Source organism: Leucopleurus acutus (genome assembly GCF_964270905.1).
Source record: "Leucopleurus acutus genome assembly, chromosome: 2".
NCBI classification, from domain to species: domain Eukaryota; kingdom Metazoa; phylum Chordata; class Mammalia; order Artiodactyla; family Delphinidae; genus Leucopleurus; species Leucopleurus acutus.
In genome coordinates, this window is record NC_139143.1 from 95,579,169 (window position 1) to 95,632,615 (window position 53,447).

The 53,447-nt window shown below is 42.6% G+C and overlaps 3 protein-coding genes across 3 annotated transcripts; 2 read left to right on the forward strand and 1 right to left on the reverse strand.

Annotated features, from left to right (window-relative positions):
• Positions 1 to 6,914: 6,914 nt before the first annotated feature.
• Positions 6,915 to 21,015, reverse strand: ATP5PB (ATP synthase peripheral stalk-membrane subunit b). Its single transcript, XM_082833263.1, has 7 exons — positions 20,887 to 21,015; positions 20,574 to 20,610; positions 16,765 to 16,910; positions 13,877 to 14,040; positions 13,363 to 13,488; positions 8,397 to 8,576; positions 6,915 to 7,332 (listed from the first exon to the last, which is right to left on the reverse strand). The coding sequence occupies exons 1-7, from the start codon at positions 20,924 to 20,926 to the stop codon at positions 7,255 to 7,257; spliced, it is 771 nt and encodes a 256-aa protein (XP_082689389.1). The 5' UTR covers positions 20,927 to 21,015; the 3' UTR covers positions 6,915 to 7,254.
• A 257-nt stretch (positions 21,016 to 21,272) lies between these two features.
• Positions 21,273 to 29,444, forward strand: WDR77 (WD repeat domain 77). Its single transcript, XM_082833262.1, has 10 exons — positions 21,273 to 21,408; positions 21,670 to 21,855; positions 22,641 to 22,782; positions 23,061 to 23,110; positions 25,501 to 25,571; positions 25,708 to 25,762; positions 26,225 to 26,296; positions 26,898 to 27,006; positions 27,548 to 27,616; positions 28,202 to 29,444. The coding sequence occupies exons 1-10, from the start codon at positions 21,294 to 21,296 to the stop codon at positions 28,359 to 28,361; spliced, it is 1,029 nt and encodes a 342-aa protein (XP_082689388.1). The 5' UTR covers positions 21,273 to 21,293; the 3' UTR covers positions 28,362 to 29,444.
• Positions 29,445 to 42,199: 12,755 nt separating this feature from the next.
• Positions 42,200 to 53,213, forward strand: OVGP1 (oviductal glycoprotein 1; the record flags this gene model as incomplete). The annotated part of the gene is made up of 12 exons (XM_082858873.1): positions 42,200 to 42,224; positions 42,804 to 42,833; positions 43,239 to 43,443; positions 44,425 to 44,481; positions 46,140 to 46,305; positions 46,789 to 46,913; positions 48,186 to 48,294; positions 48,395 to 48,580; positions 50,135 to 50,251; positions 51,455 to 51,590; positions 52,577 to 53,038; positions 53,143 to 53,213. 12 exons carry the CDS (start codon positions 42,200 to 42,202, stop codon positions 53,211 to 53,213), a joined length of 1,689 nt encoding a protein of 562 aa, XP_082714999.1.
• Between the last annotated feature and the right edge of the window lie 234 nt (positions 53,214 to 53,447).

The window sequence follows — 53,447 nt, forward strand, 5'->3', positions numbered from 1 at the left end:
GAGTATAGGGTGCCTACGGAGCATTCAGGTAGAGATGTCGAGAGGGATGTTGGATGCACAGGTTGGGGCTCATGAAAGAGATCTAGATTTGTGTGGTAGGGAGTACTAGTTCTCAACCCTAACCAGAGCTCCTCTCCTCCTGGCCTCCGAGCCTCATTTGTGGTTTAGTAGTGCCATGTGATAAGCTCTGGCTAATGGTCTATGCATGAAAGTGATGTATTTCCCTTTTAGTTGAAGCATTTAATTGCTTAAGGAAGACCTCCTCTGACCCCTTCCCCTTCAGGGTGATTATGGAGATTTTGTGATGAGAAGGTGAGGTTGCAAGCTCTAAAGCTGAATCACTGAGTCACCGTATGGAGGATAGTTTCTCTGGAGGGTCACCTGGACCTGCAGTGGATTCTGTGTGAGCAAGAAATAAACTTTTTCATGTTACACTACTGAGATTTTGGGATAGATTCTTACCTCACTTAAGCTAAGCTACCCTGCCTAATAGATGTGAGGTATAGATTAGGAAGCTGTCAGCATACACGTGATAGTATCAATAGAAGCCATGGGGATGGATAAGATCATCTAGGTACAGTTTGTAGAATGAGAATAAAACATTCTTAGAACTCTGAGGAATACCACTATTTAACAGGAAGGCAGAAAAAGTGGAGTCAGCTAAGGAAATTGCAAGGAAACAGTGACAGCAGTAATAGCACACATATGCTACTAGAAGCCAGGGAGGAAAAGAAGGAAGGAAAAGCTGTGGCCAACAGTACCAGGTGCTGCTGAGAGACAGGCTGAGTAAGATGAAGACTGGAAAGAATTGATTGAATTTGGAAATGAAGAGATCCTGATCTCTTTTGCTAAAACAGCTTGGGGTGTAGTAGTGGTGGGGAGTCAGACTTCAGTGGGCTAAAGAGTGAATGGAAATCCCTAGACCTACAGCAGATTAGATCTTTTAAAGAGATCCTCTCGTTAAAGAACACCAGCAAATCCTGGATAAAACATTTGAAACACCATAATTTAAAAATGCATGGCTGGGGACTTCCCTGGTGGCGCAGTGGTTAAGAATCCGCCTGCCAGTGCAAGGGACATGGGTTTGATCCCTGGTCCAGGAAGATCCCACATGCTGTGGAGCAACTAAGCCTGTGTGCCACAACTACTGAGCCTGAGCACCACAACTACTGAAGCCCATGCGCCTAGAGCCTGTGGTCCGCAACAAGAGAAGCCACCACAATGAAAAGACCGTGCACTGCAACGAAGAGTATCCCCCGCTCACTGCAACTATAGAAAGCCCGTGTACAGCAACGAAGACCCAACATAGCCAAAAATAAAAATCAATAAAATAAAATAAATTTATAAAAAAAAAATGCATGGCTGAACTAGATGTTGGAAATACTCAAAGATCAGAAAGAGAGAGTTGAGTGAGACCTGAAGCTAAGGTTTGCTCTGGGAATAGCCACCAATTTTTTGTGACCTGAAGATTGGGTCTGAAGGCCTTGTATGAGGTCAGGAAACCAAGTCTAAAGCCTGCACCAAAGTGGGAAATTGGATTGGACCCCCTGAAAGGGAACCCACAGTGGGTGAATCAGGAAAAATCATGCTGCATGGAAATGGTAGGGATCCTTGCTGTATCAGTTTTCTATCACAGTATAACAAATTATCACAAGTGTAGGTGGTTAAAACAGTACACATTGCTTTTCTCACAGTTTCTGTGGGTTAGAGGCTGGGACACAGCTTAATAGGGTTTTCTGTTTCAGGGTCTCACCGGGCTACAGTTCAGGTATTAGCTGGGGCCTTGGTTTCATCAGAGGCTTGACTGGGGAAAATCCACGTCCCCTATTTGCTGGACAAATAAATTTTCTTTCAGCTGTATAACTGAGGGCCCTGGTTGTCAGCTAGAGTCTGTCTTCAGGTCTAGAAGCTGCCTGCAGTTCCCTGCCATGTGGTCCTGTCCACAGGCAGTTCACAACCTGGCAGTTTGATTCTTCAAGGCCAGCAGGAGAGTCTCTCTCCAGCCTGCTAAGATGGAGTCTTAACACAACGTAATGTAGTGATCGGAGTGCAAGTCTAGAATCATGTTATCTTCCTCCAAACAAGGTTTCTTTTATTGCTTTTGCCAGCCACCTGGGGGCACCAGCAATCTGTGATCACCTTAATCCAAGTTCGGGGCTTGAGTTTTTACTGGGTCATCTGTTCACAGCAGGACACTGTTCATTAAGGACTGGTTATTTATTTATTTATTTTTGGCCACGCCCCGCAGCTTGCAGGATCTCAGTTCCCCAACCAGGGGTTGAACCCACGCCACAGCAGTGAAAGCCCGGAATCCTAACCTCTAGGCCACCAGGGAACTCCCAAGGGCTGGTTATTTGTCTTCATCTTTATTCCTAGAGTGCAGCTGACTGTGCGAATGGTAGTGGTGCTGGTAGGCAGTGGTGGTTTACTAGGGTCTCTATTCTTTTTTTTTTTTCTTCATATATTTTATTTTATTTATTTTTTTAACATCTTTATTGGGGTATAATTGCTTTACAATGGTGTGTTAGTTTCTGCTTTATAACAAAGTGAATCAGTCATACATAAACATATGTTCCCATATGTCTTCCCTCTTGCGTCTCCCTCCCTCCCACCCTCCCTATCCCACCCCTCCAGGCTGTCACAAAGCACCGAGCCAATATCCCTGTGCCATGCGGCTGCTTCCGACTAGCTATCTACCTCACTACGTTTGTTAGTGTGTATATGTCCATGACTCTCTCTCGCCCTGTCACAGCTCACCCTTCCCCCTCCCCATAACCTCAAGTCCGTTCTCTAGGAGGTCTGTGTCTTTATTCCTGCCTTACTCCTAGGTTCTTCATGACATTTTTTTTTTCTTAGATTCCATATATATGTGTTAGCATACGGTATTTGTCTTTTTCTTTCTGACTTACTTCACTCTGTATGACAGACTCTAGGTCTATCCACCTCATTACAAATAGCTCAATTTCGTTTCTTTTTATGGCTGAGTAATATTCCATTGTATATATGTGCCATATCTCCTTTATCCATTCATCCGATGATGGGCACTTAGGTTGTTTCCATCTCTGGGCTATTGTAAATAGAGCTGCAATGAACATTTTGGTACATGACTCTTTTTGAATTTTGGTTTTCTCAGGGTATATGCCCAGTAGTGGGATTGCTGAGTCATATGGTAGTTCTATTTGTAGTTTTTTAAGGAACCTCCATACTGTTCTCCATAGTGGCTGAACCAATTCACATTCCCACCAGCAGTGCAAGAGTGTTCCCTTTTCTCCACACCCTCTCCAGCATTTATTGTTTCTAGATTTTTTGATGATGGCCATTCTGACTGGTGTGAGATGGTATCTCATTGTAGTTTTGATTTGCATTTCTCTAATGATTAATGATGTAGGGTCTCTATTCTTAATGGGTCCTGAACTCCATCTTTTGTTCCTCTAGCCCTGTGAAGCGACCAAAAACATGACTAAGTGTCTTAGCCATGTCTTTCAGATGGGCAAATGCTCCCAGGACAAAAATGGTCCTGAGGGCTAACCTCACCTCTCTGAATTTCCACTCTCTCTCAGTTCTTGATCTGATGATTTCTCATGATCTCTTGGTGCTTTAACATTTTTTAATTTTTATTGGGGAGTATAGATGATTCCCAATGTTGTTAGTTTCTGCTGTACAGCAAAGTGAATCAGTTATACATATACATATGTCCCCTCTTTTTTAGGTTCTATTCCCATATAGGTCATTATGGAGAAGTGAGTAGAGTTCCCTGTGCCATACAGTATGTTCTTATTATCTATTTTATTTTATTCTATTTTTTTTGGGGGGGGGGAAGATAATCTTTTTAGTAGACTGTGCTGAAACAATTGGGAATTCATATGAAAAACAAGTCTTAAACTCTTTATTTCACACCATCTACAAATTATGTAACATATCCTTACCTGTGGGAGCTAAAATTACAAAACTTCTAGGTTAGGCAGAGATTTTGTTTTTTAATTTTTAATGGAGTATAGTTGATTTACAGTGTTTTTAGCTTCAGGTGTACAGCAGTGAATCAGTTATACATATACATATAGCCACTCGTTTTAGGTTCTTTTCTCATATAGGCCATTACAAAGTATTGAGTAGAGTTCTCCATGCTACATAGTAGGTTCTTATTAGTTATCTATTTTATAATATAGTAGTGTGTGTATGTCAATCCCAACCTCCCAATTTATCCCCCCCTCTCCCCCACACTTTCCCCCTGGGTAACCATAAGTTTGTTTTCTGCATCTGTGACTCTATTTCTGTTTTGTAAATAGGTTCATTTGTACCATTTTTTTAGATTCCACATATAAGCGATATCATATGATATTTGTCTTTGTCTGACTTACTTCACTCAGTATGACAATCTCTAGGGCCATCCGGTGCTTTAGTATTTTTAAGATATGTTTTATATTTCACCCAGATGCAAAAAATTTCTTCAGTAGGAGAGTTGGTCTGAATTACCTAGTCTACCATTACTGGAAGCAAATGTTACAGCATTTTGCATCTTAATTGCATTTAACCTCAGCAACAAAGTTGCAGGCATCTGAATCTTAATTTTCTTACTCCAACAAACAGAAAATTTACTTTTAAGCCAGGTACGTTTTATAATCTTAATAAAGAATAGAAAGGCTTTAGAATAAATCTTACAAAAAAAGGTACAGGACCTTAACAGAGGACATTAAAAATTTTAATGAAAAACACTATGACCCAATAAATGGAAGCATAATCCCTAATTTAATTACTTCCCCTGGTGTCATTTATAATGTCCCTCTATCTCCTGCATTTCCTGGAAACTGGAATTTACATCTTAAGTCCTGAGAGATTCAGGTTAAATACGTCTGGCTAGATTACATCACAGGTGATACTGTCTACTTCGTATTTCAGCAGATCAGGAAAGATATCTGGTTATTCCACCATGAATGATGCTAAGAATAGCCAGTGAATTAGTTAACTGACCACTTGATGGAATGATCTTCAGATTCTTATTAGTTGTCATGGATTAGAAATTATTTTTACGGTCATTACAAAATTTATGACAAAAGAACCCAACATTTCCCTTTTATCATTGACAAATGTAATCCATTTCTTTTGCTAATATGAAAATACTTCAAATCAATTGAACTTTTTCATACCATACATTTAAAAAAATAACTGTGATACTCTTGAGACTGCACAACCAATTACCATGCAGCCAATTTGTACATACCAAACCACATCCACCACATAGAAATGAATTTCTGGTATTCTGAAGGTAAAGATTTGGGGCTGTAGTCTGGCGTTTCCCCTCTAGGAAACCTGCTCAGCTTATTACCTCCTTTTCATTCCTGACTGGCTTCACTTTGGGTTGTGATACCATGCTCCTTGGGCACAGGTAAACAAACTCCTCCAGCACATCCTTGTCCAAAAGGAGCAGCATATGCTCTACAGCTGGCTGCAACAGTAAAGTCCAGGTGTCAGAGCATCGTGTTGGCTATCCATACAAACATGTTGTAAGTGTTGCTGTGAGTACAGGATGTCATTCATCTGGCTCCCTGGTTCTGGGGACTATGGGGCACACTGTCTGTCTCTGCTTGGATCTGATAGCCTTATGAGGAGACCCAGATGAAACTGTTCTCATTATGAAGTGACTGGCCAGAGGACTTTGACAGCCTCATGCCTAGCCTAGCTGCCTTTGCGAATGCAAAGAAGCAACTTTGTGGCTTATACATACTGGTGCTAATCTGTTAACTCACCAATTGTAGCTAGGCCTATAACTTCCCAACCCTTCTCTGGGTCATCCTTCAGCTTCTCTAACCTTTGGACCAGGTGTGTGAGGAAAGGCTTGGGGTTTTGCAGGACAATCATACCATGAAGATCTGAGGTAATAAAAACTGACAAGGGTTTCAGTCCGTGCTTGTGATTTCCACTTGTTCCTACCCGCTCCCATTTCACATCCACCTTCCCTTCTTAAATGCCTGCTCCATGCACGTCAAGCTCCTTCATCAGAAACAAAGATTAAGACCTTACAGAGATGGCTTAACCAGCTCCCGTGACAGCATAAAGTCAAATCCCTTACCTATAAACATATATCCTAGTAGCTCTGCTTCTTTGACTGAATGCTGACTGATACAGTTATGTACAAGGAAACTGATGAGGTTATTGAGACTACCTAAAATGGTGCTTGTCATTACACTCTCAAAACACCTAAAATCTGTACTGTATCACATATTCTTACTGCCTCTCCAGTAGATATTTAACTCCCTGAAGTAGGAACTTTTTATCTGTATGACCAGTGCAGGATTGTGCTTAGCACGGCAATTCTTTGTATAATGAATAATCTGGAACACCTCTGCTGACCCTATCAAAATCTCCTTTAAGTAACATCTTAATAATATCAGTCTGATTTCTATATAAGATGAATACATTAGCCATCAATAAATAAATAAATACTGACTTAAATGATTGTTATATAATTAAAACCTTAGGAAGTCAATGAAAATGGCAATTATCCATATGGTACATATTTTCAAATATTTCCTATTATGTAAGTTATCCATCTGTTTACAAGTAAATCCTTATACAAGTATGGGAGAATTAAATATAGACAAACCAATGGAAGGGCAGAATCTTCTAACTATCTGCTGGATTCTTCAGAGTGATTTTATGACACATTGAGTCCATAATATTTTCTGTTGACATACTACTAAAATGAAAATAAAATCAATGATATAATTTGATATACAAGATTTCCTTTAGTTATTTTAAGAATACTGAAAAGTTTTAAATTCTCCATAACCTGTCAGCAAGAAATAGCTTACCACTAAGTTTTATAAACAATATTATCAGCTCAATGACATCTTTAATTTTTACCCATATAATAAATGGTGAAATAACATTTCAGAAAATTATGCATCTTGAAAAACTTTGTTTCAACCGTCATTTTATTGTAAGATGGCTGAATTAATTCAAATTTAAACTCTAACTTGACAATTTTTAGTCAGGTACCAAACTTTATTCAAAGGAAACTGCTTATTCAAAAGTGATCATGGAACAACTCAAAATGCAGAGCAAGAAGGATGAGAGAAACATCTTCCTGGCCAATAGATTGTTTTAATTCTCTCATTACATGAAACTCAAACTTTTCATTTTTAGGAAAGGGAAACTAAATTCAGTATAGAGCAATACAGAAAGATTCTGTCACATAGACTAGTTTCCATTTAGTCAGTCAACTGTTTCTAGCTGTCTCAATTGGGACAGATGCATTTACAGAACTGGCTGTGCTTGAGCCTTCTTTGCAAGCAGCTTTAGATCTGCAATGCACTTGGCAATTGTCTCCTTCTCCTGTGATAAGGAAAGAGAAAGCTGGTTAGAACTTTTCAAATCATGGAAGGGTATAAACACTGTAATTCTAAAGGATACCTCCTATAAGAGGTTCCTCGGAATCTCAAGATGGAGTACTGGCTTAATATGATAGACTACAAAAAATTATTTAATTATTTAACATGGGGGAGATGCAAAATTTATTTTAAGCAAATGGAGGGAATTTAAAGTCCCCTGGCTCATAGCTTTCATCAGTGAAACCTGTTTAGAGGTTGAAGCTAGATACTCCTGTAACCATGTGCCACTGATGTTAGGTTTTACAGCTAACAGCTGCTTAAAAAAGACCAACCTAACAAACATTAGTAATAGAGAAATGTTAAGAAAGAATAAAAATAACTTTTAGTCTCTTTTGTATACTTTTGTCTTTTCAAGTTTCTTAAATAAGTATATAACTTTTATGTAAAAGACAGTTTATTTTAAAAAACCCAAGGCATTAAATGTTGACAGACCCTGTTTTTCTAGTCCTGCATGGTTATGCAGAAAATGATCAGAAACGCCTAAGTATACTATAAATCTAGGAAAGAAGAAATAAAGTCAAAAGTAAATAAAGAACATAAAATTTAAAAAGGAAATCACATTTAGGTAAAAAATAGAAAACATTTCTGTTCAAGACCAATGAATTAAGTGGCTGGGAAGAGGAAATGGCATGGAATGGAAATCATGGAATTATTCAGAAAATGGAAGAGGCTCAGAAGAAGACCTGTCCAGCCTCTGTTTTACAGAGAAATGAAATATGTTGCTTAATATTTCCCAAATGTTGGAACTTGAACATACGTCTGTTCAACGAGTGTTCTCAACCATCTTTCCACTCCTCTTGATCCATGAGGTGAGAGACTCTTTGGAAGCCAAACTTTGAGGAGGGAGGCAACCTACCAAGGCAGTTGTACAGCATCTTCTAGGTTACCACTAACCAGAAAAGTGAACCAGGACCACCCCAATGTCTCTAGGCTAAAGACTCCTTACCAGCTATTTTTATCCTGTCAGAGATATCAATACAACTCCAGAAGCTTCAAAACATCATGTACCTGCTGCGCAGAGATGCTCTGTACCACGTTCTTCTCCACCCAGTTTATCATGTGCTCTTGTTCCTTCTGACGTGTCATATTCTGCACAGAGATGTGATAGTCCAGGCGATTCTTTACCTCCTTGTATACTCTATGCAGTCGTTCCCGGTAAGCAACTTCCAAAGCCATGGCAATGTTATTCTGAAGAAAATTAAGAAGTGATGAAAACTGTTTGCACAGTTAAAGGATCACTTCCATTCTGAGGATTCTGCCCATTAGAATACCCATCATTACCTGTATTTTATGCAAAATTCATTTGTTTAATATGAATAGGTAACACATGCATGTGGTAGAAAAATTCTAACAGCATAGAGTAAAAATATATTTAAAAGTATATGCAGTAAAAAATAAGTCTCCTCCAGCCCCTCCATAGGCTACCATCTTCCTCTATTTCTTGTATTCTCTCCCAGAAATATTTAATAAACAAAACATAGGTATATGTACACACACAAACATCACTTTTACTGATTATGACACAAAGACCCACCTTAATTTTAAAAGTTACATTGGATTCTACTATTTTGGTGTCTCATAATCCATAATTTATTTAAGCTCTATTAATAGATTAGGTTGCTTCCAATTCTTTAACAAATAATGCTGCTGCGTATATTGTATGTGTCTTTGCACTTATGTGTGAATACTTGCTGGGTCAAATAATAGCTAATAACTGTTGAGTACCTACTATGTTCTAAACACTGTGTGTCAATTCAATTAAATCTTAAAATCACACCATAGGATAGTTACTATTATTATACTCATTTTACAGTGAGGAAGAAACAGAGGCAGATGCTAAGGAATTTGTCCAAGGTTATAGAGCAAATGAACTGTGAAGCCAAGACCTGACTACAAGGAGTCAGGCTACAAAGCCCAGGCTCTTAAAGATCCATTTTAACTTGTGATTAACACTGTCCAATTCCACAGAAAAGTTGTACTGCTTCATACTCTCACCAGCAACACAAATGCTTGTTACTCTAAACCCTGGCCAATGGTGTTTATAAAACATTTTACTCTCGACTATTCTGATAAGCAGAAAAAAATATCAATTTTAATTGTCATTCTCTAAGGAGAAAATTTACATATTTAGAAGCCATTTACATTTACTTACATCTTTATAAATTGTGCATGTCCTACACCTAGTTTTCTACTGGGATGTTGGTCTATCCTAAGGTAACTACTCTTTTGTGGCATATGGAATGCATGTGTTCTTCCTAGTTTGTCTCTTAACTTTGTTTATGGTAACTTCTACATGTAAAGCTTAAATTTTTAATGAGAGCAACTTAATTTTTCCTCTTATAGTTCCTGGATTTTTAAAAATTGAAGTATAACTGACATACAATATTACATTAATTTCAGGCATACAAACACAATGATTCGGTATTTGTATATATTGTGAAATGATCACCACAATGGGTCTAGTTAACATACGTCACCACACACGTTTCTGCATTTTGTTGTCTTTATTAGAAAGGCTTTGCCATTCCAAGGGTATTGTATTGTTTTTCATGTTCTCTTTTTCTACTTTTATGGTTTCATTTCTTATCTAAAGATCTTTAATTCATCTTAAATTTGTTTTGGTATAAGGCAGAAAGTAGGAAAACAACTCTGTATCTACAAAGATACCCGTCTGTCTTTCCCCTCTAAGATGAAAATGCCACCGATCTAAACTACCTTATGAGTTTAGGTCTATCTCTAGACCCTCTCTCTCAAGTGCTGTGCCAATCTGACTTTCTATTCATGTAGTGTGCCAAGCTATTTATTTAAAGTTCCTTTACAATTTTGAGCTTTAATATTTGGTAGGACTGTTCACTACTTCTCTTTTTCAGAATACTCCTGAATATTTTTTACTTTTTCTAGTAATAATCAATTTGTTCAAGTCCCAACACCCCCTACTCCTAGTCTATTAGTATTTTCTTTCTAGGAATGTGTAAAATTTAGAGATTAAAGTAGGGAGAATTTGATATCCTTATATTATTGAGTCTAGGTTCTCAGAACCTTATACCTCACAAGCATTTCACATTTTTCAAAGTAAAAAGACTCTATTTCTAGTTAAGTTACTCCTAGGTATCTCTTCCTAAATGGTTTACCTTTTTCTCTTATATTTTCTAACTGATATTTATATACAGAAGGCTACTGATTTTGTTTATTAGATATTAATTTTGTACCCAAATACCTTACTGAATTTGCTTATGGTTTTAAGAGTTACGTTGATTCTCTCAGCTTTCTGAGGTATATAATCAGGTAATCTGTAAGTAAGGATAACTTTATGTTATCTATTTTTTATACTTCTTATTTTTCTCTTCTCTAATATCAGCTACTACTGCCAGAATAACATTGAATTAGTAATGGTGACAGGTATATTGTCATCTTCTAGTCTGTAATGAGAATGCTTATAGGTCTGCCTATTTTATATAAAGGCTTCAGATATTAATCTCAAGTAGGCCCTTAATACTTCTAGGTACATCTTTTTTTTTTTTTTTAGTCCATTCACTCTCCTGTTCTTTCTCCTGAAATCTCTAGTATATCTCCTTGACTACTTTCCTTTTCAACAAATGACCTACCTTCCTATTTCACTGAGAAAAAGGAAACAAAGAACTTCACAAACTTCTACCACCATATAAACCAATCTACCTGGACCCATACTCACATACTTTGCCTTCCTTTAACTATGGCTGAACTGTCTCTGCTCTTGAAGCCAACCCTTCCACCTGTGTATTCTAAACTCTCTAGCCTACTGAAGGACATGGCTCCAGCAAATTCCTCCCTACTCCCACCCCTTTCTTGCATCAATTTTTCTCTCTCTACTAACTTCTATCAGATGCTAACATGTAGTTATACTTTCCATCTTTTAAAAAATCTCTCTTGATTACTACATCCTACCTTCTGAGCTACTGAGCCATTTCTTTGCCCAATACAGTAAAACTCCTTCACAATTTTGACAGTGATCTATACTCAGACTCCAATTTCTTTTCTTCCATTTTTTTTTTCCTTCAACTTACTCAAATAGCCCTTACCAAGGTCACCAACCTCCATGTTGCTAAATCCTATGCCAAATTCTTAGACCCTTACTACTTGACCATAAGTAGGGCAACTACAAATTAAAATAATCCTTGTTTCCTCCAGTTATTTTCTTTCATGTTCCAGTCTTACAGCTGTGCCTCTTGTAAGCTCACGATTCCCTCATCTCCAGTCTGGAATTCTTCCCAGTGATTCCAGACTCATATATCTAATGGTCTACCTAACAACTCTATTTGGCTAACTCACTGGCATTTCGAACCAATGCATACAAGATTGAAGGCTACTTTCAACAAGGCAATCAGAGTCGCCCTTCAAAACACGAGCAAGATCATATCACTCCTCTGCCTAAAAGATTCAATGACTTTCTCTCTCATTCTGAGTACAAGTCAAAGTTCTCATAGAAGCCTATAAGACTTTACATGACCTAGCCCTTGGCCACTCCCTGCCTTGCTTCCTTTACCTTCCTCCTCACTCATTCCACTTCAGCTACAGTGGCTTCCTTACTTTTCCTTGTCTATACCAAGCAAGCTTCCAGGATTAAGGCCCTTGCAATTGTTCTTCCCTCTGCCTGGAATACTATTTCCTCAGAAATCCACACAGCCTGAACCATCACTTTGACAGGTCTCTATTCAAATATCACATTAGAAGCCTTTCTAGCCTGCCCAATAAAAACAGTAACTCCCTCCTTCTAAAATCTCTTTTCCTTTAACATAAGTTCATTATTCCACATGTACTTCATACCAGTTGACATTCACATCTGCTTAATTATTTTTCTCCTGTCCTTCTCTCAAGCCCTGGCTAGGAGAGACCCCAGGAAGGCAGACTTTGTTTTGCTCTCTGCTGTATTCCCAGCACCTTGCCTCGACCAGTGTCCACATATAAAATATACCTATTAAATATTTCATAAATAAATAAAAATTTTAATGACTATCATTTGAATCTTATAAAAAAGCTACATCTTCAAAAGCCAGATTTTGTTTGTGCATACATAGTTTCTATGAGGCAGGAAGCATTTAGATTGTAACCTAAATCTGCACGGAAAGATATTTTAAAAATTTCTGAGGATTTCAAACATTTATGTGCTTAAGAATCTCTCAGGATCCTATTTTAAAAAAAATACAGACTCTTGGATAGCTCCTAACAGAGGTTCTAATCTCACAGGTCTTGGAATGGGTCCAAAAATTTGCATCAAAGATGACTGGTGCACATGGTACCGAGACTACACTAGGAAATACTGGCCCAAACCCTTAATATTTCAGATACTTATTTTACCTTAGCACCTAATTTTTCATTTCATAGGTGTTTCTATACATAAAATTTCAATATAAGCTCATCTCACTTTAAATATCAGGCATAAAGTACTAGGCTCAAAGTAATTAACAACAAAATGCTTGAACACGTTCCTAAAGTTGTTTTAGAAACTAAATATTTTAGAATCTAATTATGCTTTGATCATAGTAAAAAGCTCTCCGGCCATCTGAATCTGCTTTGTGAATCTGGAATGTAAGGTATCAGATTTTCTTATAGCAAGTATGTTAAGTAAGACTTTCTTATAGTGAGCATGCATGAAATGCACAGCATGTATTTAACCTACTGTATTTTACAGTGAATGCCATTTTTTAATCTGCTATAACTTAATGAATTATTTTCCCTCTGTGTGGACTCAAAATGTGTCCTTTTATACTTTTTACTCTTTCTAGTTTTAGAGTAATAATTCTAGTTATTTTTCTACTGGATAGGTCCACTGTATAGTTAATAGCTGTAACTGCTATTTAGACCCCCACCCAAATATTCTCTTTTCTAAACAAAATATGCTCAACTTATCCAACTATTCCTCATAAGATTCTAATTTTTTGTGTTAAATGCACACAAATGAGTAACTTCACTTGCCTTAGAAAGTTCTGAAACCTACCCTCTGGACATCAAAAAGGTAATGGCGCTTTTGAACCAGTGCCTGATGTGACTTCTCCAGATCAATTGCATCTTGGATTTGTCTGATGGAAGCCTGTTTCGCTTCTTCCAGTTCGGCAATTTTTTGCTGCAATTATGATATTTACAACAAAGATCAGTGAAAGTACCAAGGGTAATAAAAAAGTTTCATTTTATGCTTCCTCGAAGTCATACCCCTCATTTGTGAAAACACCCACACATAGGGAGAACTATACAAATCCGTGAAAAGAGTTGCCAAAAATAGCTATGCAGTATCTTGTTGAATGAACAACACTATGGAAAAGCTGGAGAAAGTTTGGTAGATTTTTAAAACTTGATCTCAAGTTAGTAATAACATTAACACTTATAACCGAAATCATTATAATTAGATTCATTTCTATATGCTCTGCCCCTATCATTCGTACCAAAAACAACACTTGATGGCTTTGACACGATTACTACGGTCTAAAATGGGAAATAAGGTTTATGGTTCTTACCTCATTGAGTTTATCAGCAAATTCACCAATAGAGGCACCATATTTTTTAACTACATAGATAAGCACCCCTATTGCTGAAATGGCAGAGAAGGTCTCTGCAGTTATCACATATATTTCTTTGGAGAGTAAATATAAGATAAGCCCAGTTCCGAGCACGTAGGGTCCTAAAAGAAGAAAAAGTTATTTTATGATGGATATGCTATGTCTAAAAGGGGAAGACAGAGATACTTCTGTACTTAATTAGTTGAAGGCAAAGTTAATCATGATTTTAAATAATCAGATTCAAAGACGGAACACTAGATGAGAACCAGTATGGTAGGGTTGCAAGAACAAGGATCTGGACCCATGGAAATCTGACTCTGCAACTTATAAAACACTGAGCAATATAGATGATCTCTGAGCTTAGTTTCCTTAACTGTAATATGGGAATAGTACCTTCCTCATAGGGTTGATGAAATTGAGAAATAATGTATATTAAGTATCTGGTACAATTGCTCAACTAACAGGAAGTATTTTATAAAGATGTCAAGTTACTTCCAGAAGTAATTTGTGCAGCAAAATATACTATTTATTGCGTGGGGACATTGGTCAGAATAAAATTTATCCACTCTTGCCTATTTACTGAATAGGAACCTGACACTGGAAATAAGCAAACAAAACAGATACAACTATGAAGCATGTATGTAAAAGAACTAAATAGGATTCTCAACTCCTGTAGTGTCTTATTATAATGCTTCAAATATAGCCATCTTTTTCTTTAACCAGGCCATGAATTCTGAAAGGACACAAACCATAAGGTACATTTCTTTAGGATTTTCCTCTATGCCTCATTAGATGCTAGGTAAGGTCAAAGCAGGTCTTTGGGGAAGCAGTTTACAATGTTTTTGAGCAATACAGGTACCAAAGGATGTTAGGATGTACTATGAGAATAAAAGGGTTACATTCTCAAATATATTTTACCCAGTTTCCCATACAAAGTTTCAACAGTTCATTTTTTAAAAAAAATTTGCCTTCAATGTATAAATTTTAAATGTGAATTGATAAGAAAGGCCTATCATATGTAGCATTTTTATCAGCTATGGAGGTCTGAGGAAATTAATGTTTCTTGCAATTTTAGTCTACCTTAGGCCACTCCCTGGAGAGATTAAAAAAAAAAAACTTTGGTTTTCAATGTTTCATGGTCATAGCAATATTTGGGAACAGCAAGAGAGGCAGTGCATGTAGTAGAAAGAACACTAAACTTAACTGTAGAACCTGTGTTTAAGTCCAACTCAGTCACTAAAGGAGAATAAATCTCAGCAAATTCTTTGTTTTCTAGTTCCGGGTAATAAAAATGTCTTCATAGGGCTTCCTGGTGGCACAGTGGTTGAGAATCCACCTGCCAACGAAGGGGACACTGGTTCGAGCCCTGGTCCGGGAAGATCCCACATGCCGCGGAACAACTAAGCCCGTGCGCCACAACTACTGGGCTTGTGCTCTACAGCCTGCGAGCCACAACTACTGAGCCTGTGTGCCTAGAGCCCATGCTCTGCAACAAGAGAAGCCGCCACAGTGAGAAGCTGGCGCACCGCAACAAGGAGTAGCCCCTGCACATCACAACTAGAGAAAGCCTGCAAGCAGTAATGAAGACCCAATGCAGCCAAAAATAAATAAATAAATTTATTAAAAAAAAGAAAGTCTCGGGCTTCCCTGGTGGCGCAGTGGTTGAGAGTCCGCCTGCCGATGCAGGGGACACGGGTTTGTGCCCTGGTCTGGGAAGATCCCACATGCCGTGGAGCGGCTGGGCCCGTGAGCCATGGCCGCTAAGCCTGCGCGTCTGGAGCCTGTGCTCCAGACAGTACAGCAAAAAAAAAAAAAAAAAAAAAAAAAAAGTCTTCATAGAACAGTTGTATGGATTAAATAAAGTGAAAGCATATAGTATTATAAAAATGTAAGGTTTCAGTACAGTTTATGCCTTTTTATTTATTTATTTTAAATAAAATTATTTATTTATTCATTTGGCTGCGTTGGGTCTTCGTTGCTGTGCGCGGGCTTTCTCTAGTTGCGGCACGCAGGCTTCTCACTGCGGTGGCTTCTCTTGTTGCGGAGCAGGGCTCTAGGTGTGCAGGCTTCAGAGCACAGGCTCAGTAGTTGTGGCACACGGGTTTAGTTGCTCCGTGGCATGTGGGATCTTCCCGGACTAGGGCTTGAACCTGTGTCCCCTGCATTGGCAGGCGGATTCTTAACGACTGCGGCACCAGGGAAGTCCCTATGCCTTTTTAAAAGGAAAAAAAAAACCTGATTAACATGGCCCAGCTCTTTTTTTGTAATTATACATACAACACAGAGTCTCTATTGCCTTACCTGGCTTTATTTTAATCCACAGCTCTTTCTATCATTACCTGAAAATGTATTATACTCAATTTTGGTTTTTTTGGCCGCTCTGTGCGGCTTGCAGGATCTTAGTTCCTTGACCAGGGATGGAAGCCGGGCCCCTGCAGTGAAAGCACCGAGTCCTAACCACTGCACCGCCAGGGAATTCCCCAGTTACTCATTTCCTTATTGTCTATCCTACAAAAGAATGTATGTTTCATGATGGCAGGCACTTCAGTTCACCACTGTATGCCTAGAACAGTGCCTAGCATACAGCAGGCAGTCAATAAATTTGGCGTAACAAGAAATGGAGACAATGTTATAAAATCAAGTTAAAATCCCAAACAAATTTATTCCAAAGACAAGTTAAAGCAACCAAATCAATTCTTCTATTGAATCACTTCCACACTTTACTTTAAAAACAACTGACTTGATTTTTCTGGTACATGTGGAAGAGGTTAAGAGACCACTAAAACGCTAGATTAACATAAACCATACCATCTAAACATACTATCAAACATTGGGCAAATGCTCACCTGTTACACCAGTTTTAGGATAAAGGAACTGGAAAAATTCCTCAGGGATCAGCCCAAAACGAACTTTTCCTCCATATTCAGGAAGAGGTGGTACAGGGGCAAGACTTGGCTGCCCTTTGTGAAAGATCCTTGTTGCCTGCAATACCCTACAGGTAGGAATTACACAAATTTAAAGCCTATTCTTTAAAGAGAACACAATGTATGAACAACTGTAGAAAAGAACAAATAGGGATGAGGATTGAGGCTGTTTCCCACTGTCTTAATGGGAACAGAACAGACCAAGGACAGGAAGGTTAGGGTCCCATAATTAGCTGTGTGATAAGGGGAAACAACTTACTTAAAGCTGTATGTAACCTTCCACCCAATACTAGAATCCCTTCTGTTAAGTCTTACGGGTCATCTGTCTAGCACTTTATATGTCTATTACTAGCAATGAATTATGTAAGAACATAGACTCTGCAGCGAGACTATCTGGGTTCAAATTTTAATTTATGCTTTTGTAGTCTCTGATTTCTCTAAAGTAAAGTAGGAACAAAGAATATGACCTTAGAGGGTTGCTGTGAGGATTAACTGAGTTAATAAATGTAAAGTATATAGAATAGTGCTTGGCATATGGTAAAGTTTTATGTAAGCGGTTAGCTATTACATGTCCACTGTGTTGTGAGCTCCCTGATGGCAAGAACTTTGACCTTTTTGAATATTCTCTGTATTGGGGTGCTAAATAACCACTAAGTGAAACATGCTTTTTCAGTGTTGGATAGCTCTAACTATGATCATCCTTTGAATTGAACTGCTACATACATCCTTGAAACCTCTATCCATTGGTTCTAATATTATTCTTCTATGTAAGTTAACACTCATGTATCTGCGTTAAACATCTCAGTTCCTTCACAATCCTGACTGTCCACAAGCAGCAAACTGGTTTTGTTTACAAAAATGAAGTATACAGAACTGAACACAATACTGAACTGAAATATAGCTTGACTAATTCATTCATCCTACAAATATCAATACATATTGAGAACTTGCTATTGCCATCGCTGGGCTTGAACCACTGTACTATTATCATGGATCTGCGAACTATTCTGATCTTTAAAGTAGCCTAAGATTGTATCTGTAGCAGTTACAGCATACTGCTACATAGATTCTGATGAAATAAAATCCTCTAGCCTTTTCATATCTGCTGTCGAGCTAAATCCCCTTCAAATTCTAAGTATGTTTTTGTCCCTCCCCTCCCCTCTCTCTTATCTCCTTGCAATGTAAGAGTTTACATTATTTCATTGATTATTGTTCACTGCCTGTCTTTTGAATATTATTTCTGCTTCCCAATGTATTGAGTTACCTCACCAACTTTTGAAATCTGAGAATCATGCTCAAGATTCTTTCATTTTAATCAGGGTTTCTAAACCTCAGCACTATTGACATTTTCAACTACTGACAACTCTTTGTTGTGGAAGGCTGTTCTGTGCACTTAGAATAATTAGGAGGATCACTGTGGCCTTTGTACACCAGATGCCAGTAGCATCCCCCCTCCTACCCAGTGGTGACAACCAAAAAGTGTCTCCAGACATTGCCAAAAGTCCCTTGGAGGGCAAAACTGCCCCAGGTTGAGAACCACTGACTTAAATCATAGCACTAAAGAACTTGCTTTAGGGGAACACAAATCCTCTCCCTAACTGGCTGTCTCACTTCAAGCCCTCATCTACTCCTGCCTAAACAAGTAAGTAACCCAAAATCTGTTCTCTTGGCTCTTCCTCAAATACCCCTTGAACCTAGCCCCCTCCCTGCTGCTTTGAAAGTTTTTAAAATGCAAATTTGACTTTAAAACTCTTCAACAGGCTCTCTCCTGCCCACAGAAAACAAACTACTTAATACAGCATACGTGATTCAGCACCTGTCAAATTTTATATCCTCATCTTCCTTCATTCTCCTGCTCTCCAGCCATATGGAACTACTTACAGCTTTCAAAAACAAACAAACAAAAAAAAACAAAAAAACCCTCATGCTGCTCCTTCTGCCTGGTATACCTTTCACTTAATGACTGCCAAGACCAACCAGCCTTCAGAACATCTTGAGTATATCCTTTATAAAGGCCTTCCAATCTTGGGTTGACAATTACTCACTCAACAAAACATTTACTGACTTTCTGCTTATATTAGGCACCGGGAGTTTAACAATAAGCAGACAAAGTCCCAGCCTCTGACATTCTAGTGGGGGTTTGGGAAGTGTTGAGTGTATAGGTCCATACACAATTTCAGACAGTTGTAAGTGCCATGAAGAAAAACAGGTGAAGGAAGGGGCTAAGGAGCAATGGAGTGAGGGAAAGGCTTTTTTGGTAGATCAGATGACATTTGAGCCAATGACCTGGGGAAAAGAGAGAAGAGCAAGTACAAAGGTCCTGAGGCAACAATAAGCTTGGCAGTTTTCAGAGGAATAGCAAGAAGGCCAGTAAGGCTAGAGAATGAGCTTAAAAGAGAATGTAAGAAGGTAAATCAAGAGGTAGGATGGGGTCAACTCATGTTGAACTTTCTGTGTTAAGGTAAGTTTGGATTTGATTTCAAGTGGGATGGGCAGCTCTAGAGGGTTCTGCAGGGGAAGGGTGGGGGGACTGACAGAATCCCTGTGGCTATTGTGAGGATGGCCTGTAATGGGACAAGAATATAGATTCAAGGAGACTAGTTAGGAGACAACTGAAATAGCCTAGGTGAAACGTGATGGTGGTTCACACTCCAGTAGCAGTAGTAGTGGAAGAAGTGGTCAGAGTCTGGATATCATCTGGAGAAAGAGCCTTACTAATGCATTAGACATGAAATGTGAAAGAGAAATCAAGGATGTTCCTTGCATTTTGTATATGTATTTATTATCTATATTACAATTATTTACTTGTCTATATGGAATCTTTCTTCTCTGAGAAGTTGGAAGAAGCCAATTATAGCCTCACTTTATTGCTTATACAAAAATTACAGATAAACCAAAGCCACTTTTTCAAGCTACAGGATTGTTATCAAATTTTTCAAGATTTAGGACTAAGTCTGGAAGTAAAAAGAGAAATCCCAAAGAAAACTGACGTTTTATGAAATATCAGTAACACCTTCTAATATTTACTAAGCACATACTATGTACCAAGCACTGTTTTTAGGGTTCCCAGGAATTAATTCCCTTAATTTTCACAATCCATAATGTACTATTCTATTTTGCAGAAGGGGAAATTAAGGTCCCACAGTAAGGTCCCACTTGTAAGTGGAGGAGCCCGGTGTACCCTCTTTCAGCTTTGGAATCCTCACTGTAAACTACCACTTTATAGCTGCCTCCTCTGGTAGACTGTGCGTGAGGTCCACGAAGGCAGGTACTTAACCTTACTCATTTTTTTTATGTTCGGTTATGTGCGTGGCAAGATAAATATCTACTGAAACGACGAATAATTTCTCTGACCTGACAGTAAAAGCTGGAATCTGGGAGGCAAATTAAAAACAACATGCTTCATTGTTTTATTTAACAAAACTTGTCCTAGGGTATGCAATCTAGTAACCCCGACTAGGGATGCCGCAGCTGTGCCTAGCTGAAGGTCACAAGGGAGAGGGGCGGGGCTTAGGGGACACCAAAACCAGTTTCTAGTTTAGTTAGAACACATTAAGTGACACAACGGTGTTCCAGGCAGTAACAGGAGCACACGTTTGAATGAGACTTGAAGCGTTCCAAAATAACCTAAAGAAAGGTAATTACCGGCCCAAAGCTAAGAACAGATTACCCAGAAATGAAATAGGTGATAAAACAAGGACAAAAGGGAGTATTACACCCCTTACACTTACCCTGGACCGAGGAGGGCTGCGTTCTTCAGAGAGGGAGCTAGAAATACACAAGGCACAGGTTAGCAAGGTCACCGTGAAATCTGGTTTGCCCCTTCCTCGGTCCCCGCGGAGCCCAATCACTAAGGCCATGCGTCCCCCATTCCTATCCCCCGAGACCCCACACTCTCCTTCTGAGCGGCACTAATCAACTCTCCACGCAGGCCCAAATCCCGCCGCGCCTTTCATCCCCTTTCCTCCCACCCGCTCCAAGTAACCCTAGACGCGCTGGTTTGCAATCACTCTGCTAGCCTGGACTAGGGTCTGTACCTCTCACCTGCTGCGGTGGCGGCAGAAAGTACCACCCGGGACAGCATTGTCAGATAGCGTCCACACAACAGTCTTCGCGCCCCAGTGACCGCTACAGGAGACTCTGTCAGGGGCAGAAACAAGATGGTCGCTCACAAGTCTCGCGAGAAGAGAACATCGTGCCCTTTTCATCAACTTCCGGTCTTTTTTTTTTTTTTTTTTTGCGATTAGAAGCACAGGGCACTGAGAGCCCGCGGCAAGAGGTTGCTCGCTGGAAACGGGAATGGAATCGTAGAAGCAATTCTCGCGAGATGTAGAGAGGCTGTAGCCTGGCCAGAGGGGCGGAGGCCTATAGCGGGGCCACGTGGTGGCTCGCGGAGCTGAGTCTCCGGCGGGCGTCCAGTTTGGGTCTAGGTTGGAGTTGGAATCGTGGAGATGCGGAAGGAAACCCCGCCCCCGCTAGTGCCCCCGGAGGCCCGGGAGTGGAACCTTCCCCCTAATGCACCAGCCTGTATGGAGCGGCAATTGGAGGCTGCGCGGTACCGGTCGGGTGAGCCTAGGTCCTGGGTCTGGGAGTTCCCTCACCCCACCCCGAATGCCCTTTCCCGGGACTAAACCTTCCAGCCTTCCCCCAGCCCCCCGCTTACCCCGCATGCCATCCTCACCCCTGCCTCGCGTCGCTGAGCTCAGTCCCCAGCCGTGCTCGGCGTTCCTGGGCTTCGATCCAGACCTGGCCAGCTGGCTGCTGGGCGGTCACCAGGGAGATTAGCCCTTCCACTCCTCACGCGCTGACAACTTGTATCTCCCTTAGATGGGGCGCTTCTGCTCGGGGCTTCTAGCCTGAGTGGCCGCTGCTGGGCTGGCTCCCTCTGGCTTTTCAAGGACCCTTGTGCCGCCCCCAACGAAGGTTTCTGCTCCGCTGGAGTCCAGACGGAGGCCGGAGTGGCTGACCTCACTTGGGTAGGGGACAGAGGTATCCTAGTGGCTTCCGATTCAGGTGAGTCACTTTCTCCTCAACCTTACAGGTGGGATGGAGGCCATGGGTATAGGTCGGGCTGTGCTCAATTTTTAAAATCCCATACTTAGTGCTGGGGGGAGCTTGAGGGTGTTGGTCCCGAAGGAGAGTAACTGTGTAGGTAGGAAATACCTTCCCCAAGATTCCAAATTGTTTGGTGGAAATTCCTAGTATAATCCATAACAAAATTAAGAAATTAATTGGAACTATTTTTCTTCTCTGTATCCACCCAACCCCAAACCAAGGATAATCTTGATCTTAAAGATGATGCCGAGGCCAATCTGTGCTCTTTCCATTTCTTCCCATTTTATTCTTAAATGCCTTTATTCTGCTTTCTTTGCCTTGAATGTCAGTCTCAGCAATGGAGGCTTTGACATTAAAAAAAAAAGAAATCAGAATATGGACGTTGGCAGGCATTGCATGGAAGGATAAGTGTGGGACATTAAAGATTGAGCCTCTCTGGCGATTGAGCTTGAACACTCTATATTCAGGGCAGCTATCTGATGATTTTCTATACTTAGTCACTGTACAGCATATTTTTATGTTATTCAACATATTTTTATGACTCTAAGACATTTTTTCAAATTGTTCAACAAATACTTTAGTGTCCAAATAACTGGGAATATTTAACCATACGGCCTCTGTGCTACTCAGATGATTGGGGAGATTTCCTCCTTGTCTCCTGAGAGCTTAGAATCCTGGAAGCAAATTTCTGTCTTGGCATAATCCAAGCTTGTTTCCCTCACCCTACTCCCCACCCCCAACAGGTGCTGTTGAATTGTGGGAGCTGGATGAGAATGAGACACTAATTGTCAGCAAGTTCTGCAAGTATGAGCACGATGACATCGTGTCTACAGTCAGTGTCCTAAGCTCTGGCATGCAAGCTGTCAGTGGTAGCAAAGACTTCTGGTGGGTCCCTCCTCTCATTGCTCCTGTTTCTGGGCCTCCTTTGGGTGTCTTTAGCATCATATTAGCCTCATTAAATTATGTTTTGGGCTCATTATAAGAACCCAGTGACTAATTATGACATGCCTATAAGGTTTTCTTAGAGATTTTTGCAATCCATGGTAAAAGTAGGCTGTACCAGAAGTCCAGTAGGCAAAGACATAGGGCGTTCTTATTTGAACACACGTTTTTATGTAGGTAGTGTAGGTCAAATTAAGTCTCTGTTTCCTTTTGCTTCTTAGCATCAAAGTTTGGGACCTTGCTCAGCAGATGATTCTGAACTCATACCGAGGTGAGTGCATGTTCTTTCCTTTTCAGTCCTGGCCTTGGCTGTTTTGTTTTTATTCTCCCCTTTGGACTCTTTGAACTTTGCTTGCATGTTAGTGATATCAATTCTTTGCTCTCCTACCTGGTAGTATATTTCTTCCAAAACTACGGTCAGGCTCCAATGTCGATTCTAGCCCTTTTCATAATTTCCCTATATTTTTTTTTTTATTGACAGCCTCACCACCTTCTTGGTCACCTGAGGCTGAAAATCCCAGTCCTCTTCCACTCCTCCTGTTTCCCACTATCAGTTGGTCCCCAAGTTCTTTGGAGTCTTTTTCCATTTCGTCAGTGACCTTCCGTTCCATTTCTTATGCTCCCATTTACTTTCAGGCTTTATCTTATTACAGACGGTGGCACTCATCTCATTGTTCTACCTGTAATCTTTAGTCTTTCATTGGTTTCTTGTGGCTTGCAGGTTAAAATCTCATGGTCATGTCCTGGCATTCAAGCCTTTTTCCTGTCACTCCTTCAAGCATACCATGCTATCTAAACCCGATCACAGTAGATCTTTGGCATTCTCCAAGTATAAACCCTGATACTTGTGAATCTTGAACTTTTGAATATTCACCTCTATAAAATCTCATTTTTTTGGTAAGAACCATCACTTTCTATTAATGTTCCTTTTTCTGCTCACTTTCATTAGCAGCACTAGCAGTTGACTTTATTTTGGGAGCCATTCCTCATGAAGATACCAAATCTTAATGAAGATAATGTATAGAGCGTTAATGTGTGTGTGGCTAAGAGATGTAGATATGGGTGATCACTGGTTCCCCCAGTGACTAAGTGCCTTTCTCTGCCAGTTCTAACTTCAAAGTGCGTGATTCAGATATGAGCGAAGCAAAATCATAAACTCATATATCTCCTGGAGCTTCATGGTCACTTGCAGATAGTTAGACAATAATGTTAAAATGTCAGTGCTCAAAGTCTGCTGTACTTGCCTTTTGTTTCCTAGACTTAGGATGTGTTTTTCTGGTCAATGCTAAATAACTCTTTTTCAGCACTTGTTCCTTTCAGCCTTTTTAATTAGTTCTTTGTGTTTATTCTTATTCCCCCCACTGATTCCAAATTCCTTGAGGGCAGAGGAACCACATATTTTTTTTTCATCTTTTGTACTCCCCCATGGTGTTTGTCCCAAAGCTTTGCTTTTCTCAAGTGAGCAATACATTCCTTTTCCTCGTGTTGGCTTTCCATGGATTCTATGGAAGGTAGTTTGAGCCCACACTTCTGTCTCAGGGCAGAGCCACATTCAGACTATCTCAGAAAGTCTGGTTAAATCACTTGGAGAAGTTGGTTTCCACAGCCTGTAATTAACATTTAGCGGAGACCTTTAACATTTTTAGCATGTAGCCCTAAAAGAATTTTGAAAAAGTGTACCCTCTCACACATTTTAAAATTAGTATCTAATTTAAATTTAACTAGTTGCAAAGAAAGTTATATCTGGCCATGTCATTTATTGTACACTTTTATAATATATGTTTGTCAACATTTTGGATTTGCAGATTAAGCTCATTTAATTTATGTAAAACATCTACCAAATAACCTAACTGCCAAAAACCATATGCACTGTTAAGCCAGTTGGCCAAGTGGGACTTAACTTTCAGTCAGAAAAAGTCTGACTTCATTTTTAAATTCAGATAAGCTTGTGTATGTCCTTATGACAACCACTTGTCATATGTTTCAAAATTCTCATTATTAAAGAGAAGAGATCAGTCACAGAACCACACTTGTGTTTGTGGTGTGGCTGAGAAAGGCCAGCCTCCTTCACAGAATTTTACACAAGTGCTCTTTCTTTGTCTCAGGAAAAGCCCCTTTTGTTTTATGCCTTAGGTTTTTATACTCCTGAGCATCATGGTAAGGTTTGGGGTGGGTGAGAGGTGTGTATTTCTTCTACACATGGGAGAAGGGTGACTGTGAGAGTAGAGGTCAGCACTGCTGGCAGGTTATAGGCAGCTTCTCAGTTCAATATGGAAGAAGAACATTAGAGAAATTCCCTTAAAACTCGCAGTGTCCAGAACTCCCTCAGAAGTCTTTGTATGCTACCTGGAGGCATGTGTGCTACTGCTATTCTAGGATGTCTTTACTGTAAATTCCTCTCCTGTTCTTATTCAGCATTTAATTTAGCTTTCATGTCTTTAGTGATTCGTTTTTCTCCAGGCCTTTTGAGTTTTTATAATGACATCAACATTTCCTCTTAGGTTTCATCTAATCCAAAAAGCTCACAGGATTTGTTAATTTGCATCATGAGACTAGGCCTATTTCTCACACCCTCCCTCCTACCCCTTCATAGTGTCTGGGCTGCTTGATAGTAATGCCTGCATCTTCTCTGTCTTATTTCTTGTTCTGTCTCCTTTACAGCTCACTCTGGGCAGGTCACCTGTGTTGCTGCCTCTCCCCACAAGGATTCTGTGTTTCTTTCATGTGGTGAGGTGAGATATAATCTCTTTTTCCCTTCCCACATCCTAACCGCACTCAGACCCTTTAGACCTAAGTCTAGTGTGGAGGGCTTCTGGCCAGCAGCTGCTTCTTTGGATTGTGAAGCCCTTTTTCTGTTCCTTCTTTTAGGACAGTAGGATTTTACTGTGGGATACCCGCTGTCCCAAGCCAGCATCACAGATGGGTGAGTCTGAGAGCCAGTGGTGGGAGAGTGATACTAGGAACCCACCTGGAGGAGGCTTTCCTTGGCCAGAGTCAGAGGCAAAGCTGCCAGATGCCCAGTCACTGACAAAATGACACAATTGCTTTCTTTGCCACTGAGGCACATTGTGTGCAGTGGGTCCCAAGAGGAAGGACTAGTTACTGGGTGGGTCACTTACATTTCCTGGATGGGTGAACAAAGGGGTCAGAGCTGTTATCTTCATGCTTTGTTTTGAAACTTGCCCGTGACTCACGTCTGGAAAGGGCAGGAGGCTGATGGGTAGATGTAGGTTGTGAGGGTCAAGGATGAGGACAGGACTGCCTTAGCAGGGCTTGGGACACTGAATAAAGGTGCTCCTGGGATTTCGAGTGACTTCACCTGGGAAGCTTCGGCTCAGAACTGGGCTCGGAGTCTCGTTCCAGACCCCTCTTCCTCCCTTTGCAGGCTGCAGTGCCTCTGGCTACCTTCCCGCCTCCCTGGCTTGGCATCCTCAGCAGAGTGAAGTCTTTGTCTTTGGTAAGGCAGCATGTCGAACTGTGTGTTGACTCTGGGAAGGGGAGGATGAGCCAGAGAGCTGACCCCATAATTCGAGACTCTGGCTGCTCAGTCTCATCAGCACACCTGGGCGCAAGGTGAATTATATTAATGGGGGTGTAGGGAGGTGGGATGATCCCAAAGTGGTTTTAGTTTAGCTTTGGAGAACATGGTGATTTTTGCCCTCGTAGATTTGATTCCTGACTCTTTGCTGTGGCTCTTGTATTCATGGCTAGAAGTCAGTGGGCCGCAAAGCAAGTGGATTGCTACATGGGGAATATGGTTGTATAGTACGGACAGTTGCATTAACACGGTGATATGGCTGTGTGTGTGGTGACATAGTTTATGATAACGATTATGTCATCCATTAATTTAATTTCCAGAACCCCCAAATGACTAGTTATTCCTACTTTACCAAAGAGGAAGCTGATGCTCAGTTTCTTCCCTTGCTCTGTAATGTTTCTCTGTAATGCTTAGGGTGGTTAACTTGTTCAGGATGGAGGACCTAGCATTCAAATCCAGATCTGGCTGAGTCCACAGCCCATGCTCGTAACCTCTGTGATGTACTCCCTCTTTCCTTCAGGTGATGAGAATGGGACTGTGTCCCTTGTGGACACCAAGAGTGGAAGCTGTGCCCTCAGCTCAGCTGTGCACTCCCAGTGTGTCACTGGGCTGGTGTTCTCCCCGCACAGGTACTGTCCTTTGTCATCAAGGGCCTGGTGGGTATGAATAGGAAGAATGAGGGGGGATGCTTGTGTTGACGTAGCATTAGCTGATTGGGTAGCTCCTTAAAGCAGGCACTGTTGTAGCTGAGGTTTTGGAATGTGAAAGATCTCTTAAGACTGTAGTCCATTTTTGGGGTTGTATGGTCTCTGACTGCAAATGGCTAAAATATGGTCTTGTTCCTGCCCGACACCCAAAATGATTAATACTGCGGGCTTGTAGGGCTGTGTGGTTGGAAAGCCTGTGTTTCTGGATCATCACTGAAGCTACAGGGAGGGACTAGATGGGATGGTTAGTTGCCAGGATGGCTGTCAACCCTGACTTTGCTCCATTTTCCTCATCTTTCCTTGGAACTTGTGCCTAGACTTGAGTGGTAGCCAGGCCTTAACCCAAAGTGGGGATCAAGCCACCTTCTCTGATCATTTTAGGTGGGCTTTGGGGACTGCCCAGTCAGGTTTTGTCTTGAGAACCATGGGCTTTATGTTTCCCAACCTCCTCCTTGTCTCCTAGTGCTCCCTTCCTGGCCTCTGTCAGTGAAGACTGCTCCCTTGCTGTGCTGGACTCAGGCCTTTCTGAGGTGTAAGTGTGCCGTGGAGCCCTGTGATCAGGAATCAGGGAGGGGAGCAACACGTGGCTGGGTCCTTTTTCTCTTTGGAAAACTGGGTTGTCTCTTTCAAGGAGACTTGGTGATGGAAGCAGGCCGACTGCTGACTGTCTCCCTGTTCTGGGGGCTGACTCACAACCAGCTCTGTCCCTGGTAGAGGAGGAATGTGGTGGTGGGTGTGATTTCTGAGCCTGGCATTCCGACTGACTCCCAGAAGGAGACGGTCTACCCTTTCCACAAAAAGAACCTCATGTAGGAAATGCAACCTGCTATAGGGTGAAAGGCACCAGACAGAAGATCTGATTGTACTTCCTTCTTTGCCATGAGATGCTGTCTGATACTGGCTCATATCACCACCCTTGGTCTAGCTATCATTTCTTCTATGAATATAGGGTCCTAGACTGGATGATGAAGTCTTCTGTGGGTAGCTACACCACTATGCTGGTGACTGGGCCATATATATGGTGAAGTGTGCCCTGGGTGTGTTGGGTCTCTTCTTTCCATTTCTGCTTTTTCCTCTGTCTCTTACTATGCCCACACTTTTCTTTGTTCTCTTGTAGGTTTAGAAGCCGAGCCCACAGAGACTTTGTGAGAGATGCTACTTGGTCCCCGCTCAATCACTCCCTTCTTACCACGGTGGGCTGGGACCATCAGGTCATCCACCATATCGTGCCCACAGAACCTCTCCCAGAGCCTGGACCTAAGAGTGTTGCTGAGTAGATTGGATTTCAGACAAAAAGCAAATCCCCAATGAGTATCCACTCCCTTTGCCCCTTCCCTCTCAGTTGGTGAGACAACACAGGAGCCTTTTACAGTATGTTGGTACACCAGATCTGTGCAGTTAATAGGCATTGTCTCTCAGCCTGGGGTAGGCTGGATTCTGGGGTCCTGTAGCCAGGGAAGAAAAACTTCCTTGAACATGGATATGTATGTATCTGAGTGTGTATGTGGGTAAATAGTTTTTGTTGATGGGGGGAATAAAAAATCCATCCCGCATCTTTCCCAAGGCCCAATCCCCATTCCCCCCCCCCCCGCCCCGCACCCACCCCAAAGTTAACAAAAGATTTTATGCTTCCCACGTAGCTTTGCATGAGGAATTTGGGCCATGTCTGTATGAGGTATGGGATGTGGGCATCCCTGGATTCTTGGAAGCAGCTCATAGAGATAGGAACAATTTTATTTTTTTATAGAGCTTAAATTCACCTTTGTCATGGGCAGTGCTTCCATTCACATCCAGCCCAGCTCACCTTGAGGAAGAGCCAGGACACTCACCACAGTTCTGCGCATCCCTTGTTATTAAACTGAGCCAGAAGTCCAGTTTCTGGCTTAATAAGAAGTTTGGCTGGTACCTGTGTAATGCCCCCACCCTACCCCCGACCCCCATGGAGTTGTGTATATGAGAGATGAGTGTATTTCTGTCATAGGTGCCATAGAAGAGTTTCAGGATGGAGAGCTTAAAGGCATTTCAATTAAAAACTGACACAGACTTGCATAGGAATGTCTGCCACTTTCCCACCTGAAAACAGTCTGGGGCCTGACCTTTTTTGCCTCTGGGCCCCTGTTTCTGGATATAGGAAGCCTAAATGCTATTTTGGGGGACTCTGAAAATTTTGAATTCGGCATCAGAGAAAGAATCGGAAGTACCAGTCAGTGAAATAAAAAGTTGATTCATTGTTGGCTTGTCTTTTGAAGCGTGTATGTGATGTGCCGTTAGACCTGCTACTTATGTGAGTCATCGGGGTATCTCTTATAGCCTGTTACTTTTTGGGTGCTTCCCCAGCCCCCCAGAGTAGCTAGTTGGAACTTAAGGTAAATATTTGGTTACTTGGTTGGTGGCTACTGCCACTTAGAAGTTATGGATCAATTACTGATTGTATTGAAACTAAATTAAATCAATTATGTCCTTTGTGTTTTGCAAGTTTCGTTTAGCTAAAATATTATGAAACTGGGGCAGTTTCATGGGCAAAGTATTTGTAAGTAAAGCTTCTGTGTTTCACCCTTGCTGAGCGTGAGCTCTGTTCTCACAATTACCCTGGAGTAAAAACATGGGAATTTGTTGTCATATGATCTAACTGTCGGGTCTGGGGGAAGATGGAATTGAAGCCCTCACTGTTCGTAAGTGTAACTTCTTGGGAGGTAATAGGATGTGTTGGTAGAAACACTTAAGTTCTTCCCAGCGGTAAAAGCTTAAAATTTGTGATCACTTAGAGAAAGTGAGGTAGAGGGTGAGGTGGGTAGGAATTAAATTTTCATGGGCATGTTCCTCATGGACTGAAGAATGGTAGAGAGAAAAGTCAGTGCAAGAGATAAGAGTCCAAGGAAATGAATATAATATGTCAAGGTGGTTAAAATGACATCAGCGAAGGAAAACCTAGAGTTTGAAGAACGATGTTACTTAATGTAAAAAATATTAGTTTAGATTCAGATAGATCTGTGCTGATGCAAGCAATTCACATCTATTCATGATCATCACCAAGACATTTGCAAATGTAATCGAAGTCACAGTAGGAATGACCCTCACAATTGTGATTGAATGTGTCTATAACAGTGAGAAAAAAAAAGATGGTTCAAAATAGAAGGTGACCTCAAAATAATCAGAAATGCAGTATCACATGCAGTGCTGTTTACTAGGCCATTGACTTGGGAGTAGTTTCAGTAGAGTGAGCACAGATTTGCTCACCACAGGTGGAAATGGGCTCATTTTGTTTTCTTTGTTTAAAACCATACAAGCATATATTTTGCATTTAATTTCACTGGTTCAAATATCCAATTGCTGGAGTAAGTCCATTTTCCTATCCTTATTCTTACTGTGAAGTCCACTAACCTGACCGACTATATTCCACCTCTGATTTCTGGTGCTCAGAACAACAAACACTGAGGTTGGCTCAAGTACTGTTTCAGGTAGCTCCAGACATCAGGCTGGTTCTCCAAGATCTGTCCTGCCCTATAGGACGGTAGGAGGCTGGTCAATTACCAGCTCTATAGGCATTAACTGCTGATCCACAGTCGCATTGAGGCAGCAAAATCACCCAAGCTCTGACTGCTCTGGACTCCCAGCCATGTTTCCTCTGGGCAGCATTACAGAAAGGGCAGGAGATTGGGACGGTGGGTGTGGGAGGGTCCCTGTAGTTTATTTGTATTTTTTTTGCGGTATGCGGGCCTCTCACTGTTGTGGCCTCTCCCGCTGCGGAGCACAGGCTCCGGACGCGCAGGCTCAGCGGCCCTGGCTCACGGGCCTAGTCGCTCCGCAGCATGTGGGATCTTCCCAGACCGGGGCATGAGCCCGTGTCCTCTGCATTGGTAGGCGGACTCTCAACCACTGCGCCACCAGGGAAGCCCTCTGTAGTTTATTTTTTAATCACTCAGTTACAGAGGGCTCCAAAACTCTTGCCACATCTAGACCCAAAAGTAAAGGGCTCTGATTTGTAAAATGCAGATTTCTTGTTGCATTTGGACAATATGAGCAATGTGCTTTCATATTCTTTGTATTTCTGTAGTTGTTTGACTTAACTGTATCTACAAACTAAAAGAATAGAAAAAAAAAGGTTTGTTCCAAACTATACTTACATAAGCATTTCTTTCAGTAAGACGTACATCAAATATTTGTATGCATCCTAGGGAAGTTTTAGGGCACCTAAAGAGAGCCAACATATGTGAAAGAAGCTGAAAGAATTCATATCAAATCACCATTCGTAGCAACTTTCTTACTGCCAATATCTGGGTCACACTGAAATTTAGAATCACTTGTGCAGGGAACTGATTTTGTTTGGAAAAAGGGTGAGGAAGCTCTAGTCTCTATTTTGATGTAATTAAAATCTCTCAAGAGCATCAGCAGTCTATATAGCTTGATTTTGGAAAAGTAAAGGAAGCAGACCAGTTTTGAGCCCCAAACACATTTTCTTATTGAGTTCTCCATCAAAAACGGGCAGTTGTGGAGTTTTTCCTCTTCATTACATGGTCGTAGGACTAGTGCAATCCAGGGAGTGAAGGAGGTGCAAAGATCAGGACAGGAAGCGTTAACTCATTTTAAGTTATAGATACAGTCACTGATCGTAAAATCTTTTATCATCTAGAGTAAGGTTTAATGTAGTCCTCAACGTATTCTGGAAACTCTCCTTGTCTTGTAAATGATGTTCTGCTTCTTCAGTATATAAGAGATCGTCAGAATTCAAAAGGTCAGTAAGTAAAGGGTTTCACCCCCAAACACCATCCTTTCAACTTTCTGGTGGGAAAGCCAGTGCTACTGGGTGCAAGTTCCTTCAGTGAATGTAGACATCTCATTGTCACTGTGATGTTGGTTGTCAGATTCTGGTATATTTCACTTTGGGAGGCACCATGTTATAAGCATTAGGAACTTCAAACTAAAATTGTCCACTCCAATGGTAACCCTTATCTAGGATCTCAGCTGAAAGGAATGAAGCTTGTTTGAATCAGAAAATGTACTTTACATGTGTAAGTATATCAGCTTCAAATTCTGCCAGATCTTTAACAAGCAACTTGTCTCTCACAGAAACCTTCTGATTAGGATAGAAACTGGCTCATGTACAGGCCCCTGACCATTATCCAATGTCAATTTGCCTGGCAGAGTTAGCATTAATGCTACCTTTGACCTCGGCACCTGGAGACACAGGCTGGGTGCCCCACACCATTCCTGGGCCCCTGTTGCAGTCTGTACTTGGCAGGGCCAACGTGGGCCTTGTTTGTTTTTCTTAAGTTGTTTTTTAAAAAAACATATGGCAAAATATAAAATTTACCATTTTAACCATTTTAAGCGTACAGTTCCCTGGCATTAAGTACATTCACATTGTGCAACCACCATCCATCATCCCAAGTTGAAACTTTGTGCTCACTGAACAATAACTCTCCTTCTCCAGGACCTTGACGACCACCATTCTACTTTCAGGTCTATGAACTTGACTATTCTAGGTACCTCTATGAGTGGAATCGTGCAGTGTTTGTGCTATGTGTCTGGCTTATCATTTGACTTCATAAGGTGTTGACTTGCTCCTCAAAGTGTGGTCTGTGCACCAGCAGCATTGGCATCACCTAGAACTTGTTAGAAGGGCAGAATGTTCAGACCTCCGAAATCAGAGTATATTTTCACAACTTCCCCAGTGACTCCTGCATGTTAAAGTTTGAGAAGCATTGGCTTTATCTACTGAGAATTCTAGATGGGTCAGGAACCAGGCAGGGAAGTCACCAGCCATTCAAGAGTGAGCAGCTGTGGTGTATCAGAAGCTTTTGGGCATTGTGTGTGGTAGTGAGCAAGACAGACATGGTCAGTCCACACTTCAGCAGCTTAGTCTAGAGAGACAGGAAGGAAATAATGTTTCAGTGCTAGCCAAAAGAAATAAAGGTTGCTAAACAGAAGGATGATAGCCAGACATGAAGAAGTGGTAAATCTTCCCTGATGAAGTGACATTTGGATTGAGTCCTAAAGGTTGGATGTGAGTTAGCTGATGCTTGGGGCTGGGGAAGAATTCCTGATGGAAGTGGCCGTGTGAGTCCTGCTGTGGAAGGAGCTTAGAGCTTTCTAGAGAAGGAGGTCACTGCAGCTAGAGCTAAATATGGAGGTGGGGGTGCAGGATAAAAGATGAGGTTGGTTGCCGCTGGATGGTGGGTGCTGTGAGCCATGCTGAAGATCTCAAACAGCGAAGTAATGTGTTGGATGCGCTTTTGAAATGGATTCCACTGATGTGCTTTGGAGGGGAGACTATGGAAGCTTAAAGGGGCCTGGGTTTTGTTTTGTTTTTTTCTTTGACCTAAGCCACCAGGGTGTAGGCAGCTGAACTAGGCTTGGCCATTTGGCTACTCCCATGTAGGACTTAAATCTGGAGGTAGTGCAGCAAAGATTCAAAGAATGGGTATCTGGCAATGACGAGTGACAGCCCAGTGGCAGCAGCACCAGTCCCACCAGTGGAACTTTCTAACCAGACTTTCCATGGCAGGACCCCGGCAGTCTTTTTTTTAAAAATAAATAGTCTTTCTTGGATCCTGACTGTGTTTTAAGACTGGTTCTTGATACTGAGTTGTATGAGCTGTTTATAAATTTTGGAAACTAACTCCTTATAGGTCATATCATTTGCAAGTATTTTCTTCCATTCAGTAAGATGTCCTTTCATTTTGTTGATGGTTTCCTTTGCTGTGCAAAAGCTTTTAAGTTTGATTAGGTCCCCTTTGTTTAATTTTGCTTTTAATTATTTTGCCTTAAGAGACAGATCTAAAAATATATTGTTATTTATGTCAAAGCGTGTTCTGCCTGTGTTCTCTTCTCGGAGTTTTGTGGTTTCAAGGCTCACATATAGGTCTTTAATCCATTTTGAGTTTATTTTTGTATATGGTGTTAGAGAATGTTGTAATTTCATTCTTTTACATGTAGCTGTCCAGTTTTCCCAGCACCACTTATTGAAGAGACTGTCTTTTCTCCATTGTATATTCTTGCCTCCTTTGTCATAGATTAATTGACAATAAGTGTGTGGGTTTATTTCTGGGGTCTCTATCCTGTTCCATTGATTTATGTGTCTGATTTTTGTGCCAATACCATACTGATTTGATTAACATAGCTTTGTACTCAAGCTTTGTGGTATTATTGTTCTGAACACCTGAATTAAGGAAGTGTGATACCTCCAGCGCAGTTCTTTTTTCTCAAGGTTGCTTTGGCAATTTGGGGTCATTTGTGGTTCCATATAGATTTTAGGATTACTTGTTTTAGTCCTGTGAAAAATGTCATTGGTATTTTGATAGGTATTTCATTAAATCTGTAGATTGCTTTGGGTAGTATGGACATTTTAACAATGTTAATTCTTCTAATCCAAGAACATGGGATATCTTTCCATTTCTTTGTATCATTTTCAAATTCCTTCATCAGTGTTTTATAGCTTTCAGAGTATATGTCTTTCACATACCTGGTTAAGTTTATTCCTAGGTATTTTTTTATTTTTGATGTGATTGTAAATGGGATTGTTTCCTTAATTTCTCTTTCTCATAATTCATTATTACAAACAAAGAACCCAATTAAAAAATGGGCAGAAGGCCTGAATAGACATTTTTACAAAGAAGATATATAGATGGCCAACAGACACGTGAAAAACTGCTCAACATCACTAATCATCAGAGAAATGCGAATCAAAACCACAATGAGATACCACCTCACACCTGTTAGAATGGCTATCACCAAAAAGTCTACAAATAACAAATGTTGGTGAGGGTGTGGAGGAAAGGGAACCCTAGTACACTGTCAGTGTGAGATTGTGAATTGACGGAGCCACTATGGAAAACAGCATGCAGGTTTCTCAAAAAAACTAAAAATAGAAGTACCATATGATCCAGCAATTCCACTCCTGGGTATGTATCAGAAGAAAACAAAAACACTAATTTGAGAAGAGTCTTGCACCCTAATGATCATAGCAGCATTATTTACAATAGCCAAGGTACGGAAGCAACTTAAGTGTCCATCAACAGATGATGGGTAAAGAAGATGTGATGTACGTACATACAATGGAATATTATTGAGCCATAAAATGAAATTCTGCCATTTACAACAATGTGGATGGACCTAGAGAGTATTATGCTTAGTGAAATAAATCAGACAGATAAAAATAAATACTCTGTGTTATTACTTATATGTGGAATCTAAAAAATAAAACAAATGAATGTATATAACAAAACAGAAACAGACTTGCAGATACAAAGAACAAACTAGTGGTTACCAGTGCAGAGGAGGAAGGGAGGGAGAGGTGAGATAGGGGTAAGGGATTAACAGACACAAAATACTATGTATAAAATAAATAATCAACAGGGGTATATTGTACAGCACAGGGACATATAGCCATTCTTTTGTAATAACTTTAAATGGAGTTTATAAAAATAATGAATCACTGTGTTGTACACCTGAAACTAATATAATATTATAAATCAACTGTACCTCAATTAAAAACAACAGACTGATTCTACAACATGCCCATTGATTCTAAGTTGCCTTACAGGCTTTCCTTTGAATTCCTGTTTTGATTGATTTAGCCAGAGCTGGTGTCTGTTTGCAGCCTCACCACCCTGACAATTACTGTCTTGGTCCAGTGGGGAAAATGCTGCATGTTCTGTGAGGTTGGAAGTGAATAGAAGCTGTTGTCAGAGTTACGGGAATCTTCCTGCAAGGTCATCACTGTCATCAGGAATAACAGCCCCTCTTCGTTGATTTCTATGAAGGGTATTTTCTGTCTTGTTCTGACCCTGCTCTGCTGACTCCACCCCCGCCCCCTTCCCCAAGAGTCTTTCTGGGCCCCATCCACTCTCATGTGCCACCAAAGGTTGGGCAGCTGCTTATTAACATACACTTTAATAACTGTAGCAGGCGCAGTTGGCTGTCGAATAACTATTCTCCCTCCTTCCTCCATATTTACCAACAGGACTTTGATTTTGTTCAGGTACAGGTGACCATGTCCTTTAGAGAAGAAACACATCAAGAACTTGGGTCCTGGATGATTGTGCTGAACACCTGAATTAAGCAGTGCTGATTAAGCCACCTCTTTTGGATTTCTTTTAATGTGAGTTAATAAGTTTTAATTTTGATTAAATTGCTTCTAGTTGAGTTTTCTGTTGCACCTAACAAATGCAAATAGTTAATAGTGCATTATATTTTTGAGTATTTACCTTTTAAACACTCTATTTAAAGTAATACTTTTAATCATCTGGATACTCTGAAAGGTAATTATTACTACTTTTGTTATATTCATTCATTTTTTGTTTGTTTTTAGATTCCACATGTAAGTGAAAACATACAGTATTAGTCTTTCCTTGTCTCACTTCACTAAGCATAATACCCTCTAGGTCCATCCATGTTGTTGCAGATGGCAACATTTCATTTTTTTTGATGGCAGAGTAACAGTCCATTGTACATATATACCGCATCTTCTTTATCCATTCATCAGTTGATGGACACTTAGGTTGCTTCCAAATCATGGCTATTGTAAATAATGCTGCTATGAACATTGGGGTGCATGTATTTTTGTCAAATTAGTGTTTTCATTTTCTTTAGATACATACCCAGGAGTGGAATTGTTGGATCATATGGTAGTTCTATTTTTAATTTTGTGAACAACCTCCATACTGTTTTTCATGGTGGCTGTACTAATTTACATTCCCACCAAAAGTGTACTAGGGTTCCATTTTCTCCATATCCTTGCCAACATTTATTTTATTTTATTTTTATTTATTTTTTTCCAACATTTATTATTGTTGTATTTTTGGTGATAGCCATTCTGACAGGTGTGAGGTGATATCTCATTGTGGTTTTGATTTGCGTTTCCCTGATGATTAGCAATGTTGAGCATCTTTTCACGTGCCTGATGGCCATCTGTATATCTTCTTTGGAAAAATGTCTATTGAGGTCTTCACCCATTTTTTAAATTAATTTGTTTGCTTTTTGAATTGGCTGAATTTTTTGTGTATTTTTGAATTTACTCCCTGGTCAGACATATCACTTGCAGATCTCTCTCCCATTCAGTAGGTTGTCTTTTCTGAAACATAATTATTAATATTTTAATGTTATAGGTGGGAAAACAGGCTCATAAAGATTAAGCAACATGATCCAAGATTATATGGTCTGTCAGTCAGGGTCCTAAGGACAACAGGGGGTATACTCAAATTAAGATAATGTGAGGAGGGTTTATTTACAAAGAGACTAACTACAGAGTTTTGGGAGTGGTGTAGGGGAATCATAGAGCTAGTATAGGAAGCCAGGGCTAGAAGAGTGGAGCTGTTACAGGGAGAGGTTACCTGAAACTGGAAGAAGAGATAGTCAGGTCGAGCAGTCTTCCTTGAGAGGAGCAGTGAACCTCGAAGGAGGGTTATGGTCATCTTGATGTGACCTCACAGGGAGTGATCCTTAGGGGAATAAACACCCTGACCTCACTCTCCTTCCTCCCTCTACTCTTCTGTTAGGCAGAGCCCACTGAGCTATTGGATGTAGTCCAAACAGACTGACTTGCAGGGGCAGAGAGCAAGGTGGAGAAGGATGGGGAGATAGAGGGACAATTGGAAAATATCTGTTGTGGTCCAGCCTGTTTGCCCTCTACTGTCCTCTCTTGTCCGAAATGCAGGTCAAATGTCGTGACCTCAACACAAGAGATGCCCAAAGTTCCATCAGCTATTTATCATCATGGGATGATGTTCATTTGTTCATAATTTCACTTTAAACCTAAACAATTAGCCATCAACAGTGCCCTCATATAAAGTAACAGGAGGGAAATGGGAAGATAAAAACAAGTAATATAAAATATAGCTGTTACAATCCCTACTTCTATAACTGGCCACAATGGCCAGTTGCCTCTTTCTAAGCCAGAGTGTGCTCCTTGGCTGTGCTTTTTCTTAGCTCATTCATTCCAAAGTCAGACCATTTAATTGCTGGTTCTGGACCTACAAAGATAAATCAGTCACGTATCCTGACTAAAAGAGCTCACAATAGATGAAATAGTTATTTAATTTTAAATTTAGGGTAATAAGGGGTAAGTAGATACCTGATCTCTGGTTTGTGATGAAATTAAAAGAACAAGAACAACAATGAAAGCAACTCTGCTTTAACTGGGTTTTTTTTCACCCTTGGGATTATTAATTATCAATACTGGATTATTCTTTGCTGTGGGAGGCTGTCTTGTGCTCTGTAGGGTGTTTAGCATCATCCTCAGCTTCTACCCACTAGGTACTAGTAGCACCCCTGCCTCCATCGTGACAACCAAAAATGTCTCCAGACTTTGCCAAGTGTCCCATGGGGAGCAAATTATTGCCCAATTGAGAACAACTGGCTTAAAAAGTAAAGAAAGAGGCCACTGCATGGATGTGTAGCAACGTATTTATATGTCTCCAAATAATGGCTATTTAGTCAGTTGGGATTTCCCTTTTGTTTTGTTTGTCTTTTGTTGTTACAAATAAACCTGCAGTGAACATACTTTCTTTGCGTACTTGGGCAGATATGTCTGCATGGCAGATTTCTAAAAGTGAAGTTGCTGGGTTATAGGATTGTGATGTTCTCAAAATGACTTCTAAGGAGATTGAATAAATAGTGTTACCTTTACTGCTTTATTAAAATATTCTTTTTCAAATTGCCTCAAGTTTTACACTTAAATAATATCTAAGAAATAATGGCGTTTTTGGATAATTACATTTTATAACACACATTAAAATAAACACATAGGGGCTTCCCTGGTGGCGCAGTGGTTGAGAGTCCGCCTGCCGATGCAGGGGACACGGGTTCGTGCCCCGGTCCGGGAAGATCCCACATGCCGCGGAGCGGCTGGGCCCGTGAGCCATGGCCGCTGAGCCTGCGCGTCCGGAGCCTGTGCTCCGCAACGGGAGAGGCCACAGCAGTGAGTGGCCCGTGTACTGCAAAAAAACCCCCAAAAAACCACATAAATATTAAAATTAAAAAATCCTAACGTACAACCAAAAATCATCTTTTATATTAAATATTGGGAAACAATGCTCTAGTCTATCTCCTTCATTTTAGAGATGTGGTAAGGCTATTTCAAGTTTACACTGATCTGGAGTCAACACTCTTTGTGTTCTTATGTTATTCAACCAATTGCTTTTGTTCGAGTCATACTTCTCCAATTCTTCCACATGAGAATCATGAAAAGTTTGGTCAAATGCTTTGTTAAACCCACAGCTCTTCACGTCTGTGATCTTGCCTTCATCTAGTTGAGTGTGTAGAATGTGGAAGAGGTTGTGCTGCAGTGGGGATTTCTTCAGCAAGCCAACTAAAAGGTATTGTACGTGCCTCTTCTCATTTCGTGAGAACAGGCTGAGCATTGGGAAGGAGTGTTTCCTAAGCATCTGGGTGGGTGTGTGAAAATACAAAGCAACGGTCGTACTTTTGACAGCGGGAACCCAAGGAGGAGGATTGGGAGCGAGCAGTGCGACGTGGCACAGTGACTTTCAACCTGACCCTCACTCAGCATTTCACTGTTCATCATCTCCTACACACAGAGGCTTAGTTGCCAATTCTTTGGCACAGTCATCCCTGAATGAAGCAGACGTCACTCCTGGGCATCCATTGTTATATCTTGCCATTCTTCTCAGCATCATTAGTCACTTTTGAATGTATGGAAGAGGGAAGTCTGGGATCCAGCCTTGCCCACTGCAGCAGACTAGGAGCCCAGAACACTGAGCCAGGTGCAGGTGAAGGAGGTTCAGTTGGCAGGCAGATCTGGCCCTGTGATGGGTACAGCATGAACAGCTAGTGCTCCTGGCAGGAGTCTGGGTGGAAGGGCACAAACCTCGTGGGAAATCTCAGTGATGTGCAGGAGGTGGGGTGAAGGGAGACTTAGAAGCAGAGAGAAGCAGGCATTCACATCAGGGTGGTCTTAAAAGACAGGCAGTAAGGCCCCAGGAGCCTGGCAAGAATGAGTCAGGACCCAGCCCCTAGGAAACAACTGGTGCCTACAGTTATAAACCAGGAAGAGAAATCAAAGCAGAGACCCAGAAACAAGACTTAAGGCACATGGGCTGGGAATTGGGAAACAAGTAAGAGCTTGGTCACTAGAGTTAGAAACCGCACCAGGGGTAATCTACCAATGGTGCGAGATGTTGCCAAATCTGATCTAGCACTGCATTCAGGGACTTAATTATCTCCTGATTCTGGTTAATATTAGCTCAAGGTATGGAGGGTGGCATTGAACATGCAGGTGGGACGTAATGACAGTGCAGGCAGGAACTGAATCTCAATCCTGTTTAGAAACAAAACTCATGTGATTTCCACTGCACTCATCGAAGAGATACGAGAGAGACACACACTAGCTCTGGAGGATGTGATCCATGTGCTCACTAGACTAGAAGCTTCTTGAGCAGAAACTGTCTTCATCACCACATACCCAGGGTGCCTATCAGGGCCTGGCCTGTGCTGAGTGAATATTCATTGAATACATAAAGGAAGGCAAAGAGGGCTGAACAAATGGAGACACAGCCTCTGTTGGGTGGGGTGTTCTCTGGCTTTCCCAAGTTTCAGTGAAATATCCTTGCCCTAAACATTCTATACCAACTTATTGTTCTTATTCCATGATATCCAAGCAACCTGCTGATACAAGTTAAACTTTCCTAGTTTCTTCATATTGGAAATGAAGTGAGTTCAACCACTAGTCATTGTTACTTCCCAGTGTCATTTATTATATTGACATCTGGTTAGCACCTCAGTGGCATGTGGATTAGGTGAGCTGTGTAAGTCTCCAAGAGGATGAACATCGTGGATACATTGAGAACATCCAGTTTCTGGTTCCCCCTGATTGAGGTTCACACCCTGAAATATGGGACCTACTCATGATCTGAGAGCCTCGATAGCAGAAAAGAAAACTGGTAGATCATGAAAACACTGGAGTATAGATCTATGCTATTTATCCTTCATATTATTGTTATATTTTTAAAAAATTGGCTCCCAGGTGTCCAAAACTGGTTTCATTATATTGCTTAGTTTCATGACACCTCTCATGACAGTGTCACCATTGGCTCTTATACTGGCTCAAACATTGTTGACTCATACAAAAATTCAGATTTCTGTCTTCTCTTGAGAAATTGAAGAATCCTCCAAAAGATTGGTTCTATTTCACTGCAAGGCAGAAATTAGTGGCTACTTATTCTGTCCCTGTTCATACCAATCTCTGTTGTCTCCTGATAAGAGAAGTTGAAGTGTGTCACTGGACTTGACCCGTTATTCTAATCAAGTGGAAAGTAAACTATTCTCTTGTGTCCACTTCACCGATTTACATTACCTGCCTGTCAGCATTTGAGTTTGAGAACCCTGCTCTGGGAGGAAACTCCTGTGCCATCCCTAATAACTACTACCATTCACTGAGCCCTTACTTATAGGCAAAGCACTGAACTAACAGTTCTTCACACATTATCTCTATGCATATAAAACCCTATGAGGTAAGATCAAGTGTTACCTCCATTTTACAGGTGTGGAAACTGAAGCTCAAAGAGCTAAATAACTGCCCAAGATGATAAAACTTCTAATTTTTGACACTGGCATTCAAACTTTGGCCTGCCTGAGTCCATAGCTGGGCCTTTTTTGTTTGTTTAACATCTTTATTGGAGTATAATTGCTTTACAATGGTGAGTTAGTTTCTGCTTTATAACAAAGTGAATCAGTTATACATATGTTACTGGGCCTTTTTAACTTTACATTACACAGCTTTTCTAACCACTAATCTTATAACAATAGAATTACTGCTGTCCTTCAGTGTTTCTTCCTCATACTCAGTCCACATGGGGCTGAATTCCAGAAAGAGGGCCTGAGTGCCACCCTGCCCTCGCCAGGGCCCATGGTGGACACCCACTCTGTGCCAGTGTCAGAGGGAGTTGTTGCTTTGCTGGATCTGAGAGCTATAGCTCTGCTGGACGGGAGGATGGGAGATGCTGGGGTCACTGTGACTCTGGGGCAGCTGCCCATTAATCACTGTTCCTGGTTTTGTGTGTGTTTAGCTGGGCTATCCCAGTGTTGTCCCAGGGTCATACCTGGGGAAGAGCATATAAAGGGGCTCGAGATCTAGACCTGCAGCTCTCAGACCACGGAGATGGGGAAGCTGTTGCTTTGGGTTGGTGAGTTTGGTGGGTCCCAGCCCCACAATGTCTCTTAGTTCAGGAGGTGCCAGGCTTCATAAGCTCATTGTCTCGCTGGTTCCTGGGAAGTATTCTGTGACTCGGGGCCCTGGATTAGGTAGAGGTAGGACAGGACACAGTGAAGGGCCAGAGGGGCCCAGGGAGGAGAGATCAGAGCAGTGGTGGTGCCCTGGCTGCACATTAAATATTTTTATGCCTGGCTTCCACCTCAGACCAGTTCATTCAGAATCTCTGGGGGAGGAGCCAGGATATCACTACTTTTAAATTAGCATCCAGGGTTGAGAACCATTGACCTAGAGCTTTTGCTGGGACTTCTAAATGTCATGGTTGTCCCTGTGCAAAGCATGTGTGTATACGTATGGTGTTTACTGAAGTGGAAAGGAGATTAGATCGATCTGGCTTCACCTGCTCAGTGCAGAGAAGAGGAAAGAGGGAAGGGTGTGTGTGTCTCCATTTGCTTGAGTTGGTGGGTGTACTCAGAACTGGAGGGTGTGCTGGGGTGTGTCACTCCGGGTGTGCCTGTGAATCTGCGTGTGATTCCTCCTTTGTGTCCTGCAGGGCTGGTTCTTGTGCTGAAACACCACAATGGTAAGGACCCTGTGTGGTCCTCTCCAGAGCCAGGGAGAGTCCACCTGAGAAGTGCTCCATGTCTAGCGCTCTTGCAGCCCCGCCCTGCCCTGGCTCCGTGTCAGGGATCGCTGACCCAATGCAGTTCAGCAGAGGATTTTCAGTCACCTGCTGTTTGGCTCACTCTCTGTGCCAGGATCCAGACTCGAGGATCCATTCTGAACAGGGTTTCACAAGGCATTCTTCCCCCCGCCCCCGGGGACCCCAGCACTGGGGGAGGGACCTGCCTTCAGTGTAGCTCTGGGGTGTGAGTGGGGGGGTGTTACTGTGGCCTTGCCTCTTGAGCTGTGTCCACGCTGCTCTGTGGAAGCTGAGCTCCATCCCCACCTTGGTTTCTGCCAACAAATGCCTGCTCTCCCCTGCCAGGTGCTGCCCACAAACTGGTGTGTTATTTCACCAACTGGGCATTTAGTCGGCCCAGCCCTGCTTCGATCCTGCCCCGGGACCTGGACCCCTTTCTCTGCACCCACCTGGTATTTGCCTTTGCCTCAATGAACAACAATCAGATTGTTCCCAAGGATCCCCAGGATGAGAAAATCCTCTACCCAGAGTTCAACCAGCTCAAGGAGAGGTGTGTTCCCTTTGGATGTGGGGTTGTATTTTACAAATGGAAGAGAGTTAATCCTTTTCTGCTGTGAGTCGTCAACTTTCCTCTGATTCTTGTGTCCTAACCTCCTGTCCAGGGCTCTCCGGAGCTTCCCTGCCTTGGGAGCTCCCCACTGACCAGCACTCTCAGCTCGTTCTTGCCTCCTTGCCTTCGTGGCTGCTGTGGCCCCTGCTTGGAATGCCCTCCTCTCTCTTCTCTGCCTGGCATCCCCCAACTCACCCTTCAAGCCCCGTGTTGAGGATTCTGTGTGTTAATGCTGTTCAAGCGCTTCAGAGAGGGCTGTGCATCACAAATGCTTCACAAATGCTAGTGTTTCTGTTACCATCTATCACCTGCAAATGAGTCCCCCAAGGGAAGGGCCAGTGTCTGTGATATCTTTGTTCCCCAGTGGCTGGGTCAGTGCCCGGCAGAGAGCTGGTGCTCAGTACTCCCTCCCCAGGACTCCTGGGCTCTCCTGTCCAGGGGGTGGTCTGTCACTGCATGCATGGTTATAGAAGGGTGGGGAGAATCCATGTCACTAGATTACAAGCTCTGGAGAGGAGAGCGGGGAGCTTATCCTCTGTTCACTGTTGTATCTCAAGCACCTAAAGCAGTCAGTGGCAAATAATAATTGTTCAATAAACGTTTGTTGACTAAGAAAGTGAGTGAAGAGAAATTTTAGGAGGCTTTTTCTTTTCCTTTTTATGGGACTGTCATGGGAGCGGGCAGTTTGGGGGCCTTTGGGCAGCCTTGGCGTTCCTGGGTGTGATGACTTTTGTGTGGGCTAGTTGTTCTCCCTCTTTTCCTTCTTCCCTTCTTGGGTTCTACTGGGCTCTGCTCTTTTCTTCCTTAGGTTCCCCCACCCGTCTCCCCCCTTCCATTCCTGTCCTCCCATCCCCCCAACTTCCCACAGTCCCCAAATGAATGAATGAGAATCCAGCTCACAGACTCTGTCCTGCATCACAGGAACAGGGAGCTGAAGACACTGCTGTCCATCGGGGGTTGGAACTTCGGCACATCGAGGTGAGACTGTGCTGTCAGGTCTTCTCTCTGGGGTGGGGGCGGTGTATGGGGGAGAAGCAGGCAGGCCAGAGGTGAGGACAGAGTGGAGAGCCAGCTGGGCTGTGGGGAGACATGCTAGTACTCCCCCGAGTCCTGACCTGGCCCTGGAGTCCAGGGTCCCCCGACCTCTCCTCCATGGTGAGTGAGGGGAGACAAGGCAGGTCCAGGAGGTGGTGGGAAAGGGGCTGGGGGGGGAAATGAGGGGAAATGGGGTGCTCACAGTTGTCCCCTCAATGCTTCAGAAGAGGCAGGGCTTTTGCCTCAGAGAGGGGAGGAGTCTCGTTTAGGACATGGATAAACCCCAAGCCTCCCAGGGCCTGGGTTTCCTCGCTTTATAAATGGAGCCAGTGGTATCAACCTGAAAGGATGGGAGGAAAGAAAGTGATAGAAACCAGATGCGCAGCTGAGCACCTGGGCACATGGTCTGTGTCCAGTGCATGGTGGCTACTCTTCGTTACCCTCCACTAGGCAGTGTGGAGGTGACAAACTGCCTTCATGTTCTCTGAAGAAACTTTTCCCCTATTTCATGGCTGAGGCCAAGGGTAGAGAGTTGCCTCCCTTCCTGCCTTAGAGGAAGGAGCTGTAGGAGAGGGGCACCTGGAGGCCTGAGAGTGGGGGACTGTGAGGAAGCACCTGGCACAGAACCCAGGAGCAATGCAGGGAGGATGCAGGGAGCTGGGTGAGAACTGGCTCTGCCTGACCCCAGGCCTCGCCTCTCCCTGGGCCACGACTTCTTGAACATTCGCTGTGTACAAACGCTGGCCAGAGGCTTTGCATGCATTATCTCATGGTTACTTGGGAGAGGCTTACAAAGTGGCTGTTTACATTCTAAATTTGCAGAGAAAAGCAGGAATGCGAGCTTAAGAAACGTACCATATTTCACACAGGTGACCATGAGAGATGGCCCAGCTATGGGTGGAAACCAGATAATGGAACTAGGCCTGCCTAAGTCTGAATCTGGTTAATTTTCTAATCATTGCACTCAGGACTAGTCCCAAATTGCTTAACGTTCAACTCCGATAAGTACCAAGTTTTCCAATAGTGTCTTCACTGTGGAAGAGAAAGCACTAGAAAAAAAAAAACAAAAACAATCAAACAGCCAAAGAACAAAAGAGCAAAGAGTACAGAACTCCTAGTCTGAGCATGGCCCTCCTGTGCCACGTTAGCTCAGAGGTCTTTCTGGAAATGCTGGCCCTTAGCTCATGTTCCCTCCACTAATCTGTTCAGGCAGAGAAAGTCAGTGCCAGACCAGGGTGTCAGGACTGAGCTGTTACCCACGAGGAAACAGCAGAGGGACAGTGCGTGGCTAGGGGCGGACCATGTTTTCAGAGGCCAAGCTGGCCTGAGCCTGCTCTCCACCCCAGGCTGTGTGCTTGTTTCCATCTGGCAGGGGAAGTTGTGGTTTGCAAATCCTCCCTGGAGCCTGAAGTCCCCATTCCTGGGTATTGGAGCCCTGTGCTGGGAGGGGCTTTAAGAAGCTCTAAGAGTTTCAAAGACCTGCCTTCCTTTCCTCAGTCACATCCACTGTGCCCTCCATGGGGTGCGAACCAAGGGGTCTTGTAAGGGAGGCTGAGGTTGTGCAGAAAACACTCCTGGCGTCACCTCTGGTCTCCCTGCAGGTTCACCACGATGCTGTCCACATTCGCCAACCGGCAGAAGTTTGTCACTTCAGTGATAGCCCTCCTGCGGACACATGGCTTTGATGGTCTGGACCTCTTCTTCTTGTACCCTGGACTCAGAGGCAGCCCCAGGCATGACCGCTGGACCTTCGTCTTCTTACTTGAAGTAAGGCCAGCCTGGCAGCTCCCGAATCCAGAAATGATTCTACTTTGATCATATCTGGGCTCAGGGCACAGGGGAAGCCTAAGGCCGGGGACAAGGGCAAGACAGCGGTAACAGAAGGTTGTTTGGTGCCATCACCTGCAGGTGTTGGACAAAGAGCTGCCTAGCAAGGGCCCTATGGCGGCTCTTTCTCTCTGTCACATCCGGGCCTTGGCCCAGCCCTCCAGCCTGAGTGATGCCTTCTCTGTGCAGCTCTTGGACTCCCGCAGGTGGGCTGTCTGAACTCTGCTCCTGGGCCTGCTGCCAGCCTTCTGTTCAATGACTTACCACATTGGCTCACGTCCGCCTTTCTCACGAGCCGGTGGGCAGGGCCCGTGTCGGACTCTCCTGGCTCAAGGGGCTCCGTAAATAAAGGTTCTTGGATGAGTCTTGTTTTCCCAGACTCTGCTTTGTCTGGTTCTCACGTCTGCCTCTCTTTCTTCCCAGGAGCTCCTGCTTGCTTTCAGGAAGGAGGCGCAGCTCACCATGCGTCCAAGGCTGCTGCTGTCCGCTGCTGTCTCTGGGGATCCCCGTGTCATCCAAAAAGCGTATGATGTGCACCTCTTGGGAAGGTGAGTGGGTGCTGCGTTGGTGGGCAGGACATTGGAGGGAAGGAGACATCTCAAGCTCAGAACCCCTGTCCTTGAGCTTTTCAAGTTCCTGCCCGGCTGTAAGTGCACCTTTGGGAGGTGGGCTGATCAGGAGCATAGGTGGGGACAAGGGTTATTCCATTATATTCTGGGCTTTCCTTAGGAGATCAGAGGGAGGTGATGTAGTACCAGTCCACACCACAGCATCCTCTTGGGTAGAGATCTGTATCGCCTATCGCTGGGTCTCTAGGAGAAGAATCCAGGAGTCTGGCCTCTGCTGTCCCAGAGTCCCCTTTGACATACAGTGTGTGCCAAATGGCTGGTATCATAGAGATGGATTAATTACCAACTACTGCCACTGAAACAAAAATACGAATGCCCAGTCAGGCCCAGTTTTCAGAGCACAGGTCTTCATGCAAAAGTTACAAAATCAGACAAAGAGAGCTCCTAACTTTCTGGACAGCTCTGGACTAATTTTCTCAAAGCTCAAGAATTGGGTATTTACAGATGTGATAACTGAGGTAGAGGCAGAACACAAGAAATCACATGCAATTTTTGCATGTGATTACACTTAAGGAGAGTGGTTCCATGGTGGCAGGAAAGGTGAGAGACATGGTGGGGCACAATTGGCTAGTGTTGGTCTTACAGCCAGGCAGGGTTGAGTGAGACCACCTTCACCTAGCTGGGTCACCTTAGACAAATTAGATAACGGTCTGAGTTTCAATTTCTTCATTTTAAAATGGAGACAATTGTAGTACTTAGGGCATTGGACAGATTAAAATTAAATTAGATAATCCATGTTAACCTGGACACCTGTGACCTGGTAGGGCTCAATTACACTTTGTCATTTGGAAAGCTTTCTGGAAGAGATAGGTTTCAATGGTTCCTATAATGGTAGAAGGACAGAAGCTTTTTCATGCTGTGGGTCAGAACTGCTTACACATGACGATTTATGCAGACCTCTGTTGCACTTGTATCAGCCTGAATGCCTTTGTTTTCTGTTCTGACCCCTGCTCACTCCCTTGGTTACTCTCAGCATGGCATAGGTCCTGATGTACCGCTGTCCCTAACCAGCTGTGTGTTCCAGGGGCAGCCTCTCAAGTGGAGGGCACAGCTTGGGCCGTCCCCACAGGCAGAAATGGCAGGGAAGTTGGGTGCCCAATTTACAGCTAGTTAGCTAGTCATCGCTGTAATGATCGGACTTGAAAATCTAGCTAGCACGATCTTCATATCTCCTCTTCCTGCCCCTTACAGACTACTGGATTTCATCAGCGTCTTGTCTTATGACTTACATGGAAGCTGGGAAAAGTTCACAGGACACAATAGCCCGCTGTTCTCTGTGCCCAAGGACCCCAAATCTTCGGTAAGAAAGAGAAAGCTCTCATGTGGCCCAGAAATCTGTCCCTGAGTCAGGCCATTGGCTCCTGGTAAGAAGGAGGGGTTTGTGTTCTTCCTGCCTGCAGGCATATGCCATGAACTACTGGCGAAAGCTTGGGGCAGCACCTGAGAAGCTCCTTATGGGGCTCCCCACCTATGGACGTACTTTTCGCCTCCTCAAAGCCTCTGAGAATGAGTTGTGGGCAGAAGCTGTGGGACCGGCATCTCCAGGGAAGTACACCAAGCAAGCTGGCTTCTTGGCTTATTATGAGGTGACAGGAATGGGGAGCTCTGTCTATTAGTTAGGGCTCTCACACCCCAGCCCAGGGCAAGAGCAAGGACAGGGAGAAAGGCAAGAGTGAGGGCTGGAGACAGGACAAGGAGGTGGTTTCCTGGGGCAAGGGAAACCCACTCTCTGGGATATTCTCTGTTTCTTCTGGGGAAGTTATTTGAGTCCTTTGTTAGGGGTGAGGGACTAGGTGGAGTCTGAATGGAGCGGGACAGATAATTTTACCCCTTAGAAGAATCTTAAAAGATATTTAAGTCAATCCTGACTTAATATATGGCCTAAACATAATTAAAATTTGCTATATATATATATATATATATATGTCCTCTCACTCTCCCTGATTTCCAGATACCCCTCACCCAGCTTCAATCAATAACCACTCATGGCCAATCTTGTTTCTTCCCTGCTCCCTGAATCGCTCCCTCCCACTACCAGATAATTTTGAAGTAATTCAAGGCATCTCCCATCACAGATTCTTTCTCCTCTACCCTAATTCCACTCCCTAATCCCCATCTCAGCAAAGCTTACTGTTGACTGAAGGAAAGAGACATGGACCCAAGGGATGTGAAACAAAAGAGAAGACAGTAAGGGGCACTGAGTGGGTGGCTATATTACCTGGGAATGTCTTATGGCACAGGTGGATTTTGAGCAGATCTTTGAAGCACAGGTAGAGTCCTGATGGGCAGGAATGACAAGATGGGAAGGACCTCCTAGGCAGAGAACAGCAGGCACATAGACACAGGTGTGTAGGGGCGCCAGGGGGTGAGCTGTGTCTTTATCTGAGGTAGTAGTGGAGGTGCTGGTGTCTCTCCAATCTCTATTCTGTGCTGGCTGCCTGGAGATGTTTTCCTGCTAGTCCAATGAAGCATGGTTATGAGTGATAACATAGTTGAAGGAGTGTTCTTGAAAGACATTATGGGTCAAAGAAATTTTGGTAGACTAAACCTTTAATTAAAAAAACAAAAACAAACCTTACACATTAACTTCTGCAGCCCAACTTGAACACATCTACGTCTTTGCAGTCTATGGTCTCCAGCTCAGGGATGGGTACCCAGTCCACACTCAATGCTTCTTTGATTGTAATAACCTAGTTCTCCCTACCTTCAAGACCTTTATATTTATTATAGATTCGAAAGTTAGTTTGATAACTACCTAGATGGGGTAGTTTATGTTGGTTTTAATGAACAGAGGAAATACTTGTTCATGAAAATTCTTTGTAAAAGATACAGGTTTGGTCCAGAGTCAAGTCTGTTACTGTAGTAGTTTGGTATTGACATTATTTACCAAACCCTGGTTTGGTTACTTAAGGATGTCATCCACTCCTTGGTTCTCTCTCTGTTTATCCATCGCGGATGTCAGAGGAAGGAATGTGCAGTAGTAGGAATTTTGCAGAATAGAGAGAAGGTCCCTTGTGAGTGGCTTCCCCGCCCCCTCTTTGGTCTGCCTTCTTCTCACTCCCTGGTGGGGGATTCTTGGGTTCTTTATCCTTGCTGGCGCTTCCCTCCGTGGCACAGAACTGACCTGGTGATCTTGGCAGATCTGCTCCTTCATCTGGAGAGCGAAGAAGCGCTGGATTGATGATCAGTATGTCCCATATGCCTACAAGGGGAAGGAGTGGGTTGGCTATGATGATGCCGTCAGCTTCAGTTACAAGGTGAGACCTTGTTCCTTTCTTGCTCCAGCATAGAGTTTCCCTCTGCTTCCATGAGGCCTTTGTCTGTACAGTGTGTGAGTGTATGTGTGTGTGTACCTATAAAACTGGCAGGTTAACTTGTTAGCCTGTAAGTAGAAAAAAATCTCAGAATCTTCAGTTTCAAACTTAACAATTATGGGGTTCATTCTTATTTTACATTTGGGGGAAGTAAAGCCCAGAAGGAGCCAACTGATTTGGACTTGGAGCTGTTTGGATGTGACAGATTGTATCTTTTCCATCAGCCTTACAGAAAACACTCATAAAGTAATAATAAAACCTGGATTCAAGGCTAAACATCCTCCTTTTAGTTATATCTGAAGTTTAAAAAATCATGTATAAAAGCCTTTATTTTCTTATATGTGTAAAGGGTACAATATTATCTGCTCTACTCCTCCTTTCTAGCATCGCTACGGTATAAGGTATGTTGATGTGATTTTTAAAAAATAAAGCAATAGCTATCATTTAATCTGATGATAGTGGTGATTAGCAGGCTGGGGAGCCAGACAGTGTTTAACATGTATGAACATTTACTATGTGCAAAGCATTGCTCCAAATATTTTACATGTAGGAATTTAAAAATTGTTTTTCAAATCGTGGCAAATTATATACAACATAAAAGTCACCATTTTACCCATTTTGTTACAGTTCAGTAGCATTAAGTACATTCACATTGTTGTGTAACTATCACCCTTATCCATCTCAGAACTTTCTTGTCTTCCCAACTGAAACTCCACACCCGTTAAACAACTGCCCATTCCTCCCTCACGCAGCTCCTGCTAATCCCAGCTCTACCTTTCATCTCTATGAATTTAACTACTCTAAGTACCTCTATGAGTGGAATCATAGTATTTGTCTTTTTGTAACTGGCTTATTTCATTTACCATAATGTCTTCCAATTCCATCCATGTTGTAACATGTGCGTGTAGGAGTTCTTTGGATCCTAAAAATGTTGGAAATGTTATTATCCATTTTTTTTTACACATGAGGCAACTAAGACACATAGCTTTATGTAACTTTTTCAAGATCCCATAGCTAATAAGCAGGAGAGGCTAGATTCAGATCCAGACTACATGCCTAACCATCCTGCCATATTGCCTTCTGAGAGCCCATCTGTTTTTGCCATTGTACCTAGTACAGTGGGTTGACTGACTACTGCTTTTTCAGGCATTTTTCATAATGAGAGAGCATTTTGGGGGGGCCATGGTATGGACATTGGACCTGGATGACGTCAAGGGCACTTTCTGTGGAACTGGCCCTTTCCCCCTTGTCTACACATTGAATAATCTCCTGGTGAAGGCTGGTGAGTAGCTATGACCTGGAAACTGGGGTTGGCTGTTGCACACCGAGCTACTGGTGCATGCTTTCTGTTAGATCTAAAGGCTTTGGTGAGGCAACATGACACTGAAAGAGGAGAATAAACTTTGATGCCACGCTAGTCTGCTTTCTAATCTTGGTTTGAGTGCATGCTCTATTTGACCTCTGTGAGCTTTGTTTTCCCCATCTACAAAATGGGAGTAGTCCTTACACTCAGGACATTATACAAACTAAATGAGATATGGAATGAAAACTTGCTGGCTCATAGTGAACACAATATATGTTAGTTTATTTCTCTATTTCTTTTTCCTGTTTTCATGGGACAAGAGCCAGAAAAGGAAATTAGGTTTCTTTTTGATATCTCTTTGATAGTAGAGACTGCCTTGGCAGTTAGGAGATGGAACCTGGCATGCTAGAGCTGCAACAATCTTGGAGGTGGTCTATAACCCTCATTTTGTGAGGAGACTAGGGCTCAGAAAGATAATACAGCCAGTCAGGGGTAGAAATGGGACTCCAACCCAATTCTTTACAGCATGCTGTCTAGAGCAGCTTCCTGGCCCTCAGCCTTGTTCCTGGTGCCTCCCAGGATGGGGGGACACAAAAGGGTTCCCCTTGAGGATTCCACAAGTAAGAAATAGGCTTTGGGGGCAAGGTCTTACTCAAGGTGCAAAGGTCAAATCAAGGGCTTAAGCATAGGGAACTGGCAGACTCATCCTTGGGGTTACTCACTGGAAATGTAACAGACCCACTGAGTGCCCATGGGTCCCTGGGATCATGTTAACATGATGAGGTAGGGGAGCAGGGCTTCCGTGTGTTGAGATTTTGTCTATGTCCTCAAGTGGGTGCATTAGGAAATCCTCCAATTCTGGTTTGGGAGCAGGTACTTCAGCCCTGGAGTGGGTCTAGTCCTGCCAGTAATAGGATGGGAAGGAAGGGGTAGGAATCTCAATCTTTTCTGATGATTTCCTCTAGAGTTCAGCTCAACTCCTCCACCAAAATTTTGGCTCTCAACTGCTGTGAATTCTTCAAGAATTGGCCCAGAAAGGCTGACTGTGATCAAGGATTTGACCACTGATTTGGGGATCTTGCCCCCAGGAGGGGAGGCTGTGGCCACCGAGACCCATAGAAAGTCTGAAACTATGACCACAGTCCCCAGAGGTGGGCTTGTGACCCCTACAAGGGAAACTGTGTCCTTTGGAAAATACCCCCTAGCTCCAGAATGGAAGACTGAAACCCCTGGAGAGGAGACCATGACCCCTGTGGGCCACCAGGCTGTGACCCCTGGAGGGATAACTGTGGCTCCTATGCAGCTTCAGACTGGAGAGAAAACCATGCCCCCAAGAAGGAAGGCTGAAGCCCCTGAGAAGATGATCATCCCCTCAGGAAAGATGACAGTCACCCCTGCTGGGCAGACTGAGACTCTTGAGAAGAGAATTTGACTTCTGAGGTGGACCCTGAACCCCTGGTGTGTTACTTTGGTCTTCACACAGAAGCTGAAAACTGGATGCTACTCTCTGGTCCTGTCATCTCGCCCCCAGGACACACCTCTCTTGCTTTTGACAAGCCCTTTGTTCCCACTGATGGAATCATTCCTCTGATGACTCAGTAACCCTTCCAGTGAGTCCTCTCTCTCTAAAGAAAGAAAATCCAGAAAACTCTGCTGTGGACCGAGGATCCTAAGATCTGTTGTTGGCAGAAACTGGGGAAAGTCCTTGCCTTTTCTTCTAGGTCCCCTGACCAAAGCTGCCTGTGCCCAGCCATTCATAAACCATTCTTGGGGCAAAGCAGGCCCCAGGCCACACTGAGTTAATCTCTCTTCTGTTGAATAAACTGGAAGCATAAG

What these genes read in the sequence shown, in the direction of transcription:
- WDR77 (XM_082833262.1), top strand. Translation starts at nt 21,294, where the DNA reads ATGCGGAAGGAAACCCCGCCCCCGCTAGTGCCCCCGGAGGCCCGGGAG. An exon ending in AGTGGTAGCAAAGACTTCTG is followed by an intron (nt 22,783 to 23,060) that starts GTGGGTCCCTCC and finishes TTTGCTTCTTAG; the next exon opens with CATCAAAGTTTGGGACCTTG. An exon ending in TGTTTCTTTCATGTGGTGAG is followed by an intron (nt 25,572 to 25,707) that starts GTGAGATATAAT and finishes TCCTTCTTTTAG; the next exon opens with GACAGTAGGATTTTACTGTG.
- ATP5PB (XM_082833263.1), bottom strand. Translation starts at nt 20,926, where the DNA reads ATGCTGTCCCGGGTGGTACTTTCTGCCGCCACCGCAGCAG. An exon ending in TTCTGCCGCCACCGCAGCAG is followed by an intron (nt 20,611 to 20,886) that starts GTGAGAGGTACA and finishes GTGTATTTCTAG; the next exon opens with CTCCCTCTCTGAAGAACGCA. An exon ending in ACCTTTTTGATGTCCAGAGG is followed by an intron (nt 8,577 to 13,362) that starts GTAGGTTTCAGA and finishes AATTTTCTTCAG; the next exon opens with AATAACATTGCCATGGCTTT.